Below are 72,089 nucleotides of genomic sequence, written 5' to 3' on the forward strand. Positions count from 1 at the left end.
AATGTTAGTAACCAAAGCACATTCAACACGAAAGCCAATTTCTTCTTACAGAAGTCAGGACCTGCCCAAGACCAAGCTGGGCGCACAGTATTAGTAAAGTAATGAACACATAGAACCATCTAATATTTGGAGCAAACTGACTTTTTTTTTCATTCAAAGCCTTACATTTTCCTGCCAAATGCAGGTCTTTTTTCCCCACAAACTTAGTCATCTCTACATTAGAAAGTCACTTTGTTTTGAGGAGGTCAAGTTGTAATTCGTGCAGTTTACATTGTGTGTGTATCTGTGGATGGTAAAAATCTGAGTAACATCAGAATCAATTGAAATTAAAAAAAGAAATAAAAAAATCAGAACCATAGCCAAATACCAAAGTATCCTAATTTAAAAGTTTCGAGTTAAAAAGAAAACCATTGATGGTGACTTGAATTTTTCAAAGGTTAGAAATGGCTCAAGATTAACAAGGAGCACCCTGGATCTGAACTAGGTCCATTTTTGTTTTACTCGGCTACTTTGCTTACCTTACTCTGACATTTGTACATCTCAGTCCTGGATGAAAGATGGTAGTCACAGGAGTTCACAGGCGTTGCAGAGTTCACAGGTGGTGGAGAGGGAGACTCCATTCCTCGACTGTCTCCCAGTAGCAATAGTACCAAGTAAAACTGTCTTCAGATTCACTATGGAAAAATGCACTTGATACTTCTCACAAATGAGATGTGTGCTCCTGGGAGGATGGAGATCACTTGCGATGCAGGGTCGGTCTTGCTCCCAGGAAATGAGGGCACAGGGATCACAAGGCTGTTGTTGGCGTCACATTTCAAGCGGATGACTCTTGCTCAATGATCTCCATAGCGACGACCTCAGCACCCTCCACGGCGATGACCTCAGCAGCAGCCTCCACGGCGATGACCTCGGCACCCTTCATGGAGATGACCTCCCCTCCCTCCATAGGGATGACCTCAGCACCCTCCTCGCCCAGGTTGTCGGCGGGCTCGTTCTGCGGCTCCTGGTGGCAGATGTAGATCGGCGGAGCCTCAGCCAGGGCGGCCGCGGCGGCGGCAGTGGCGGCGGCGGCGTTGGCCGCACGGTGGGCCCGGCGGCGGCCATTCCAGCGCTGAGCTTGGTACTGGTTCCACTGACGCTTCAGGGCGGCCTGGACCTGGAAGACGAAAGGGAACCTTCTGTTCATATCACTGCCGGGAATGCCCTGAGCATAATTCTCGGCGCTCATCAGGGGTGTGTGTGTGTGTGTGTGCGCGTGTGCGCGTGTGTGTGTCTGTGTGTGTGTGTGTGCGCGCGCGTGTGTGTGCGTGCGTGTGTGTGTACTGAGTAATTTGCCTCAGCTGCCCGGGTGTGTGTGCGCACGCGTGTGTGTGCGTGCGTGTGTGTGTACTGAGTAATTTGCCTCAGCTGCCCCTGGCAAGGTTATTTGCTCTTTTGAGCAAAAGTTTCTTCATTAGAGCTTTTATCCCATGAATGAAATTTGATTTGGTTTCATATTCAATATGGCATGTACATCATATTAGGAAGGGAGAGTCTGAAAACTTTTTATCTGCTACAACTTCTGATACAGCAGAAGCTTTTAACTAAATCTACACATTATTGGTCATGAAAAAATATCTGGGAGCCATTTCACAGCTCTGGATTTTACGATAATGGCCTTATACTGTTGATTTTCCTTTATCCAGCATGGCTTGAAATGAGGTGTGCCCAATAAAACTCTGGTTAGTGGTTAACAAACCATGTCTTATTCGTTTTTTGTAATGCTAGATGTCATGGTGTTTGGGAAGGAGCAGTTATTCAATAAATGTTTTCTGAATGGTTGTCAACATCCATTCTAGAGTGAGTTTCTAATGCCAAGAAAATGACCATCCATGACTGTATTGTAATTAGTGTATTGACATCCAGTGGTATTAGGGTGAGGGTGCTAAAAATGTCTAGACTGAATCTGAGGAAGAAATGGAAGTTTCATTTCATGCAAATATGAAAGCCTGAGTTTTGATATAAGACTTAGAAACACAGGTTTTGGAGAACTTTAATTCCTCCCTGAGGTGAGTTACAAAGCACCGGGTCATCTACGTTTATTGTTAGGTATTCTCTCTCACACCACGGTGTATGATTTGGAGAACTGTTCGGGAGCTGCAGTGGGTTGCTGATTTTGGAATTACCAGAAGCAAACACTCGTAATAGTAACATCACATCATCTTTCAATGCCTGTTCCACTGACAAGGCCATTTCACTGTGTCTCATTTGATGCCATGAACAAGTATTGAACTTTGGGTCAAGAAACCAGCTCTGCCCACATTAGCCATGAAATCTTGGGCAGGATAGTTAACCCCTCTGAGATTACTTTCTTCAATACAACTTTTCTATCTCACCTAGCTGCCTGATGGATTACATGGCTATAGTATGAATAGAGTGGCTTCTAAGATGTAAGTATAATACCAAACAAGGAGGCTACAGGTATTCCTACTGTTATACCCTTATTATGGCAGGATGGTGGTCTTTAGACTGAAGGAAACTCTTCTGTTATGTGTGTGCATGTATACCTTTGGACGGTGGTGTTGCCAAGGATATAAAAAGAGGTCTTAATGACATAGTTTCTGATCTCAGGTTCAGTTATTTCTCATATATTCTAAGCTAGGTCTCCACGGAGAGTCCTCAACAGCCTGGAAACTATTGGATGTTAATGCAAATGAAAGTTTTCTTCACATCGTGATTTGTGCTGGGAAAAGTGTGTTCAATTTTGGGGGGAAAAGGAAAGGTAATACTCTTGGTGGGAAGATTACCCTAGGAATGTATTTTCAAATACGAATGCACTTATTAAAGGTGTTGATGAGTGAATAGTTCAGACTCTTCTCTTGAATCACCCACTTTGTCTTCTACTTCACTTCTGAAAAAGCTACCATGTTTCCCTGTCAGTTTGTGAGCTTTTGCTTTGCAGTCTATGCAGTACGGAGAGTTACAGAATTGAAGAGACTTGATTGATTATATAAGAAAGGGCTGATATGAAACCATAGCTGAATACATTTGGGAAAGAACATCCCTCCTGAGTTATACTTTCAGCTAAATACCTGTGGCCATGGCATTTTTCCTTTAGCACCTCTTCAAGAACCTAGTAAATATTTCAATTGCTTTCCAGTTTTTGGGCTGTACTGTCTATTAAACATAGGTCCTTAAATGCCGAGTTTATTATCTAGGAACTGTCAAATGCCCTGTTGAATTAGGAAATATACAGCTCAGAGAAGCACTGTCCCCAGACAAAGGGAACTGATAGTTTCTGTGGATTCAAAATCTCCTAAATACCAACGTTGTCTTTATAGCTAAAACGTAACACAGATATTTAAAGGTGTCTGAGGCGGACAGTGCCCAGCAGGGGGAAAAAAAAAAAGGAAGTCCTTTGTTTTGCCTCATCTGTCTTTTTAAAATAATCGCCACTGGAGTATCCATGCATACTAATGAAGTACCCAGCATGAGGCCAAAGGGTTTGAAGTCTATTTTAATTTTTAAAAATTATGACAGAAATGTTCATCGCCTCCTGTAATTGTATTCCAGAATTATAAGCTATCCTTTTGTGTGGAGATGGCAATCTGCTTCCATTTGTAAACCACACATGTAAGAATAGGCCCTTAGCAGCATGTGAAAGACACTTCAATAATTTCAGTTTAATAAGGGCAATTATCTCCTACAATACCTCAGGTTGAGCCTAACAGTGCTTTGATCACAAGAATATGGGCATTGAATCTATTTGAAAAAAACAGAGGAGACTTTGGTTGCTTCTGAAAGGCATCAGAAATATAAGGAGTTGCCCATGGGGAAAGTAGAATACACAAAGTTTTGAATTATATAAATGCATTGCTAGTTATAAAAGCAATTAACACAGATCATGTCACATTTTCCCGATTATGCCAATTTATTTATTGTCAACTGTAAAAAAATATGAGTCCTGATGGCTTGAAGGAATAATGATTATACCTGGTTCTGTTACTAACTAACAGTATAGGGTGGGTAACATTTTGAGGTCTCTATTTCTATATTTGTAAAAAAGAAAATCAGGTTGGAATCTTCGTGGTTGTTTGGATGTTTTTGTCTTTGGCCTTTGTTTTCCTGTTAAGTTCATTGTAAGAACTTGCAGTTATGTGCTGTTGAATTGAGCTTTATCTCAGGAGTTCTGATCATTTTTTGTCTAGGACAAAGAAATCATAGCTTAGCTTTGGGTCCTGAAGCTGACTTTCTTGAGTTTTCTAGAAAGGCAGTATTTTGAAAACCACGTTTTATTGAAGGAATTTTTAAATAGAAAAATTTATCTTTGCATATGAAGTGATAGCATTACTGATCTGGAAATAGCACATAGGGACATAAGGAGAATCCCTTACAAACAGGAAAGGGAAGTGGTGAGTACAGAGCTAGGAAAAATTGGGCATCTTGATAGCTGTAATCTGGAGAAGGAAATGGCTACCCACTCCTGTATTCTTGCCTGGAGAATCCCATGGACAAAAGAGCTTGGCAGGCCCCAGTCCATGGAGTCTCAAAGAGTTGGATGCAACTAAGCACATAGCTGTAGTCATCTTTTTAAGGTCTCTTAGTTCCTTAGTAACTGACTGAAATGATTGGATGGTCAATGTCCACTGTCTTGGAAGAGGTGTGGGAAATGTTTTTTATATAAGCGTGCTCTCACAGTCACCTCCTGACACCTAGTACTGGAATTCTCAAAAATCCTTTCCTCCACTGACTATCTTATCCATTTCCATGGCAGGAATCACTGACCACAAATGGATAATAAAGAAAAATTAAAACCTTTATCTTCATTGTAGAACTGACGTATCAGCCCCCTAGATTTCTGCCAAAATGTAACATTCAGTCAGGCAAAGCCTGATCACAGCCCTATCTCAGATGTGGCTGGAAATCACTTCCTGCATGAGTAACTGCCCTGCCCGTGTTCAGTGTTGTAAGACAATATGTTCACAGAAGGCCCAGCTGAGGCCCAGATGCCTACAATTCATGGGACTGTGATATTACATTTGGCACAGTACATGATTTCTATATTATTAGAAATGTCACACTTGTACATTCCCCCAGTAACATGATACTAATTAAAATGGAGATGTTTCTTTACTTCTAAAAGCAGAGATAACACACTTGAACTAGAGACTTTCAACTGTCAGGCGCACCTCTGGGCCCACTTTCTATGCCTGCCACTTCAGAGACAGCATCATGGTTAAGACACAATCAATATTGAGGTATTTTTATAAATGTATGCAGTTCTCTCGTGTTTTCAAAGTATACTCTGCCTGAACCTGATTTTTATATTAGCCCTATACTGATATTATTTTAGATGAAAATATTTATTTTGTATGCCACCTGAGCCAATTCAAGAGGCAGGGATATACATTCACAGGAACTGATATAAAGATGGGGTGACCTAAGTCCTATTTATTTATTAGTTTTTACTATTCTTAAAGAGATACTTTGCTGCTAACAGAAAGATGCTTTATATTTCTATTTCAGGCTTTCAGGATAGTCCCTAGCAATAATGAATGATTTTGTTGGATTAAGGAAGGAATTGATGGATGAATGAAGGAATAAAATGTATCAGTTAAAACAGAGAACAGGAGGAACAATCTTGCAATTTGAGGGTTGGAGATGAGCAAGAGGCCGCAGAGCTGCAAAATATCATAGGTGCCCACTGAATGTTGTTTAACTGAAGAAATAAAGACTAGAAAATTCATTAAATATCAATTGATAATGGTTAGACAATGGTTCTCATTACCAATTTGGAAATAATATGTAGATCTCTTAACAAAATGTGATATGCTTTGGTATAAAATTATTAATAAAGATTGATTTAAAATGATACTTTAACACTAAAAGTTATGAGGTGTATAACTCAAGGAAGTATACTAATGAAGCTTCAGGAAGGAGACATATATATAATGCTGTGCAGTGGAAGATTTAGTCCATTTAACTAGGAATCAGGAAATCTGGGTTCTAGTCCTGGATATAAGCTATGATTGTGACATTGTGCAAGTCACGTGATCTTTCTGGAGTTTTGAATTCTCACCTGACAAATGAGGGAGCTTTCAAATCATGTTCATTGTAGCCCTGGAAGTTCTTTGGTACAAATTTAAGCAGCTCCACTTATGTTTTACAAATTGGGCTTCCATGTAGAATATCATTGGAAGAAAGGGAACTCTGGCTTAAAAAAAACCCCTTAAGACCCTGGCCATGTGGATCTCTAGGTTTTCCTGATCTAAATATTCAGGTAACAAATTACTTACTTCCTTTTGAGTCTTAACTCCAGGGTGATTTCCCAAGAGTTGAATAGGTGTTGTGACACTGGCACCAAGCAAATGGAAAAGAAGGCAGTGACTCAGGACAGACTGGCTAGATACTGGCTCTGCCCTAGTGATGGGTTGGTCCTTCCCAAGGGAGTGGGGATGTGACTTGGACTCTATGGGAACCCAGAATAGCTTTCACTGTTGCTACTCAGGGTTCCAACCAGCTTAAAGGACAATGCCAGGAAATGTGAATTTAGCTACCTGTCTGGATAATATCTGCAATTGTACCACATAAAAACATAGATAAGATTCAACTTGTAGTAGTGGAAAAAATAAGATTGGGCTAGTCAGGAAACCCTGTAAGGTCAACTGTAGAAGTGAGAGATAGTGCAAAGTGCACAGAGGCCCTTGGGAGGCCAGAAAGTGCTGGGTTCATATAAAGAGGTGACACTATTACGTGAAATGCACACTTACCTCGTGGTTGCAGAAGCAGTAGATGACGGCCACGAAGAATCCCTAAAAAGAGGAGGAAAAATGGAGCTGAAGTTATTTTTGTGTGTGTTGTGTTGTTTAGTAATCAATACAAATAGACAACCTGGAGAGGAATATTTCACTACAGCAATAGCAAGTCAAAGTTCGATGGAAAAACAGTTACTACCACTCATGTCCAGGGCTTAGCTCCAAGAATATTCCATCAGGAATGACTTTTTCTTGTAAGGATTCTATTGTTTGGCTACAAGGACTGTTCTCATTAATCTGGTTAATATATTGCTTCCCTTAACATGGAGATTTATAGCAGAATATGCTGATTTTAGGGGAGATGAAAAGAAATTTTGTACCCCCAAAACTTAAAAACAAGGTTCTTGTAGAGTTTAGTAGAGAGAACTTTTGCAAACACACGTTACAATGCATGGCTGTAGGCCTGACTCTGACCTGTGTCCTTGTGGTGAACTAGCGCAGTACTGTACCCACAGCTAAGTCCACCTCGCCAAACAGGACATGGATTTAGTAACTACTCTGAAGTTCCTGTCACCACTCAAGTTTCCTGTGTCCCCAAGCTTGTGTCTATAGAAATGGTCAAAATTGTTGATGATGATCCAGTTTGGAAAGCCAACTGGCATCAATTACATTGATCTTCAACACTCTCCTCAATAAAGCAAAACCCACTGTGGCCCTCAGATATGGAGGAGGAGAAGGAGAGGTCAACGACTGTGGGAGTAACTCTGTCCTCAGCACTGGGCAAGTGGGTTAATTTCTGGACAAATATTTCAGTTGTTTGTTGTTAGTCACTCAGTCACATCTGACCTTGTGCGACCCCACGGATGATTGCCCGCCACGCTCCTCTGTCCATGGGATTTCCAGACGTATTCTCAAAGTTCAGCCCTCCCATTTCCTGTTTCCTTGCTCAGTTTTAAGATTCAAAAGGTGGGGAAGCAGGCAGTGAGGAAGACAGAGAGGTCCACCTCCCTTCCAGGTAATGTGAGTTCAAAAGGCTCATTCTCATCACAGAGAAGCCTCAGACAACTGTGGCCCCTGCTCCAAGTAGCTGGGAGAGTGGCTGCGTCCATGGTTCCCCCCTCACCCGGAAGTGAATCAGAGAGCACATCACCCCTCACCTGGAAGTGAATCAGAGAGTGCATCACAAAGTCGTAGATCTTCCCAAGCACGGGGTGGGAAGGTCGCCAGGGAAGGATGACGAATTGGACCCCCAGAAGGGGCACCAGGATTAGAGTGGCCCTCACCGCCTTCAGGTACATGTACGAGTCCTCCTGCGATTCCTTTATTTTCTTCACAAGCACCCGGATGATGTTCAGCAGGAAGAAGAAGTTCAACTGCAAAGACAGACGATGTTCTGAGCACATTCTCCCGGTGAACGCCCCTGAAGGACACCCCCTTGGCCCAGTTCTTAGCTACCCAGTGTGTGTCGGGGGGTGGGAAGGAGGGCTGGCACACACACTGGATGGAACACAAGAGACTGCCTGAGAATTGAGACCATCTGCTCCTTGTTATGACAACATGGAGCATCAGGGGAGCCAAATACTCTTTTGGAGCATGAATTAACATCCCTCCCCTTTTTTTCTAAATGAGAAAATAATATCCTGAATATGTAACTACATTTGGTTCAAATCTAAGGAAGATGTTTTATTCTTTATTTAGGTTTTTATCATTTTTCCAAAGGGAAGTAAAAAATGATATTTTTAGATATCACCATCTTATCTTTTCATTAAGATTTTCCCCCTTATCTAGGACTAGTTTGGATCTGAGAAATTTATCTGTAAAGCTTATGCAGTGGAGAAGGCTAAACCAGACTACTTCTTGTTTTCTAATAACACTGTTTAAAGGAAATCACTTCACAGATTCTAAGTTTACAATTGGGAAGTTCAGACAAATGTATGTACGAGGGTAACAACCACTCCAAACAAGAAAAGAGCACTTCCACCACCCCAGAAAGCCCCCTCTTGCCCCTTCGCAGTCAACAACTCCATCCCCCCATCTCTAGTAGCCACTGATTTCTAGCATCACAGAAATGGGAGTGTGATACACACACATACTCTGTATTCTTTTGTGTTTGGTTACTTTGGTTTAACATAGTATTCTGTGAGATTCATTTGTGTCGTGTATATTGGCATTTCATTCATTTTTAGTGCTGAGTAGTACTGCATTATATAAATAATACACACACATAATTTGTTTATTCATTCTCCTGTTTATGGAAATTGCGATGGTTTTCAAAATTTGATTGTTATGAATAAGCATACAGTGAATACCTGTGTACAAGTCTTTGTGGGGGCATGTTTTCATTTGAAAAAGTTACCTAAGAGTGGAAGGAAAGGCCTGTTCATATGGTGAATGTATGTTTAACTTTATGAGAAGCTGCCAAACTGCTTTCCAAAGAGGTGGCTTCATGTTACACTCCCTCCAGCATTATGTGAGAATTCCAGTTGTTCTTCACGCTTGCCAGCACTTGGTATGGTCACTCTTTAATATCTGCCATTCTTATAGATCACAAAAAACTACTTTTGGCTGTGAAAGTTACTTTTGAAACCAAGCTTGTTTTAAAATTTTAATTGATCATTTATTTAAAAATAATCAGAGTGGTTTTTCTACCTAGAGTAGAAATAAATGTTGTTACCCCCAAAATTCAAGAAGGAAAGAGATCTTTAATAAAAATAAAATTCTTATGCAGTGGTGATAAATATTCAAGACCCACGTTAGTAGGTCCTTGTGAGCACAGTTGAACTAGTAAGTACATCGCTACTCTGAAAAATGGCAAAAGAACTTGAATCTGAATTGGAAAGGCCAGGAAAGTTAGGAGACAGTCTGGGTGTGACCCAGTTTGATCAGTTCCTAATGGATGATTCTTCAGTACAGGAGAAGAGTATGGTCTATGACTACAACTGTTTTTATTTTTCTAATTCTTACCTGAAGAAAACAGTATTTGAGATTAATGGGGGAAATAATGTCTAAATATTCAATTTGATGGCTCTGATGATGGCCCACATATTGCAAACTGTGGGGAGAAATAAAGAACTTGAATATAGATTCAGATAACCATATTCTCTCCCTGCCCAGCTTCTTACTTGTCATGGGATTCTAAATGACTTTCCTTGAGCCTTTGAGTCTAGTTTTCCTAATGGGTGAACCATCTTGATGTGTCCACTCTGAAGGACTGCTGTTAGCAAACAGCATGGCAATGTATGTGAAGTGCCAGATACACTTCAAGTGCATGTTCAGTGGTGGTCATGATGATGGCCCATGGACCAAAGCTGAAATGGAAGATGGTTTAGTTTGGCAGAGCCCAGTGGAAAATGCTGCAAGGGGACTTTGTGGTCTCTCTCATTCTTATCAGCAACATCTTCACCTTTGGTCTTTATCTTTAATTAGGAGAATTTATTGAATTGTCTAAAAAAAAAAGAAACCCACTGGATTGTTGCTGTGGCTTGTATAGAAATGAGCTTATTGCCCCTCCACTCAATTGTATTAAATAAAAATCATTTTTTAAGAAAAGATTCTTGGATCAAATTATTATTACAGATTATCATTAAATTAACTTCATTTTGGAGTTGTAATACACATACTACATAAAACCATCTTGACAGAACACCCCACAGAGATAACACTGTTAATGGATTTAAAAAGCAATTCTCACCACCAGGGCCCCCATGACTGGACCATGGATGATGTACAGCAGGTTGGTGTCCACACTCAGCCAGCAGCTGAATAACAGAAGGGGGAATACATTAATATCACCTTTTATTTACAAGTAAATTGACTAAAAACCACAATACTTACTTGTCGTTGAATAACAGAGCCCGAGCAATAGCATGAGCAGTGCTTGGCAGCAGCGGGAGTCCTAAAACCGAAAAAAAAAGAAAAAAAGTGCAAAAGCTATAACTACAGCTGGATGGAAAGAACAGTGACAAATTCAACGCCTTGTCAAGATGTCGTCCTGATGTTCTTGTGCAAATTACCTTTGGTCAAAGCAGATAAAACACTCTTAGAACGTCACAAATTGTAAGAGAGTTTGGTTAGCAGCATCCAGTTACTTAAAAGCCTTTCACAAATTATCCAGTGAGGTAGGTTCGACGATGAGCAGTAATAGACCAGAATGCTTTTCATTGTGTGTGAACTGGGCTCTCTCACACAGGGGAGCAGGGCTGTCCTGAAGGGATGCAGCCTTCAGGGCATACGCTGACCTGCCCTCAGGATTTCTTCTAGGCTTTTTGTTCTTCTGTTTACAACATGTGTGTTGATCCTATTTTCGTTCAATAAGAACACTTCAGAGTAGCTACCCTCTGTAAGTTCTGGCTGCAGGACCTTCAGTAAAGTAGCTCAGAATCTACTTCTCTGTGTAAACCTTGAAGTAGTTGTCAAAAACAACTTTGAATTTACAAATGGAATGAAGGATGTAGCTGCTGGCAGTGCACCCTGTCTGTATCTTTTACAAATTAACCTTCATTCTATAAAAGTAATCTAGAGTAAAGTAATTTTTGTCAAAAACAAACAAACAAACAAACAAACAAACAAAATTCTCTTTTTCTCAGGTGTACCCATGCCCAATAAAATATTGTTTCATGTGGTTGAGATTTGTAGACAGTTTTAAAAACTATCCTCAGATTAAGAAATGTGTCTCGGGTGAATTAGACTGCCACACTTTTATTTTCTGTGAATTATGTGCAAAAGGATATTCAGAATATTGAGTTTTCATCTAAGAACCACCTCAGCTTCTTAACCCACGAAGCATATAATTCAAAATGGGACCATCGATTAAATGTTTGACTTGAAAGAATTCTGAGTTGACTATTTACACAAGACGTAACTGTGTTTTATTCACAGAAGTTCTAACATCCCACTCAGGTTTAGAATCAGAAATTCATTCTCTGGATTGATTTTGAAATGCACATTTTAGTGTTAGAGAGGCAACATGGAGATTTCACTTCTACCTTGCCATTTTGTAGAAAGGAAATATGTTTCATTCTTTAGAGAAGAGTGTAGACTCTGTATCTGCTAATTCCTAGGGCTCTTCACCTTCCCCTAATCATGATGTCACTTTTTACACAGTTTAGTTTTTCTTTCCTTTTCCTCTTCTCCCTCTAGGCTTCCAGAGCCATAACAACCTTTCCCTTCCACTAAAGATGGTGAGAGAAAGAATAATCCTTCTCTCCCTAGGATTCATCTCCTGGAGCACTAGAAATGTTTTATTTGTTCACTATAAAAGTTCATGGAGGGTAGGGAATTTCATTCTTTGGATTACAACAATGGGAGGGCCAGCAAGGCAAAGAATCAATCTGAAGAGGTAAAAATAAATGATTTTTCTGAGAACTAAACTCCAGCATTTGAAGTTGCTTCGATTTGGGAGAAGATGACCAGTAAGTGGTCCCATGCAGACTTGTAAGGAAGTAACTACTGAAAGAAGCATTCTTTCGTTTTCTTTGGGGAGAATGGGGTCCTCTCTCCATCAGGGCATGCTTTCTGCCCATCTGTCAGCTGGGTTTGTTTCCTGAAGACATTCTCATCACCACAGCCCTCTTCTGCGGCACTCATCCCCATGCCTATCACAGTCTGTCTGAACTTGTTAAGAGCGTCTATCAAGTTCTCTTGGAGACTAGACTGTGGCCAGGACTTGTGTTCCATCTCTCCTCACAGAACCTGAGCCCTTGACTCTCTTCTGATCAAGACTAGCAGAAGACTGCAAACAATCAGGCAGAGGCAAGAGCGGATCAAAACCCAGCAGCAGAAGATACCTACCCCAGCCCAGTAGGTAGTACCACCACATGCGCTGTCCCTCAGCAAACACAGACACCACGATGAGAGTGTGCAGGTAGAGGCCTTCGCAGAGCATCCAGAAATAGTTGCACGACATCATGTACTGGTGGAAAAAGTGCAGAATCTTGCACATCGGCTGTCGGAAAGAAATGAAGATACTCAGAGGACGACATCTGCGACAATTTGGCCGTGAACAGAGGATGAACGTGAAAATGAGCCAAAGTATCTGCATTTAGCCAGAGAGACAGTTTCCCTGAGCATCTCTTAATACGTGCCACCTACTAGATGCGGAGATCAGGGTACTAGCTCATAGGTGATTAGTATCACATGTACACAGCCAACTAGGGCAATGGAATTCCAGTGTCCTAAGTGTTCTTTTCTTATTACCTTCTGGTGGGTTGAGTTGTATAGAGTTGTTGTTGTTGTTTAGTCCACGATAAGGCATGTCTGACTCTTTGTGACTCCACGCACTGTAGCCCGCCAGGCTCCTCTGTTTATGGAATTCTCCAGACAAGAATACTGGAGTGAGTTGCCATTTCCTTCTGCAGGGGATCTTCCCGACCCAGGGATGGAAGCCACATCTCGTGCATTGGCAGGTGGATTCTTTACCACTGAGCCGCCAGGGACTTATAGACCAGACACGTTTATTTTCCTATAATGTGTCTAGGAACCATAATTTCTGACAGCATCCAAGGATTCATCACATGACTTTTATGGCCCCTTTTCTACGGCCAATGAGAATAACACAGAAATTGTTAATGCTCTCCTGAAGTTTACTGATCTGTTAGTGATACCTACTTAACATTTAAAAAAAAAAAGTAAAAAGGAGAGAACTGGACGATCCATTTCTCATACATGAGCCAAGAGCTATGTTGAGCCCATCTGACCCTAGGGATTTTGTTTTTATAAGGGAGCCTTAGTTTCCACACTGGGGTCCCAATGTTTGGGACACAGAGATAAGGATGGCATCCTTACTTGGTACTGAATAATCCCTCCAAAAATATCCAATTCAAATATAAATAATAAAAGAGTTCATAGTGGTGCTTTTCAAATGTTAGCATGCATCAGAATCACTGGGAGAGCCTGTTAAAACACAGATTTTGGGGGGCCCCAGTAGTAGAGATTCTGATTCAGAAGATCTAGGGTGGGCCATGAGATTTTCATTTCTGGTAAGTATCCAAGTGATGCTTAAGCTATTGGTCTAAGGGCCACACTTGGGATAGATTTCGGGTATATAAGGAGTTTCCCTGGCACCTGACTCCTGTTTTTGTTACTTGCTAGCCTTCTAGTAATAATAACCCTAACCATTGAAGAGCACAGGCTTGCTCTTCCAGCAGATTGACAATGCAACGGGGCAACACCCTGGCTTTGAGTCACATGCAAAATAAAGCCACCTGAGGAGGAGTTAGAGAACTTTTTGTCAAGCTGCCAGAACAGCTGACGAACTGGAAGGCAAAATGTGCGCCTGTCAACTTGAAAACTGTCAATGGGTCCAGTATTTAGTGCTAGCTGAATGAAGGGGAAGATCCCCCAGTCAGAAAGTCAGCATTAACTTTGAAGGAAACCACTGCAGCCTTTCTCTCTAGAGAAATTTAGAAGATCCAGTGTTTTCACTTAAATGTGAATCTGTCATGCAGTCTTGGACTGATTTTTGATAACACCTCAGAGAAAATGAGCTTGAATCTGTGTGACTGTATCACAACTGGGCGTGTTTAGCAAAAAGAAAAAAACAAAACAAAACAAAAAACACTGGAGAAAAAGTCCCATATGAGATAAGTACGTTGGAAAATGATCCAGAAATTGGCAAAGGCAACACTCTGGAAGTGATTGGGAAACAAAGCCAGAGCAAACAGGAACATCCTTTGAAGGGGGGCGCCTGTTAGACATGTGACAGGGGAATAAAAATTAACAGCTTGCTACACTCAAGGGTCTTTGCTCTATACAGTGTAATGAGGGTATTAGCACTTTTCACTGGGGATTTTCAAAGCCATGACTGAATGAGTTTTATATTCTCATGCCACAGCCCTTTTGGTTATTTGAGATTTAAAAACCTCTGAGTATGTGCATTCTGCTTTCACACTTAGTTGTTTAAGATTTGAGCAGTTAAGGAAATGGCAACCCACTCCAATATTCTTGCCTGGAGAATCCCATGGACAGAGGAGCCTGACAGGCTACAGTCCATGGGGTCGCAAAGAGTCGGACATGACTGAGCAACTTTCACTTACACGTGCTCTGAGTTTCCGTATCTCCCATGCTGTGTAACACAGAAATGAAACTTGGTACCAGGGTTAGAAGATGATGAGTGCTTAAGGCCAGGACAATAGTAACAACTATAATATAAATAATAATAGCTAACATTTGAGAGTTCCTGCACGTCAGACTCAATTTTACAGATTTTAGATGTATTGGTTCATTTCATCCTCATAAGCAACGCTTTGAGAACGGCACTACTGTTATCATTATCAGGAAAGTGAAGCACAGTGAGATTAAGTAACTGGCTCAAGAGTAATCTGTAAGTAGATGAGTTGGGATTTGCGATCCTGGGCTTTAGCAAGAACAATGCTATGGTATTTGAAGCAAGCCACCTAAACACAGCAAATATAAAATTGACTATTGCTCCACAGCTTTCTGACAGTTAACCAACATATCCCAAGGGAGTGTACAAAACTTCTAGTATTTACATGTGGTACATATTATAATGAAATATTACTGAGCCATTAAAATGAAATAATGCTATTTGCAGCGGCATGGATGGACCTAGAGAATGTCATGCTGAGGGAAGTAAGTCAGACAGAGAAGGCAAATATCATATGACATCCCTTATATTCAGGATCTAAAAAGAAATGATACAAAAGAACCTATTTGCAAAGCAGAGACAGACTCACAGACTTAGAGAGCTAACTTAGGGTTGCAGATGTAGGGAGGAGGAAGGATGGGAGGAAAGGATAGTTAGGGAGTTTGGGATGGACGTGTAAAAACTGCTGTGTTTAAAATGGATAACCAACAAGGTCCTACTGTACAGTACAGGGAACTCTGCTCAATGTCATGTGGCAGCCTGGATGGGAGGGGAGTTTGGGGGAGAATGGTTACATGTATATGCATGGGTGAGTCCCTTCGCTGTTCATCTGAAACTATCATAACATTGTTAATCAGCTATACTCCAATAAAAAATAAAAAGTTTTAAAAAATAGATCAAGAGGGGAAAGAAAAGTTCTAGTATCTCAGCTGAAAGTTTCTTTTTAAGAATGAAAACCATCTGGAAGAAGTGCTGCACTAAATTCGTAACAGTCTTCTCAAAGCAGGGAAAACAAGGGCAAACACTGAGATGAAGACCCACTACCAAAACCATGCCGCAAGATACCGTTTGTAGGTCACTAATTTCTTGTGCAGAGGTATCACCCAGAGGGGTCAGATGAGAGAAACTGGGTTGATGTTTATAGCCATCTTAAGAATAAATTCTTTACAGCCATATGGGAATGTGGTTGATTATAATTAATACATTTTAAAAAGAATAAGGATATCCTCTATACTTTTCTGTACCATATGGTCTTGGTTAAAAGACCATTTATTGGTGTTTTTATATAAGTCAAGAGAAATCTCATAAGTAACCAGGGTAAGATACCTCACTTCATTACTACGTCTTGGCATCACTCTCTCTGCACTGTTCCTCAAATCCATAATACTTATTCTTTCTCAATCAAATATCTTTCATAGGAACCAAAATGGATAATTCCAACACAGTTTTATTGGCCATTGATCTCTCATCCCCCAAGCTTTGCCGTCACTTCCCTCATGTGTAGAAGCTCACCCTCCCACCAGGCTCCTCTAGGTTGGGCAGGAGAAGTCAGTTTGCACCCTTGGTTTCACTTCTGAGCATCCATTCCAAGCTGAGCTTCCTGGGACTAGGATGAAATTCTGACCTAGTCCGTTGTCCCAACTGTCCTGAACAAGTGAGACTTAGAAGAAATCCGCTTTGTTTTTCAGAACTTGGGGCTCATTTAACTTTGATTATATAAGAGGCTATAGAAAATGTGACCCAATTGTTTTGGCGTTTGAGGTACAAAATGCTCAGGTTCCTAGCAAAAACTAATCTTGCTGTATTGTCCCCTTTCGGACTCAGACAAAAAGTTCAGAGAGACATTTCTTTCTAGAAAATGATGAGGGTGCTGCCAGCTTCCTTTAGATGCAGCAAGAACAATGCTTTTAATTCTGCCTCCTGACTCCCTACATGAAGATCATTGAACAAGCAGATAGAACAAGAAAATGAAATTTTAGATATTATGGAAATGAAATGTTCAAATGACACAAGTGACAATGGGCAATTTTCATATCACTCAATAAACTGAGGATCTATTCAGCCCTTATTTATTCCATGGGTAATTTTGAGTTTAACTTTAAAAAAAAAAGTTGTGTGAAGGAAGAAGATTCTCACTCTTGGTTTTACTGGAAAGAATCTGCCCAACCAAAAAACTTCCACTGGAATAGACTGACTACTTTGATGCAAAAGGGACCAGAAGCCCACTGGGATTCCCTGCTGAGGACTAAGAACACGGTTTCTTTGGCCCCCAACTAAATACACCCTCACAGAAGTAGTATAAAAACATTTGGGGTGATGCAGCCTCCTTTCACAAGAAATAACTTTCTTTTTAATATGTCCCCATGGGCACTGGGAAGGAAAATATTTTTGCCTCTAAACTGCTGATTCTGTGACCTGAGAATTGGGTCAAAATTAAGAAAAAAAAAACAAATCCACAATTCTGCCTTTAGTTTGCTTAAAAAAGAAAGTCTTTAAAAAGTATATATTCTTTTCTATATAGAAAATTATATATATTTTTTATAGGAAAGAGACATATGTTTGAATCACAGACAGATGGAGTCTAATGGATGTGCTTTTCTCTAGTTTATGACTTTGGTTGTGTTTTTCATGTTAATTTCAATTTTTTAATAAATATTTATAGATTGACAATATCTAATAACTTCCCTTTTTCAAAAGTTTCTTCTGTTAGTTTCTTTGTTTGTCTCTCCTTTCTTGGGTTTTTGTTTATTATCTCCACTTTTCTCAGCTAGGGAGGACCTGAGTCTAACGTTTTCTGGAATGTCAGTTTTTCAAGAAAAATGCAATGTTTCACATAATTTAGAGTAATTTAAAATTACACATGACTTAATAATATGCTGATGATATGATGCTCAGTGTTTGGATATTATTTTCTCTGTCTTTTTAGAGGTGGGGAATTTACTGCTGGGAGAGATGGGGATTTTCTAGTTAAATCGAATTAAACCTTTCCTTGTTCTGGTTTATGATCTGTATGTTCAAATATGTTACAACAGCAAAATCTTCTTTATTCCTAACGCCTGCATGTGCAGTTTCAACTGCAATTTACTTTAATAGTCTTTTGGATGGGAAAAGATCCCCAAGAAATTGAACTTCTGTGATAGCATTTATGATAGAATATGCATTTTAAAGGTGAGATTCAATACAAAGTTTCAGACCTGTGTCTCTCTTGGAACTAGTAAATAAGCAGTTTCGAGGATGAATAACATCCAAGCTATATCCACTGGAGAGTTCTTTCCTGCCCTTTCTTGAACTAATTATACCAGCCTGAGAGAGCAGTCTTGTGTTGTTTGTTAGATAAGAGATGGATCAAAATCTCACTGGAAAACAAAAGCTGTGTTCAAATAGAGAAAGTATTGAAAACAAATTTCCTTGTTTTTTCCCCCGCTTTGGGCCAAGTGTATGCTTCACAATTTACAAACATGGTTGACTTTTGTCTTTGTGGTCGTTTGTTTTTAGCCTATGCTATTTATTTGGTGAAAGACACATGCTTTCAGAGTTTGTCCCTTGGAAAGACCAGACACTTGGACACGTGAAAGAGGGCAGTGTGTGCTCACACACGATAATATGCCCCATCTACCACTGTAAGTGGGCTGTGATTGGTGGCTCTGCTTCTCTGGTGGCTCAGAGGGTAAAGAATCTGCCTGCAGTTCAGGAGACCTGGATTCGATCCCTGGGTTGGGAAGATCCCCTGGAAAAGGGAATGGCTATCCACTCCAGCATTTTTTGCCTGGAGAATTCCATGGACAGGGGAGCCTGGTGGGCTACAGCTCGTGGGGTCGTGGAGTCGGACATGACTGAGCAACTAACACTTTCACTTTTTCTCACTTGAACCTCAGAGGAAAGGAGATTTCTCATTCAGGCATACCAAGTAAAATAGTCAGATGTTTTGCTCCTTTGTTTTCTACCAAAAAAAGACACACATGCACACACACACTGAAACAGGTAAATGAATGGCAGAGCCTCACATCCGCAGCTGTAAGACACACAACGCTGTTTCCCTGTGAGGCTGGGTGTATTTCCAGGGATTGTGAAGAGAATGTCCTCAATAGGTATTTCCCCCAAATGATATGAATGTAGTTCAACCTGAAGCCTAAAATTTGAGTTTGGGGCACTCAATCAATATTTGACTAATTGGATGAAATTCTACCTTTCAACAATTTTACAGCTTTTTTCCTAGGAAGTTTGCTCTTGCATAGCTACAAAAGACAACAAAAACCAAGCCTGTTAGGTTAAAAATGTATTGATTAGGAGAACTAGGTCCTACTATAAAGATGAACTTCTTTCCTATTTTTCAAACTTACATCACTTTGAGAATGCCTACTGTGTGTGAAAGGGCCACCCCTGACTCCATACATGCAGAAGAAGGCTTTCTATTAATTTCCCACTCCTCTATGCTCACATTCACACTCTCCCAGGGAATCAGCTGTGTCGTGGCTAAGCCAGGTCCCTAGGTACCTGCTTCCAGGCATTATTACAAGGTTCTAGGCAATAGTGGAGTTGCAAGGCAGGGCTGAGCTGGCTTGGTGGTGGTTAGGAGGCAGCTGTGCGTGTCGACTGGCAGAGTACCTAGGCTTGTCTGTCCCTAAAGTATACTATGAAAGTGAAAACATCCACCAATGACAACTTAGGATACTGAGACAATGAATAGAGTAACAGATTGGTCAAGAAAGCCGTGTGCAGAGACTTAAGGCGCTAGCCACAGGGACGGGGTTAGCAGTTACCTTGGGAGCAATTGCTTGCAATAGCACACACTGGAGAATTTTTAAAAGCTTTATGGGTCTTTGGGACTCTGGAACAACCCCTTAGAAGTAAACAGCGCAGTTTTTATTGTTCTCATTTGAAGGGTAAGGTGAAATGGCTTCTACAATTTATTAGGGAACTCAGAAAAGTTCTGAATTTATACTATTTCAGGAAGATAACAGGTTAAGTATCATCTCATCATGGATGAGAGGCCCCATTTATTCTAACATCCAGAGAGTGGGGTGGAGGCATGACAAGGGGGTGTGAGACCCCCACAGGAGAGGTGGGAGAGAGTCTACTTAAAAATTGGTGCTATCTCATCATTTGACTGAGCACTGCTCCCAGGTTGATGTGCTAATTATTCAATAGCCAAAGTGCCATTCCCTGGCCTACTTTGAACAGATGGTAACTTTCTCAGGTTTTTGTTTTCCCCAAGTTTTAAACATTTTACTTTGTATTAGGGAATTGCCAATCAACAGGGATTTCATCCTTCATAGAGAATTCCAAATTTGAATCTTCTTCGCTGAGATAGTCTTAGTTAATGGCTTCTACACCTATTTTTCTATTTTGTAAACATTTATCTATTATGTATTTATTAGCTACATCAGATCTTAGTTGCAGCACGTGGGATCTTTCATTACAGCATGCAGGCTCTCTAGTTGTGGGCTTGCTCAGCTGCCCTGTGGCATGTGAGATCTTAGTTCTCTGGAACCTGCATCACCTACATTGGAAGGTACTAGGGAATTTCCTCTACACCTGTTTTAATCTTAGTGGGGGTGAGCTTCCTTAATGAACTACAGTGTGCATCTTTAATTACAGACAGCCGTCCCTTTGAAATGGCTGTCTGTATCTTTAAGAACAATCTTCCTAAGGAAAGAAATCAAGATAAACAAGAGCTCCATGCGGCACAGAGGATACAGGCTGGGCTTCAGTGTGAGACAGGTCTGGGTTCAAACCCCACCTCTAATGATCCATAGTGTGGAGGACACGTGCTTTCACTGAACCTCCATTTACTCGTTAATAATGGGGATAATATCCACTCTTCACCGGGGTCTTGTGAGGATTAAGTGACATGAGATTACTATTATTAAAATCAGTTGACACGAAAAAAAGGAAACTCATTAAGATAAAACCCATTCTGCACCTAAGTCAGGACTCTGTCCCAATCACAGATGCCATGGTTTGAAAAGATAGATCATAATGCCTTCCTGGATGTATTCACACTGCAAAGGTTATTAACACTGTGATCCATCAGAAGCCAGATTAAGCTGCTTTCCCATGCCGCACCACTGTCACACAGGATGCACGCTCTGGGCAGATTTCACGCATTTTTGTCATTGGGTTGGCAAAGCCATCAAGTGCCAGTTCTGAAAGATGAGGCTATCTACAGATGCTTGCATAACACAGGCAGGGAAACAAAAAACAGAAAAAGAAAGAAAGAAGGAAAATATCCCATGGCCATTCATTGTGTGCTGGATAACTTCGGTTTGTGATTTCAGATGCACTCTCTACTCTGCCCCAGGACCCAGAGAAACCGCTGGGTGCATATCCTTCGGGGCTTCCTCATCCTCTGGTTTCTGGCTAGGCTCAGTTCAAAGGGGCCACCAGCAGAGACTGGGAGGTGAGAGCGTGTGAACTAGGGACATGCAAACCTTTTTTAAAGTCATGTAGACATAAGCCATGATAAAATTTCTAAGAACCACTAGAGTAAATGCATTACAGCTGAAGTGACTGGCCCAAGGCCATTCAGGCCCCAGAATGATGAGCAATTAATAGCTACACACACCTGTAACCCATGAGTGACACACTGGGGCCACCGCAAAGCACTACTTTATAACACCTAGTGTGTGTGCTCAGCGAACTTCCCTGAGATGTTAGTAAATTATTGATTAGTCATGACAACTCATGGTTGATGGTATAAATCTTATTTGGCTTTAACTTAATTATTTCCAGCCCTTTACTATAGCATGTAACTGATACCTCTAAAAATTACACAGGGATATATGCCTTAATGCAAAACTCAACTGTAAAAGTAAATATTATTATATATGTAAACAGCTGCATATGTAAGACAATCACACCATGTTCACTAGTTACAGAGGTTGTTGTTTAGTTGCCAAGTCATGTCCGACTCAAGTAACTCCATGGCCTGTAGCCCGCCAGGTTCCTCTGTTAGTGGACTTCTCCAGGCAAGAATACTGAAGTGAGTTGCCATTTCCTTCTCCAGGGGATCTTCCCAACCCAGGGATTGAACCTGTGTCTCCTGCATTGGCAGACAGATTCTTTACCACTGAACCACCTGGGAAGCCCAGTTACAGAGACTGTATCTTTAAAAATAAAATTAAAAACAAGTCATGCAGTGCCTACCGGATCCCTTTTCACGAGCTCTCCATTGGGCACAACCTCAACCAGGTGGATGATAATGATGATAGAGTTCAGAATGTAGGTCAGAAACATGTTCTTATGCAGAGTCACCCGCTGGCAGCTAAGGCTCCTGGAAGGAAAAAGGAAGAGAAAGCATTAACCAGTGCCAAAATATTGATGCTCTTGGAAAATAAACCTTACATAGTAATATTTTAAATCTTCTCTTTAGCAATAGATGAAAGAACATATAAATGAGGCTGGTCCCATCTTTTAAGGTTCATTAGTGCCTTTCTGCCTGATTTTTAGACAGTCTCCCGGTCATAGTAACACGGTTTTCAGTTCTCAGGGTGACTTCCTACAGTGACTAAAAGAGTGAGGGATAAAAATCAATTTTAATTGTAACAAAAGTCATAAAATTAATTGAGAAGAACTTTTCTAAGAGAAACGATTAGGGTTTAGAGTGGTGCTTCAGAGGGAAAACCAACTCTCCACTGATGTAGTGTGCCAGAAGCTGAGTGGCAAATGGGGAAGAAGAGCTGAAAGTCAGCACCAAGGCGGCCTGCCAGCCTGACTGAATCCATGTCCTTGGCCCCTCACACAGGCTGATTTTCTCGTCTCCCGTCATCCTTCTCTGTCACCATTTCTTTTTTCTCTTCTGGATGTGGGCCATTTTTAAAATCTTTACTGAGTTTGTTACAACGTGGCTTCTGTTTATGTTCTGGCATCTTGGTAGTGAGACAAGCGGAATCTTAGTTCCTTGACCAGGGATTGAACCTGCACTCCCTGCATTGGAAAGTGCAGTCCAAATCCCTGGATTGCCAGGGAAGTCCCCTCACCATTTCTTTGGATACCTTCTAATTTCTCATATTCCAACTGGAATCAACTCTACGGCTCCTCTTTCCCATGTCCTCCTGACGGTGGAGCTCAGACACAGACAGAGAATTCTAACTAGGCTCAGATTTGATGCCATGCTGGGGCACAGTGTGGTTGGGACCTGGGCCTGCTCCAAGTGCTCTGCTCATTGGCACAGTTCTGCCCCACCTCTGGGGTACTAAGCATTTGCTCTATTTTCTATTCTCCTCTCCTCCACTTCCTAAATTTGTACATATGTATTTGTGTGAATGTTCACATAAAGGAACATTAGTTTAAATATTCCTATTTCACTTTTTGAAGCAAATGGAGAGAGCCTGCAGGAGGGCTGTACAAAATTGGAGTGATTATCCTAGATGAATTAAAATCTCGTGTTTACCATATTTGATCCAGTCAAAGAACATTTAACATAATGTGAGGACTTTAACATTAATGTTCGGTTAATGATGCCAATGATTGATCATAGTAACTACTCCTAAAAAATCTTCACAGAATAAAGCTAGAATTCCAGGCATTTGACAAGAAAATTCTGGGGCAAAATGACAATGGAAATGCTTTCCTATATTTTCAAATCAAGGGAAAATGAGTTGTCAATTATCTGTAATGAAAAGTAAGTTTAATCCATGAGGGATCTGTGAGAAGAGCATATTTTGATTATTGTGGCTACACTTTTCCTATAGGAAATACTGCTGCTGCTGCTGCTGCTAAGTCGCTTCAGTCGTGTCCAACTCTGTGTGACCCCAGAGACAGCAGCCCACCAGGCTCCCCATCCCTGGGATTCTCCAGGCAAGAACACTGGAGTGGGTTGCCATTGCCTACTCCAATGCATGAAAGTGAAAAGTGAAAGTGAAGTCGCTCAGTTGTGTCTGACTCCTAGCGACCCCATGGACTGCAGCCCACCAGGCTCCTCCGTCCATGGGATTTGCCAGGCAAGAGTACTGGAGTGGGTTGCCATTGCCTTCTCCGATAGGAAGTACAGGCATCAGTAAACAGTTAACACAGAATATTCTTAAATTCTCAACTTTTTGAGCACGGGTAAAATGCAGGAGGTAGCCAATGGTAAAGATGGGGTTTAGAGAAGAACTTTCTTTCACTCACACACACACATACTACCATGAGCTATTTTATGTAGCAGCAGAAAACTTTGTTAAATAAACTGAACCTAATTGGTTTTATAATAGTACTTTAAAAGTAGGCTGCAAATTTAAGATTAAATAGAAATTTATCATGCCCATTTATACTGCATAAGCTCTTCCATAAAGCAAGTGTTAAATCTGTGACCTGCCACTTTTCATGTAGTCATAATAGCACTTTCTAATTCTTCTCCCTGGGAGGCAAATGTCTGTGGTCTCATTATTGGATTCAGTCTGGCTTAAACCAACGACAGTCGACATTATGCAGAACTAAGGAGTAGGGATGAATGAATCCTTCGGCGCTGTTACTCTCATGCCTAATTTTCTTTGGACTGAGCAGAGTTCAATAATCTGTCGATGGACATTAGCTTACAGAACTGGTTAATGTTCAATCTCCTGTGTAAACTAGAACTTCCCTGAACAAAATATGCTTCCTCTACTTCCAGCTTATGGGGCCACCTGTACCCCCGTTTTGTTTTTCTTCTTAACACTTACTATCCTCTGCCAAATATTTGCTTAAGTGAAAGTCACTCAGTAGTGTCTGACTCTTTGCAACCCCAGGGACTACACAGCCCATGGAATTCTCCAGGCCAGAATACTGGAGTGGGTAGCCTTTCCCTTCTCCAGGGGATCTTCCCAACCCAGGGACTGAACCCAGGTCTCCCAGATTGCAGGCGGATTCTTTACCAGCTGAGCCACCAGGGAAGCCCAAGAATCCTGGAGCTGTAGCCTATCCCTTCCCAGGGCACCTACTGATAAAGATATTTGTTTTGTATACCTAGGAGGAGAGGGTCTGGCATGTGGTAGGGCTTAATACTCTTTTTTTTGCGCTAAAAATCTTTACAAAATGGCACTTCTCTTCTGTGAGCCGTGACCACTGAACAGGTTCCCAGTACTTCAAAGAATTAACATCAAATGTCAGATGATTTCATATTTCACACTTTGTATCATATTGAACATTTGCCAGATTCTTAAATTGACTAATATTGGACATTATCCTGTTGTTCACATTATGTGAATGTATTATTTACACTAGGCACACAATGAGAAAATGATGGCTTAAAGCTGGATAAACTGTTAGTTTCCAAAGTAAGAATATGACTTTGAAACAAGTTCTTCAAGAAACAAGTCTCTGTTTCTTGAAGATTTCAATATAATTTCTGCTCATTGAGTCTTAAAAATTTTATTACACTTATTTGACATTTACTATCTGCTTTCTGAAGTGAGTTGAAGGTACTTTAAATTTACTAAAATTCTTTTAATAATCTAACATGTATTACTATGTATCCACTCTGCTTCAAACCTTCTTGAAGATGCCTGGGATATATGGGTGAAGAAAACAGCTGCTGCCTTCAGGGACCTTATATATTACGTAATTATTTACTATTCTAATAAATGTTCTGAAAGAGAGGTATAGGATATTCAAGAGGATTTCTTGAACTTAAGAAATGATGTGTTTAATTGTTCTCAATACAAATATCCTGTTGCCTGAACGAACACGAGAGAAGTGGTCATTTTCCTGTCAGACCTGTAATGTCTTTAGTGGAAATAGCATGAACCAGATGTTAGCTATATTTTATTCCTCTTGATTAAAAAAAAATAAGTATTCAGATGGACAGGACATTGCTTACTCTTGAGTGACAGGGAACCGTAAGTACTATAACTTCTCCAAGAGCGAGAGGATAAGACATCATCTACTCCCGTCTTGTCCCAGCCAAGGTGTCATTCACATCTGATGATGAGATAATGATTTACTTTCATATGAATCTCAAGATGTAAAGCCGAAGCCACATGTCACTTTCATAATTTTGATTTACCTGGTATAAATCTTTCACATTAAAAACGGTTCCAAGTTACTGGTATCTTATGTATGTATTTGTGTGCTTGGGGGAATCTTGAAGTTGTATGAGAAGGTATTTAATATTTGCCTTGAGTCTTACAGATTGTATAAATCAGTTTGATATCACAGGGACAAGGGTCAATTTTAAAAGTTTTCGTTTACTTAGGTATCATACCTTGTTAATGATGAACAAGAGGAATGTGGGAAGAAGGGCATGGGAAACAGACCGGAGGAGAATGTTAAAACTCTTAGAAAAATTCAAAACATTATACATCTTTCGGGACTTAGTTATCTTTGAATTTAGCACAAAATCTTTTCCCTTAAGGAACTCCCTTTCGATTGTGATTCCTGCCTCTTTTCCTTATTACTACTGGTCTATGAGTGAACATGTGCCAAGACATGACCAACAGTTATCTTTAGAGTGAGTTGGGAGAAAGGACGCTATTTTTGCAGCCATCGATTTAATGGTTTCTCTGGAGGAATAGCCAGAGATGATAATAAGATACTATACAAGACAAAGAGCTATCTATCCATCCTCTATGAAGATGTGAAATAGAATAACAGGGAATACTGAGTAATAGAGGAATCAATATTCCTTTTGGAGCTCCCAGTGGAAACCACCCCCCGCCTTTTTTTTTTTTTCGCCAATGTAGCCGATGTAATATAGAGAATGGAATGCCACAAAGACACTCCTCTTTCAACATATACCTCTATATACCAATATATAATGGTATATACCTCTATATAATTATATAATTGGTATATAGAGGTATATGTAATTGATATTCACAACATTTAGCAATCAGCAATGCATGGATACTAAGCAGTCAAAATGGAGGTTAATGAATGTTCTATTATCGGACCTTCCTTAAGAGAAATCAGTGAGATGTTTCAGTGTTTAGAATGGTTCTGCAGAGATGTAAGTTGATAAATTAGAAATGGTACTAAAGAGATAAGTGAATTTATTGTAAACTTGCTTGAAATAATCAGAAAACAAACACAAATGTCCACTTGCGTGACTTTCATAAGCCAGTCTTCTCCAAGGGTATTTTTACTTTAACTCTCTTATGGACATTTACTCTTGGCATCTAGTAGTAAGGAGTCTTGATTAACTAATTTGATGTTTCTATTTAATTCTTCTCCCTGGTATTGCTCCTATTTTTCCCAGTGAATGTCCTAAAACAAATGTCAAGCTAACGGGGCTATTTTCAACCTTAAACCGGTGGATCAGAGGTAACCAGCATATCATCCTGAAATTCTTTTAACTCTGCCATTTTTATTCAGTTAAGATCCTCAGTGTTGCCTTTTCTATGATTTAAATCACTGAAAAGATGTTCCTTTATCTGGAAGAGGGCATAGAAGTTCAATTTCGTTCTTTTAAAATAACAAAGACTTTATATACATTTATACATTCACTCCCAACAGCACAGGGAACATAATTCTTGTTTGTCTCAGAGTTACATAGTCCTGCCTTTTTTTCTTCTGCACGCTCAGAATAAAGTCACATTAAGATTAGTGGCATGCCTTAATGATCTCATTCTGAGTAATGTCTCAGGATTTTTCACCAAGTGTTGGCTGTTCTACAGGCTCCCATATACTCAGTAAGTTTAAATTCTTGGCCTTCCTGGCCTGCTGGTTTGAGTAGGACACCTGCAGAGTTATTCCTTGTTATAGACCCTAGAAAGCACATTTTCCAAAATTAGAGTGAGATTTCAATGGGACGATTGTGAATAGGGCATTAGGTCTCAGAAGTAGAGCTGGGTGTCACTTCTCATTTTGGTTTCACAAAAGTTTTATGAAATGGATTATTTGGATTTTTGCTAAATAACTCAACCCTGGGCATGCAGAATTAAGCAGGGGAGTGATGATTAGATCTTGCTCAAGTTCACACTGATGATGCCATTTAAGTACATAAATTGTAAAGCCTCCCGTTATAATGTCCAGTTAACATCACAAGGGTGATGTTGAGTGTTTTTGAAAAAATATAGAAAAATATTTCTAAAAGAGAAAAATGTTGTTATAGATCAGTTACTTTTATTTTCACAATCATTTTGAATTTCTGAAATCCAAATGTAAGAAAAAATGTGAAGAATCAGAAATGTACTTTACTTATTTTTAGCCATGCTGCATGACTTGTGGGGATCTTAGTTCCCCAACTGGGGATCAAACCCATGCCCCTGGCAGTGGAAGCATGGACTTCTAACCACCAGGGAATTCCCAGAAATGTACTTTAAGGAAAATAGATAGCCTTGATATTTTTAGTTTGGGGAAATTTAAGGTAAGATTAAGGACAGGTATAAACTCAGACGTGACTGCTTTTGGACTTGAACATGGTGTTCTTCATACCCTAGTCGCCTCTGACTGTGTGTGTCCTGGAGAACAAGGTATTGCAGTTTTTCTTCCCATCATTGCATCCAGATTCTACCTCAATAAGATATGTTTTTTCTCCCAAGACTTGCTCTTTGGTAGGTTCTTGAAAGAAGAGCTGGTAAGGGCGAAACTCGGTGCTTCCTAGACAGTCTGCCCTCACACTCTCTCAAAGAATTTACCAGATTAATTTTGCTTTGGGACTAACTGGAATTGAGAAACATTTCACTTTGCTTATGTGCTGTACTTTTAAACACCCATCTTTAGTGGTTTAACAGAGAAATAATTACTGAAAGAACATCCTTACTTTCTTTGCTGATTTGGTTCTCATACCTCATCACTCATGTAAGTGACAGGAGGAAAATGTTCCCTTGACATTGTTTTTTTCATCTTTAAAGTCCTGCGTACATTTAGTCGCACAGTTGCAAATTTGGGGCCTTTTCTTTGAATTTTCTTATGGTTATATTAAGAAAAATGAAAGAAGAGACTTTCAGTGATAGACTTTTTAATCAATGTTATATGAGAGCCATGGTGATGTATTTTTTGCATTGTGGTCAAGCATAGTTGAAAAATGAAGACATTCAAAGATGAATCACGCCATGAGTTTACTCCGCTGTATTCTGAATCATTATAATTGAAAAAATTATTCAAATAATTAATCCCTCATGTCTTGTTGCTTTATCAGTCTTCCTCCTGTTCAACCATATGAGGAAGAAACTCATTTTCTGCTTATTTATACTATTATTTGCTATTTAATTAACAAAAAGTTGCTATTCAGTTATATTGCTTAGTCAACATAAATTTTGATGATATAAGATGTAGACATATATAGTATGTGATTATGATGTAAGTTATAGACAAAGATTAAAAACAGGATCAAGGAAAATAATACTTACATTAAGGGTGTATTTTACAAGTGATTCTTTGGTTTAATTTTGTCTAGCACTATTATGGCAATATGTGAACAAAAGTCAATTTAAGATTTTGTTATTCTGTATACAAATCACTCTACATTTAATTATATCTCACATCTTTTAAGTGTGGAGGATTATTTGTAGTCTGTGTCTATGAGGTTTTCTTAGTCATTTGTATATCACTGGAAGGAAATACCATGATAGTGTAGAAGTTAGAATTCTCATGAAAGAGTACCATAGTGCCTCCTGACCGTGACCTATAGAAATGACACTAAATTTAGGATGTTTTTAGGACCAAATTTATGTTTGAGATATGTTACTATCTCACATACATTGTGGTCATTTCAAAAAATATACAATCAGTGTTTTAAATTCTCTATTAGTGTAAAATCAGTGTTTAAATGAACTTAATCATTTTGCAATAGATAATGCAATCATGTGTATGGATACAACCTCCGGATAGAGACCCTCATTGGAATTTTGTTTCTTACAGTTCTTAGAAAAGAATTTCCGTTAACAATGGTAGGGGTGCAGGGGCAAAAACCTGACACTTGACAACAGGCCATGCTCTTCCAGAAACTGCCCTTGACTCTGGCCGAGTGAGTCAAGGCCAAAGAGACTTCCTTTCATGGGTGCACACGACTGGAGCCTTCCCAGCCCCACTTCTCCTGTGGCCCAACCCACTTACAATACAACTCCCAGTTAAGCAGGCTGTGTTTGAACTTGTGGCCATGGCCTCCATATTTCAGAGTGGGGGGAAAAAGAAAAGGAGGAAGATTCTTTCCTCAATGCTTCGTGGCAGCTTAGCCGGTAAGTGGAACTTGACCATGTTAATGTAGTGTATCTGCAGGCTCACAGGATTATTTCATTTTGGGAAGGAGGTGTATTGCTTTTGAAAATTATATGAATCCATCCTATTTTTCCTCAAGGATGGGGTTAAAAAGCATATTTTTAATTAATTTCATTTTTCTTGCTACTCCAAGACTCTCAGTGTCACGTGTCATGTCATCTGCAGACTTTCTCGTGCCCAGCACTCTTGCAGTATACCGCTTATTTTAGCACCTAAGAGAAAATACAAGGCGGATGCTGTAAGTGTACGTACCTAACCAGCATGAAAATCGCCAGGGAAATCACCAAGGTGACCATCGACATCGAATGACCCACAATAGCCAGGTAGTACAGAACGTATGCGCTCTGCAACCACAGGGAGAAAAGCAACGCGGTTACGAAGACAGATACATGAATAGTTATTATAGGAGAGGGGAAATAGTTTCTATTGTTAAGTAATGTAAATTGACACCTGTTTTTCTCCTTTTAAAAAAACTACTATAATTACAACTATTTCAGAGAATTAAATTATGTTGAATTATAAACTGGATCAATGGATTAACTATCATAACTGATATCATAAGAATATCAGTTAAACCAGAATATGCATGACATGGTGGGAAGAATATAAGACTGGGTTCATCAGAGTGTTCTTTACTCAGAGTATCGTCATTAAGTATTTGTGTGACTCTCAGGTCCAGTCACTTTACTTTCCCAGGCTGCAGAAGTCCTCATCTTTAAAATGATGTGGTTGGACTAGACAATTTTTAAAGCAATTATATGTTGCTGTAAGGAACATCATTTAGCCCAGGCATACAGAAATATTGGATCTGAAAGGTTGTGAAAAGGTGACCCAGGTAAACACTAACCACAAGAAAACCAGTGTGAAACTATAAAACTCTAGATATTAAGTCAGGATGACCCAGCAATACTAAATTTCTGTGCAGTTAATAATATGAACGTAAGCCACAGAGAGCATAAAGCAAAAACTGACAACTCCTAGTCATCAATAGAATGAACCCAGGGAGGAAAAATCAATCTATAGACTTGAAGATTTGAACAACATGATCAACAGACTTTACTAATTCACATACAATAAACATTTCACACAACATCTACGGAATACCCATTCTTTTCAAAAGCACAAAGGATATCCAAATTGACATATACTAGTCAGTAAAGCAAATGAATATATTTCAATTCAAATCTTAAGTTGTATATTCACTGACCATCATACTCTAGAAATCATTAATAAAAAGATAACTTAAAAATACCCTCATATTGTTAAAAAGTAAAAATGTATTTCTAAATGGCCATTGGATCAAAGAAGAACTCACAATGACATACCAAAACTTTTTGGATACAGATGAAGTTGTACACAGAGGAAAGTTTACAGACTATGCATATGTGAGAAGATCAAAAGTCAATGACCTAAATTTCTATCTAAAGAAAATTAAACTTAAATGATAAAGAGAACTCGAATATATACTGAGTGGCTTAAAGACAAAACCTAGTTCTTAAAAATAATGTCAATACCTCTTAGCAAGACTGATCAAGGGGGAAAAACAGACCCAAGAGAGATGAAAACTTGTACACAGAATGCTATAACTGGTTTTGGTGTCCTTGGCCTGTGCCGAGATGTCCCTCTAGTCATATGGTCTTTAAGCTGTCTATTCATCTGGTTTAATTGTTTTTTATTCTGTTTTAATGATAGGAAAGTTTTCTATACTTGAAAGCTTTATAGAAAATAAAAGCACTGATGGTTCTGTAGCTTCCGAATTAGTAACTATTTAGCATACAGGCCTATCCTTGAAGGAAAGAACAGGTTTCCTCTGCAGCCACCAGGGCTGCCCAGAGGAGCCCTGTGTTATGGGTCGCTGACCCATGGTGTCCCCAGCCCATGGGGACAGGAGGCTGGTGGCAGATATGGTGATCTTTTCAGATTTCTGAAGAACCTGAAGAAGGGGCTAGTTACCTACTCCCCACTTCCCACCACCTGCCCCACTGGCTTCAATGTTTCTAAGCAGAGATAATAAAGCTATTTAACACTAAGACACAAGAAGTAACAAATTAGAATGGGTTTCCACAAAAATAAACAGCTGCACTCATATCAGTGGGCTGATGAGAAGCTCCATCCTCAAGAGTCTGTTCAAGTCTTGATAGCAAAACTGTCATGGACCTCTCAGGACAGAGGGTGGTCAATTGTTAGCTGGTGACTTGCAGAGAAATCTGTAGTTCTGGAACCCTTCCCGAAGAGAACTGCTCAGGGGGTTCTTGAAAATGTTGCCTAATGTCTGGTATTGCAGGGAACCCCATCAATTCATTTGCTCCATGGACACATTCCCCTTGCCATAAATGGCCTATTCCACACGCTCAGGGAACCATCACTGAGTGCCAACCAGGAAGTAAAGCATCGTTTTCTCCAGTGCCACTCTCTAAACTCCTCAGAATTGACAGGTCATTATGTGATTTCCTTCTACAAAACAGGCTGGCTTCTTGGTAGCAGGTGTTTTACCATAAGGCATGCATTTCCATGTACAGATAATGGCATTCTCCTCCAATACTGAAATGTGCAATAGAACCTACCTGCATTTTCTCAGGGGTGAAAGCGTTGCACATGGTATAGTTGGACCAGGAAATGTTGCTCTCAGGATGCATGTACCAAACCCCATCTTCCTCACAATACTTGGTCACTTTTTCTGTTAGTGAAACAGAACTTATTACTATCTCAAAATCGCAAGACGGAAAAACAATAAATTAAAGCTTAAGAGCCATTGCAAAGGGTTAATCACTTTATAGAACCTGAATGTGAGTAGAATCAATAGAGACAGCCAGGAACCATGCACCACACACGATGCTTTAATATGCATTGCTTAAATTTAGCTTCAGCAAAGCCAGGTGAAGCATTGCTATCTCCGTTTTACATTGCCAAACTTATTCTGAGTTATTCACCTTTTTCTAGCTCTCCAAAGTGCCTCTGCAACGTGTTTATTGCCTTAGAGATTACAGAGCAACCCTGAATGGTAAATTGGTAAAATATGAAAGGAGATTTTATCAGTGTGTTTGCAACCCTGACATAGTTTTGATTTTTGATAATTTCATAGCAGTAATATTTTTGTAGCATTGTTTTTCATTGTAAAGCTTATGGAAAACCATTTTACATATGACTTCTTGTGTTTTTTTAAAACACGGGAATATGGAAATCAGAATCGTATACTAATATTTGTTACTGTTTTAAAGGTTAAGGAAACAATTCATGGTAAAAAAATGGATTTGGTGAATTATTACTGAGATCTGATAACATTTAAAATAATTTTCTATTAGAAGTTTTGGTTAGTCAAATCAACCTGCTATGAGCTAGTATGAAAATTATTTTATCTTTGGCAGTTTTTCAGGTAAAATTCACAATTTTTCATTGTATGACTGAAACACATACTACCAAATTCAGCACAAGTTTTAAACTGAAAACTGTAGACTTGTTTGTATGTCTACTCCAACAATTTAAAATTTAAATTGGACCAAATTTAAAATGGACCAAAACCCCAATTTTTTTCCCCAACAAAGGTGTTTTAAAGCACCTATTAGAATCATCTGTTTCAATATTAAGAAACATTTTAAATTGTGAATTTGCTGTGACTGCCATTGGACAAAAACTATTTAAAGGACCACCCCTGGAAACCAACAGTTTCCAAAAGGGTCAGCACTAATCAGCAGAGAAAAATTGATGTTGCAAACTGGTCAATGATTTAGTTAATGATTTGCAAATTTTAAAAAGGGGTTGGTAATGCAGCATTTTATCTTTAACATCTTGTTAGGAAGTAGTTTTGTTTTCTTGAATGAATATAATTTGGTTTTTACAAAGTTACATAGCTACATGGGGCAATGTGTTCTGTGGAGGAGGGTGGTTGTCCTGAGAACCTTCCAATCACGGGCAGTACTGAAGTAAGTATGTTTTATTTGGATTTAACTCAAGTCTGTGTGCGTGCACGGTTCAGTCATGTCCGACTCTTTTGCGACCCCTTGGACTATACTCTGCCCAACTCCTCTGTTCATGGGATTTCGCCAGCAAGAATACTGGAGTGGGTTGCCATTTCCTCCTCCAGGGGATCTTCCTGACCCCGGGATCGAACCCATGTCTTTCACGTCTCCTGCATTAGCAGGCAGATTCTTTACTACTGTGCTACATGGATCTGGGCATTTCCGAGTCCTAACTGTTGCAGCTATCAAGGATTTGTCCTCTTCTGGGAGAGGGTGAGATAAATGGAGAGAGTAGCGTGGATGTATACACACTAACATATGTAAATAGACAGCCAATGGGAATTTGCTGTATGACTCAGGGAACTCAAAGTGGGACTCTGTAATCACCTAGATGGGTGGGAATGGTGGGAGGTGGAGGGAGTTCAAGAGGGAAGGGACATATGTATATTATGGTTAATTCATGTGGAGGTATGACAGAAATGAAACCAATATAGCAAAACAATCATCAATCCATCAAAACTAAATAATTATTTTTTTAAAAAAGAAATTGTCCTCTTCTACCTGGCCAGTCTTTCAATATTTGACAGAAGGCTACATCTCCTCTGACTTCCCTTTCTAAACCAAACACCCCCATTCACACCACACCTGCTGTGTCCCTCCAAGCCTGGAGCCTCTCAGCATGTGCTCGAAGGTTGGCATTTCCTCTGAAATAGTCCAAGTCCAGACTGCTCCATGAAGAGGGGAGCATGCTTCCTTCCTTCACACTGGGGAACTCTCTCCTGATTCTCATACCCAGTCCTCAGAGATTCATGTGCCATTAGTCTCAAGAGATGCCAGACACCTGCCCTTTTAAAGGCTCACTGATTCCCAAGGATCTCAGGGTTGAGAATCATTGTCCTCAACCATATGCTGGCCACCTTGGCTCTGTCCCTTTTCTGTTGATTGAGTGTTTGATTCTTGCCCTTACATCCCTCCTAACAGGGATTTGCTTTTTATACTCTAGCACTTTCCTTCAGCCTATTAAGCCTCATTCTGGAGAAGGACGTGGCAACCCACTCTGGTACTCTTGCCTGGAAAATCCCGTGGACAGAGAAGCCTAGTAGGCTACAATCCATGGGAACGCAATGAGTCGGACATGACTGAGTGGCTTCACTTTTTTTTCTTTCTATCAGCCTCATTGGAATCTTAACACTGGTATTCACTCTCTCATTATCTACCTACCTTTTAACCAAGCATTTTGTTTAAAAGGAAATCTCTGTCATTTCATTAAACTGTTGAGTGGATCACTGAGATACAGCTTGGGTCAATGGTAAAGTACTAAAGAATTTAAGTTTGTTGAATACAGATGTATTTAAGAATTGCCTTTCTTTTGAAGTCGATTTGTTCCCCCGCTGACAGGGTTCTATCTAAAAATCTGGCTGAAAAGATGGATCTATGCCTGGAAATCACTGTTTGGCTAACCCCAAAGTTGCCTTTTAGTTCATAATTGTAGCCACTTCAGCAACAGCCCATTGCTGCTTTGGAACTGGCCTTGCAGCCTCAATTACAGAACGACTCTTTTTGCCAATCAGGTTCTTCTAAGGCAGTCATCAGATCAAGATTAATGAAGCATCATTTATTGGGAAGAGTCAGTAAAGACCTGGGGACCACCATCAAATAGCACTGAGTTAGAGTTTACAGGAAGGTAGTGATGAGCGATGGCAACCCACTCCAGTACTCTTGCCTGGAAAATCCCATGGACGGGCGAGCCTGGTGGGCTGCAGTCCGTGGGGGTGCGAAGAGTCGGACACGACTGAGTGACTTCACTTTCACTTCTCACTTTCATGCACTGGAGAAGGAAATGGCAACCCCCTCCAGTGTTCTTGCCTGGAGAATCCCAGGGACGGGGGAGCCTGGTGGGCTGCTGTCTATGGGGTCACACAGTCGGACACGACTGAAGCGACTTAGCAGCAGCAGCAGCAGTGATGAGCAGGGAAGAGCGATATGCTCTTTCTCTCTTCACATTCCAACTCTTAAATCAACATGAGAGTTCCTAGAAGTGGCTGGCCTGAACTGGTTTAAACACTGTCCCACTGTAATTCCACTTCCACGGGGGTCAAACTTTGTAACTCACTCTCAGAGGAAGCAGGAAAGCAAGTCCCCCACCAGTGTGGCTAGACTGAAGGCTGAAGGAAAACCATGTTCTGGCTTGAAAGTTCTGAATACCACTTCAATCTACGTAAGTTTGTACAATGACTTAGAAATATTGTTTCTCAAATGCTTTTTTCATTTACTTAGAAAAGGGTTAGGTAGGAGTTCAGAGGACTTGGGTTGAGTTGTGGTTTTATATAAAATATTGTGTGAGTATAAAAGGAGATAATATGTATGAAACTGTTTTGGAAAGTAAAAAAAAAAAATTCAATGAAAACACTCCTATGTTACTTTTATAATTACAGCGACTTTGATGTTCCTAATGAACTTAACACATTTGTTGGGTGTTCATGTGGGGCAGGGCGGAGAGCTGGGTTAGTCTGATCCATGTTAACAGTACCAGACTTCTTTACTGAGCATATGTCAATCATCAGCTGTTGGAACAGAAATCTAGTCAATGTTTGGAGTTACCACCTTCTCATTTCTCTTCCCTACACATGAGAGTTTTATATCACTTTCAACATTACGATCAAATTCCCATTATGCTTCTTCCACCAGCCCAGTACACATAAACTCTAGATCAAGGATTTGCATAAGTCATCATACGGGAAACAATGGAAAATTTTACAAAAACTTCAGCTGTAAATAAAAATGGTTCAGTTTTAGAAAAAGTAATTGCAATGTTTATTAAAATTCAATATTAAATGTTTAAAATATATAAATGGTTCCTTTTAATTTATTATTTAATAGAATTTATGACCAACATGCACAACTGGTCATTGACTTAAACAATAAGGGCAGCTCACAATCTTTGTACAACTGGATATTTCATTTGTGGAAATGTTTCAGAACATGCTAAACCGTAGACATTATGATTTGGTAGTATATTTTACATCTGATTTTCTTTTTGGAACTGGAAAAATGCTTAAAGATTCATAGCAAAACATAAACCAAAAAGAAATACTCTACCTTCCACATCAAAGTCCGGAAAATAATCTGGGCAGTGCTGTTCAGCGAGCGTTCCAGCGGGTGTATCGTCCCAGCAGGCCCAGCCATCCCAGGTGCGGTTGCAGTACAGACCTGGCCAGTTAGAGAGAAATTACATTGCAGTTATCAAAAACCACAGAGTCCTCAGCGAGATTTAATAGGGCATAGACGGTTACTCAGGGGTTCTCCACTCGCGTATGGAAATATTAAAACGGCAGTAGCAACAAAATAAAAGTACTAACTTTTCCAACTACTAAGGGAATTTCCTTTTTTTTTTTTTTTTTTGGTAGGATATTCTCCATTTATTCCTCAAAAGGCTTACTTGTCATCTGTGTCGAATCTTTCCTCCAAAATTTCTCCTTTGCGATATCTCCAGAAATGTTATGAAAGAAACCTCGTGAAAGTATATGCTCTATCGTGGGTGCATGCTCAGCTGCAAAGTCATGTCCGACTCTTTATGACCCCATGGACTGTGGCCCACCAGGCTCCTCTGTCCATGGGCGTCTCCAGGCAAGAATACTGGAGTGGGTTGCCAAGCCCTCCTCCAGGGGATCTTCCCTACCCAGGGATCGAACCTGGGTCTCCTGCATTGGCAGGCAGATTCTTTACTGCTGAGCCACTACTGGGCTACTCTACTTAATGTCGTCTTAAGGGCAGATGTTAACCAAACGCAGTCAGATGAACCTGAGCAAATAAACTAGGCATGTCTGTGGCATAAAATACACAAACATACCACAGTATGAAAGCCACTGTTAAAAACATTGGCATATTAAATTAATTGAGTTAACACATATTTACCCCCAGAAGAAAATAAGCCTTTACTAATGTTTGAAACGCACATTCACATACAGCCTTCTTTTTACCTTCTCCTTGGTAGGGGGGTAACTTCTGCATTCGGTCAAAGCATTTGTGCTGTGCCTGCAACAGTCTCTGTTTTCCTAAAAGGAAGAGAAATGGCTCCGGCTCCAGTGTCGGAGAGTAGGTGGAATCTGAACTGGCAGGAAGGACCGGAAGTGGGCGCTGTATTAGACAGGAAATGGAGTTACTTATGGAGAGTAGAGAGAGGGGAATACATAATAAAATGATCAAAAAGTATGAAAACATTTATTTTCCTTCTATAAGCAACAATCATGCATGATCTCCACGTGGATTATTTTTTCTTTATAATTTAAGTGTATCTATATTTCATCTATAAATTCTACTTAAAATTTTCATATTTGCATTCATTTCCTTCCATCCACACTGAAAATGTATAGCACCCACACAGACCCATGCACCTCATTACAAGATTTTTAAAATTTTATTATCAATGTAAAGTTTAGAAATAAATAACCTGATTTCCAAAAAAATATGAATATTAAATCAACTTTGCTTTCTTTGGAGCTCCTAAGAATCATGAATCATGTTATTCAAAGTAGATATATTAGTGCAATAAATAAGTTTTAATTGGATTCTTTCAACTGATTTGTTTGTACTCAGATTGCACACACTGCCAAAAATCTTACCCCATTTATTCCACAGAACAAACATAATATGTTCTTTTGAAATATTCTGCTTTGGATAATTGCCTTAATCTCTTTAAACTGGTTTCATCAGCAGATGACCTATACAAGGTAATTCATTTTCACTGCTGAAAATTAAGGTAAATCTTAAATATTTTCCTAGTGCTTCTAAATTTTCAGTGCAGGCTGACATTATTTTGTCAGTCCGTTAGTTTTCATTACCATCATAGGTCCTATTAACCAAAGTTGTGTGTCTGGGTATCTGAAAAGATGGATGTCTGACAAATTGTCTTAAGTTGTGTTTAGATAGATTTCAGTTTCTTTTGTGGCTCTGATGTTTTGATTGTGCTTGAATTGGAATTTTTTTATATCGATGTTCTGCATGGGGAGTTTTTTGGAGAAGACTTGCAAGTGTCAACCTACATTGACTTCTGTTTTTCTGAAGTTAGAAATACTCCTGGCTTTCTATCACACCTGCTGAAACACTTTTAATTGGCCTTATTCTGTTTAAATTATTCTAAGATGGAAGTTTCCCCACTGTACTGATGGCAGAGATAGCATCATATACCTTTCTCTATTCTCCACAGTTGCTAAAATAAATATCCTTATACCCCATATACCCCAGCACATTCATGGTAGAGCCTCACTGTTTTCTAGCATATCTCACTGTGTAGACAGTGCATCCTGTCCCATGAGATAGTCTATCACTAAAGGCTAACCAATAAAGATTCATAGTGGAGACAGAGCATGGAGCAAGAAAAGGTGGGAATGACTACAGATCCAAGGTAGAATTGGACCTTGAATATATGTACTGTCTGCACAGGCAGAGAGGAGAGGGAAGGCTTTCTGGATGGAAGGTAAGGCACACAGGTGAGCCCAGAGGAAGGAAAGGGCATGTGTGAAATTGTACAGAAACCAAACTGGAGGGGAGCATGTTTGAGGGTAAGAACTGAAATCAAGGAAAATCAGATAATACAGAGCCCTATGAAAACAAATACAAAACTTTTGGGACATGAAAGGCTCAAGATATTTTAGCCAATATGTTAAAAGCATGATGAGGTAAAGATGTCTTGCAGTTTTTTGACCAGTGAAGGTTGTGAAAAGAGAGTTAGGCATCAGATTAGAGCTGGGAAGCCCAGTCAGGCAGCTCAAGGCAAGGACTACATCACCTTAAGATGGAACAAGAAACAGCACCTCAGCACTTTTTCAAATAATAAAAGCACTAAGTATACCTGATAAGGAATGGAGAATAATAAGAGTCAAATGGCCTAGATATTTTAGCCAATACAGCTAGGGAAAAAAAAAATGTAGTATCTTGAGAAGGAGAAAGAAAAGACATTAAGAAAGGAAAGCCTTTCTTGGGGGAGAAGATAGTTCTCTTTTGGACTGGATGTGGAAGTATCAGCAAGTCATCTGAGCAGAAATCTCTTGCAAACAAAAGAGGATGAATATTTATTATTGTTGTAACATTATGGTTACAACTCTATATGAATATTACTGCAAATATAGTTGACACCACTCTAAGTGTTAGGATTATTTCTAATTTTAATGCCTCTAGAATCTGTGACAGAAGAAATTAACACACCGACAATGATGATTAAATGTGTACACGTCCTTTATCAATGTGGCTGAAAACCATTATGTTGTAATAGAATATGATGTCATATATAATTTTTTTCTGTCACTTATATTAGATATGCTAGACACTAGGAACTATTTTGCTTAAGCTTGACCAAAGTAATATTCTGAATTCTATTTTTAAACAGACTGAACAACCCATTAAATGCTCCTGTGTTAGCTGGATATTCATGGAGGCCATGGGGAGGCAGTATGTGCAAGAATAGCAAGTGGAAACCTGTATTTTCAATGACAACATTATTTGGTTCAATGCAGTCTTAAACACGAGTAATCATGGCGACATGACCATCTGAAAGAGTAGCTGTAGTTCATGTAGACGACAGTAGCATCTTATCATTCCTCCAATGTTGAAACAAAACTCCAGTGAACTTCCTGTAACATGGTTCAACGGAGATTGTTTCAACACTGAGGGAATGAGCAATTAGAACTTCTGTCCTCAGAGGGGCCATAATAACCTGAGTCCGCTCCTGGTCTGGTTCATGTTTGAGCACTGACAATGCAGTTTTTCCAGTGGTAGCTGAATGTTTCAGTGATTTTCTTCTGAAAATAACATACAAGTTGAGGCGTCTGTTATATATGTATACATGACATATATACATGTATAACCATTGCTGCTGCTGCTGCTGCTAAGTCGCTTCAGTCATGTCCGACTCTGTGCGACCCCATAGACGGCAGCCCACCAGGCTCCCCCGTCCCTGGGATTCTCCAGGCATCTATGTAATTCCAACCATGGAATTACTACTGCTGAAAAATAACATAAATGTCATCAGGTTCATTGAACATATTAAACTGTTTGCTGATGATTTCAGAGATAAAAATTGCTAGTGAGGTGGTACAATTTTCAGCAGTAAGGAGGGAAAATATAAACAGTAGCGATTAAACCACCAAGTGGTGTGAAAATAATATTCCACTTATCATATGTGTTATGTTTATTCTATATGTTTGTGGAATGTAAATATATAATTTTATGTTCACATGAAGATAGAAATGAGACATGAAGGACATGTTTTTCTGAATAAAGACTGACATTTGAAGTTTTGCATTCAAGCCATCTTGCATGATGCTTCCAAAATCAAACAGAAAAACACCTCTTAATTGTTGTCCTATGCAGCAGTTTAGTCGCCATATATGTGATGTCACTCCTAAAGGTTCCAGTAGATGGCGCCACACATACGACCACCAAGCTGCCACTGACAGCTGTAGTCCACAGAGGAAACACCAGTGTTCTTTCACTTTGAATGCCTTCCATATGTCAGGCACTGTCCTAGGTTCTGAAGAGTCAGCAGCGAGAACAAAACCGGCAAGGTCCCTGCCCTCGTGGAGCTTACATTCTAGAAGGTTCCATTCACACTAGTCATGGGTTCTAGAAGTAAAGCAATCTGATTTGAATGGCTGTGTGTTTAAGCAATTCCTACTTTGACGTAAGACAGTCAGCTTCCTTGTTTGTTACAGGTGGTTTCCAGAAGAACAGAGAGAGAACAAGAAGAGAGCAGTTCTGTGTAGAACTTTAGAAATGGTCCAAAACTACTGACTGTGGGGATCCATGCTACTGGCCTGAAGGACGCTTCTACAGATTGTCACAGACAGACCTGTTCTAACGGGAATATGCATCCAGAATTCACAAGTTGATGTGACCAACTTTCCATGTCACTGTTCTTAATAATGATAATGTCTATGTTAGGATGATTTGTAGTTTTCAGTTACTTATACTTTTCAAAGTAAAGGATAAAACAGAGGTCTGTCAAGTGTTAGCTCTGCTTCTTCCAGATGGGATCAGATGCCTGACTATGTACTTTCTTCCTGAGCATTATATGAAACTCCTGTATGTATCATAAGGGGCTTCCCAGGGGGCGCTAGTGGTAAATAACCCACCTGCCAATGCAGGAGACTAAGAGACCTGGGTTGGATCCCTGAGTTGGGAAGATCCCCTGGAGCAGGAAATGGCAACCCACCCCAGTAAATCCCATGGACAGAGGAGCCTGGTGGGCTATAGTCCATGGTGTCATAAATTCAACACAAATTGGGGAACACAGTTAAGTGAACAACAAATGCTTCTCAGAAGAGCCTACTTTCTCTCTGTCTTCCTCGTTGTTGGTGTAGCCATTGTCATCGTCCTCACTAGCATCTTTGGGGCACACTGTGCCAAGCACTGCTCTAAGCCTATTGTGCTACTGCACAAGAAGAGAAAGTGATAAGACGAGAAAGTGAGTGCCTTCAGTAAATGTAGACGAGGCTAAGGGAATGTGGTGAACCAAACTGATAATTTTTAAAGACCATTTGGAAATCAGGTTGGTAGAATTCAGTAAACATATTGGTAGTGGTTTTTCATAATGATGTATCTAAGAAGTGACATTTTAGAGTAATTAATGTCATGAAAATTTTTCCTTTTCTCTGAAGAATATTAATGTGGAACATAATGAGTGTTTTAGAAGAAAACTGATATATCAAAAATTTTATAGACAAATCCTCCAGATCAAATATATAATCCAAACAGAAGCAAAATTTCTGTTTGTCACAATGAAGACCTCATAAAGCCATTTAAGTGCCCTGTGCAATCATGCTTGCTAGTAAAAAGATGCCTACAAACCACAAGGCACCTGTCATGCTCATGCAAATATATGAAATTCTTTCAATCTTTGAATTTTAAAATGTACTAGGTAAGAGTTTTTAAAAGGTGAGCTTTTTTATTTTTTTTAAAAAAAACACACCAAAAGTTTTGTAGTCTTTGTTAAAAGACTTTGTTTCGTCTTTCCTAAAAAAAAAGATGATTGGATAATATTCAAACTATCTTATTATCTAGTAGTTAGTTTATCATTTCTTCTATCAATGTCTAGTTACATGATTTGTGAAGCAAAATTCAGGAATATTCACATATAGTTGATCACATAGGATTTCATTTGAGATATTAATAGCAATATCAATATGAATAAAATATATCAATCTCTCTGCATCTATAGAATATGATATAAGGTTTAGACATTTACAGACAAAAGAAAATATCCCAATAGTTTCTACAATATTCTTGTTTAAAATTTCTTTCCAATGGCATGAAGATACATGCATTTCCAAGTACTGGATTACTTTGAGCAAATTATATTATACTTTATCTGAAGATTAAAATAGCACAGCTGTCTTACATAATAAAATAAACTATCCTCATTCAGACAGGTACAGAAGGAAGGACTATATTAGCAATTATTCCCATAAACTTTGATGTGTAACATTATAAAATGTAAATCCCCTGAAAATTAAATTGACAGGCATGGAATGTTAGTAAGAGTCTTCCTTGAATAATGTAAAGAGGAGATTTGTTAACAAAATATTAACAAAAATTATAGTTTGTCTTCTGGAGAACAATGTCTACCCTTGCTCAATTATACTCAACCTTACTGTTTCAGCATTCTTGATTAACATAGCTTAAAATAACTCTGTTCCACTTACATTCAGGAAGATGAAGAGGGTCAAGCACCAGCGTGTAAGTGTGAACTTCATTTTGGGCCTTTGAAAACGGTCTTTTAAGACCTAAAAAATATAAAAGTAACAAAGACATTTAAATTAATGTAGCTCTAATATTGCCTGTGGCCTTTTTCTCCCCTGTTGATCTGACTTGAGGATGAGTGTCCCAAGACACCCTAAATAAAATCCATATAAAGTAAGAACAGTATGCTCGACACACATACATACACACACACATACACACACTATAATGTGTAAAAGAGATAACTAGCAGGAAGCTGCTGTATAACACAGGTAGCCCAGCCTGGCGTGCTGTGACGACCTAGAGGGGTGGAATGGGCAGGGGGGCTCTATGGGGAGGGGATATATATATATATATATAATTATGATTATGACTGATTCACATTGATGTAAGGCAGAGACCACCACAACAGTGTAAAGCAATTATTCTCCAATTAAAAAAAAAAGGTACAAAAAAAAGAGAACAGTATTTTTAGAGGGAAATGCAACTGCATGTTTCATTGCCCCTCCTCTCAACCTGGAGAGATTGTTGTCTGGTTGTTGTCTAAAGTTCTCCCATTAAGAAATTCTTGAGCCCCCTTTACATGTCAGGACCACAATAAAAGATTCTGAGAAATCAAGAACAATCAATGTGGACTTCACTTAACACACGGCATCAAAAGAACTGCTGAAAATTTCACTGGAAACATCCACAAAAAGTCACTTCCATGGGCATGAATAAATAAAATGTGTGCTTTATAAAGGACTAATAGCCATGCCTTCTGGGTAATCAAAAGCCAACTTTTATTCAAATAGTTTATTTAGAGCCTTGAGTATTTTTCTTTCCTACAAATTCTTCAAGTTTCAAGTTGCTATTAAGAATAAATTTCTTCCACAGTAAGACTTGTGTTTGTCACCGAACAACTCACCAGTCCTACTCAGGAGCACAATAGTCAGAAATAGGCTGCTTTGTCACAAATAAACAGTTTTTCATTTCCCTGCAGATAATTTTATACATGGAAAAATAAAGGGGTGAAAAAAATTTTGAACACAAACATTTCCTTTCTTCAGGGGGATTTGTGTGAAAACTGTTTCAAATAGGGGTGAGTGGTTATAATTGCATCTAACGCTATATTGATTGTACAGCTCTCATATTTTACATATTCTGGTTTGACTTAGTATCCACACTGTGTGCCTTGTGGGCTGTATCCTGTAGGCCTGTAAGACTTCAGACCGAAGAAAGGGCCTGGAGTCAACGGCGGAAACATCAACTGTTCATTGGAGAGGGGATCTTAAGCCAGAGGTCCTGGAACAAATCCCACCATTGTCAGCAAATGGCAGGCAGGACATGGCAGCGATCTTTGCTACTCGGGGGAGAAGGAGGCTACCACTTATGGGGGGAATTTATATTAGGTTGTCTCAGTTGCCAGGGAAATGAGCAGCTAGGGCAGGGAGCAAGCACATGGGCAGTTACTAATTAGGGCTATAATTAAGAGTGGATGGTCACTTGAGAGAAACAAAGCCTGGTCGGGCAGGGATGTATAGAGAGCAAGAGAGCAGCCATCTTGAGTGGCCTGACCATATGCTCCATCCCTACATACCCTGCAGGATCCCTGCAATCTTGGCCTTACCCCTTTTCTGTGATATCGCTAGGGTCAGGCCTACAGAGGCATGCTGCAACCAACCACCACCCATGTAATACAGGTAACAGCAGCCAAGAGGCGGGCAAACTTTGGAGGCAGGGGCTTTTCAGGTCAACCTTCATCTGGAAGCTCAGATGCGGATAACAGTGTCATCTCACTACAGCAATGCACGCGCAGTTGCTCAGTCATGTCCGACTCTTTGCCACCCGTGGACTATAGCCCACCAGAGGGACCCAGTAATCAAACTCGCTTCACAGTGAGGTCACTACTGTCGCCCAGTCCATGAACAGACTCCCTCCACTTAGACTAAGGAGAGAATGTAAGATGTTCAGCAGGCCCAGTACAGGGGAGATATGAACATTAAGCAAAATGCAAGCAGTAAGAACATTCTGAGATAATACCACCCTGCTGTGGTTTTTGTCTTGGCCTGTAGTATGACCCCACCTGTCCAGCCCTAGTTCCCAGAGCTGGTGCTGAATACTGGAGAGACAGTATAATGGACCAAGCGTTAAGATGATAGTGCTCTAATTAATTCCTTTAGTAGTTTCAGGTGGGGCTGAGTAGAAGACAGGTGAAGACTTTTAACTCCTTTCTAATATTATTCCCCATGAGGAAGCAAACCCAAACTACCGGGGCCGTACCTGCCAGCCCCAGGGTGATTATAATGTGTTCTTCTGGGGGCAGATCCCATGGCAAGAGCAAAAGCAAGCTATTGTCCTGACCGACCACTGGCAGCAGTCCTCAGATGGTCAACAGTTGAACTTGGATGGTGTTGACCAGTTGCCTCTGGGTTAACATGGTGTAGATACTGGAGTGGGTGCTCCTGGGATGTGTTCACATGTAGAGAGAGAGTTTTCCCATCTCAATTGTTAGTACGTAGTCCCTTCATCCTTTCAATTAACCTGTGGGGCAGGTGGCAATGCTAGTGCGTAGCATCTGTACTGGCCCCTTCCTGAACTTGGTGCCCATTTTGCATTGCTCTACAGCTCCAGCAGGCCTTTGTAACACCTTGCACCTGTTGTGGGGCTTCCCTGATAGCTCAGTTGGTAAAGAATCTGGCTGCAATGCAGGAGACCCCCGTTCGATTCCTGGGTGGGGAAGATCTGCTGGAGAAGGGATAGGCTACCCACTCTAGTATTCTTGGGCTTCCCTTGTAGCTCAGCTGGTGAAAAATCCACCTGCAGTGTGGGCGACCTGGGTTTGATCCCTGGGTTGGGAAGATCCTGGAGAAAGGAAGGGTTACCCACTCCAGTATTCTGGCCTGGAGAATTCCAAGGACTGTACAGTCCGTTGCTCCTGTTGTAACACACGGTAGCTATTGTCCCATTATGCAGTATCGTTGCTCTTCCCACTTCCATAGCTGGGACAAGAAGCCCAAGGGTATTTTGTAGTTGCCACGGGCCCCAAACCCTTCTAGTTAACCGGCCACCTCCAATTCATGAGTTTGCCCCTGAGATAACACTCCTAAAGCCTGTGTTTGTAGCTGTTTAGGGCTGGTGATTGGGGGTACGCTTGTCTTACCTGTCTTGTCTTACATTCAAGTATTTGATAGATAATCCATGTCCTTACACTTTGTCTGTATTCTTTAGCCAGCCCCCACATAGTCACAAGAGCCAGGAGCATGAGACAGCTAACTTTACGCTTGTAAGAGGCTCTGAGGTTAGCAGGGGATCATCAGTTTAATGGAAGAGAAAGACATCTCTCATCTCTCATGGTGGTCAGCTCCTCAGGGCCATACATGCTGGGGGACCGCCTCCTCCGATCACTTCCTCAACTTTTCACACCCCATCCTTATTTTCTGCTATCTTGGGGCTCATGGCAGTTTTTTTTTTTTTTTTTTTTTTGGCCTCTTGGCTGCCTCACCAGTGACTACTGTCATTTGCTGAGTCACTCAGTCATGTCTGACTTTTTGTGACTCCATGGACTGGACTGTAGCACTCCAGGCTTCCCTGAGCCTCAGTATTTCCCAGAGTTTGCTCACACTCATGTCCACTGATTTGATAATGCCATCTGACCATCTCATCCCCTGTCATCCCCTTCTCCTCCTGCCTTCAACCTTTCCCAGCATCGGGTCCTTTTCTAATGAGCCAGCTGTTCACATAAGGTGGCCAAAGTATTGGAGCTTCAGCATCAGTCCTTCCAATGAACATTCAGGGTTAATTTCTTTTAGGATTGACAGAGGGCTGCACTTTGTAGGTCTGTAAGCCTTGTAGTTGCCCAGCCTTGGGACTCATGAGGCACGGGAGACGGCAACACTCAGGCGTTTACTGATGTGGGCTCTGGAGTGACATCGCCTGCCAGTAGCTGCAGGCAGGCAGGGTGGGGCAGCGAGGCGGGGAATGCGGCGACCCTTCAAAGGGGAATGACGTCATGTTGTTTTGGTCACCATGTTGGTTTGGTTACCAGGGAAACCAGCAGCTAGGGCAGAGGGCAATCATGTGGACAGTTACTAATTAGGTCTTATCATGAAGGCGACTGGACATTCATGTGACAGAAGCAGGCTCTGGTCAAGCAGGAGATGTACAGAAAGCAAGAAAATAACCATCCTGAGTAGCCTGACCATACAATGCTCAATATACTTGTCCCGCCCCAAAGTAAAAATATATTCAATTTACATATTAGTATGCCAGGAAACTCAGGATGTAAACTGCGATTTTCAGGTGTCATACACCGATCATGATGCGTTGGTTTGATTGACTTCAAGCCCACTCGTAAGTTAGAAGCATATATATATGTATCAAGGCTTCCCTGGTGGCTCAGTGGTAAAGAATTCACCGGAATATGAAAGTCCTATGATTTCACCCCTGAGAGAAGCAGGATGTATGTATTTAAGTCAAACTTTAAAATATTTAGGTAGAATTCAATGGCATACAAGCATTAAAACCGCCTATAAATACCCACAGGAATTTAAAACTGTAGGGTTACAATTTTAGTCTTCTTATACATGTTCTCATGTCCTTTCACACACTATTGAAAAAATTCTTTCAGAAAAAAATATGCCTGATTTGATTAGATGATGGAACTGGAAGGGATTCTAGAATTCAAGTTTTCTGAATTTTTCACTGAAAACCTACTGAAATGATTTCCCTTAAATTGATTAGAAAGTTAGTGAAAGAGCTCTGGTGACCCCCAAACTGGTACACACTCTAACTTACTATCTTGTCCTACATCAAAATTTTCCCTAGTTGGGTTCTTCTGCCAGTGAAATCTCGAAGGCTGGGCCGAGTTGCAATAGATGTAACCCACGACCATAGTCCATTCTCTTGCTCAGTTCAATTTCTCTTAATTACCTTTAGGAATTCTGTTTGGCTCTGATCTCAAGGATATCTTAAGGTAGAAGGTGCTTAGCCCCAGAACAAATGGGTTAAATAAAGAAATGACCTGTGGTTTTATTCAAAATATTTAACAATTGTTGCTACTTAAACATCCGTCAATCAGAACCATTGCTGGCTGTTAACCACAGGTGCTGTTAGACTAACGCTCACCAGCTGTAAAGCAGCCCAGGCTTCTCTCCTTTCCTTTCTTCCATAACTCTGCTATTCATTGTATATATACCTCCAAATTTGTGGTTGCAGAAATGGAGTTGCGGTGGGAAAAGGCAGAAAGCACTACGTTTTTTTAATAAAAGAATTAAAAAATTTTAATCTCTCTGACTCTAGTGATTAAGAATATTTTCTTTTATTAAAAAAATTATACAATTTAAAGCTTACTTTCCATTTACAGTTATTACAAAATATTGGCTATATTCTTCATGTTGTACGATACAAGAAAGCACTTCTTGTATTTATAAATTCACTCATTAAACATTACTGAGTCAGATGAATTTCTTGCTCTTATGAGCCATTACACACTACAGAGAATGTCTGAGTGGGACATACCCTTATGCACCCACAATTCTGAGATTCCACACAAAGATATTCAACTTTACAGGGGACAAGTTTGCCCTTGTACTTCCAATTCCAGTAGCATATATTTACTAAATACTGAAAAGTGCCATCAAATGTAATTTAATTATTACAAAGCTTCCCTTTTCTTATTAAATTATTTAAGGAGCCATTTCCCTGAAATTTGAGCACCTTGGAAATGATTCTTTTTTCATGGCTGTGTGAGCAGTTCAAAAGGTTCTATAAAGTTAGCTCAATTCCCAAGGTGGGGTGTGTGTGTGTGGTGGGAAACAGAGAGATTAAGCAGGATTAATGATATCAGGGATGGTCAGCCTAGTTGGATGGCTAAATGTAAGCCATGATGATGTAAATAGTTTCCATCATAGCAGTTGTTTCCCACCATGACCCTAATATGATCTAAAGGACATTTATCTTAATTGATGGTGTCCAAGTCAATTTCAGTGTGGCAACCTAATATTTCAAGTGAAGAGAACATTTTGCCACCTGCTTTATTACAGAAAGCTTGGTATTTGTGAAGAACTTGCTCATGACTCACTTTGCCAGTTTGCTTTAAAAAAAACTCAGTATATAAAGAAGTTATGGGACATAAATAAGACTTCTCCAATCATTTAACTAATTTAATTAAGAACACCAAGGAAGCAATCTTGATGAATGTTATTTGGTTTGGGGATGCAGGTTCTGGGTTTTATTCAGTCTTGCTAATATGAATGTTCCCTGTGGTGTAGCTTTGGAGCACAGAAGAAGAAAGCTGTAGGGAGGAAAAGGAAAAGTTATACTCATCTCACCTTAACTGTTTGGTTCTGCTTTCAATCTGTCTTCCAGTAGCTGGAAGTATAATTTTAAAAATGTTTCATAATAATTCCCCAAAGGAATACTCCATACATTGAAAGAAGGCACTTATACCAAAGAGAGTGCCATTTCAGCAAGGACCATTCTGCATAATTAAAGCTCTGTTCATGACACAATAGCAAGTTGCAATAAAAAAAAGAGTACGAAATTAGCAATACATTTAAGACATAATGTCTGATGATCTTTCTTACTACATCCCTGAAGAGTGCCCTGATGGTGATTAGGTATTAGAAATATATTTCACAAATGTAATTACCAAACTATAAAGGGAAATGAATCTCAATGGCCGATGAAAACACTAGTCATAATAAACTGATAAAAACAACTGACAAAACATAAACAAAGGCAGAACATGTTCAGAGGTATTACAGAAAATGGCCCCAATTTTCCATTTTGCTCATCACCATTTTGCTTTGGAAATTCCCGCTAGCAGGGGAAGAACACAACCAATTCTTACAATTGCAGCATTGAAATTCCTAGTATACACTCTCACTGTAACCTCTGAAGAGAAGTGGGTGTGTGTGTGCGCTAGCCACTCAGTCGTGTCCGACTCTTGCGACCCCATGGACTGTAGCCCATCAGGCTCCTCTGTTCACGAGATTTTCCAGGCAAGAATTCTGGAGTGGGTTGCCATTCTTTTCTCCAGGGGAATCTTCCCCAAACAGGGACTGAACACAGGTCTCCTGCAATGTAGGCAGATTCTTTACTGTCTGAGCTACCAGTGCCAAATCTGTTTAATAATACTGTTTAAAGAGAGGAAGATTTTTTTCTTTCTTTGGAGAATTTCTTGGAAAGAAGTCATTGAGGACATCCATTCCTGCATATCTCCAGAGTGTTTCCAAAGAAATAGACATTACATCAAGGGATATTAGGTATTTTAATAGTTCTTCTTTTTTCCTTGTGGACATTGTCTGCACAATTTCTTGTGAAAGAGCACTGAGAACAAGCTGCCTTGAGCTACCATCAAAAATAGAGTGCTGTGTCATTAAAATGCTTCACTAGGGTGATTTTGCCCAGATAATACGTATATCCACCTGAGTACTGAACTGATCATAAAAACAGAAAAAAAAAAAAAAAGCATAAAGCAAAATTGACTCATAAACTAAGACAAAACAAGGGCTTCCCTGGTGGCTCAATGGTAAGAATCTGCCCACCTGAAAGGAGACAGGGGTTTGATCCCCGGGTTGGGAAGATCTCCTGGAGAAGGAAATGGCAACACACCCCAATATTCTTGCCTGGAAAGTTCTATGGACAGAGGAGCCTGGTGGATTATAGTCCATGGGGTCGCAAAGAGTTGGACATGACTTAGCAACTCAAAAACCAAAGACAGAGCAAACATAATAAAATTTTCAATGGAAATAAGTTAAATGGCCAGAGGTCATGAATGAACTGCTCACAGTTATTACAGATGTGTTACCTGGGTGGGAACCAAATAGTGATGAAATATATACCATTATGCAGCAGACAGTAGATTTTGGTCCCAACTAAAGATTTCTATATTAAATAATTGTTTGATCACTTAGGACTGTGTAAGATCTGGAGGGTCTCTGCTTTCTAGCTTACTTTTCTAAGCAAGAACTTCTCCTCCTGAAAGTGACTAATAATCAGAAAGGAATAAAGTCCCAAAGAGCCAAATTAGGGTTAGTTTAGTGGAAATGAAGTGTGAGCAGCCTTAATGTAATTCTAAGGCAGCAGAACACTCCCTGTTGAACAGGCACCCTCCAATGACGTGAGGAGGTGGTAAAAGGGGGACCCATTAAGCTGTTATGTCAGTTAACAGCTGACTGAGAAAACCTTGGTGTAACAGCAGCATTTCAAAAGGGCGACCAGCTGGGAGGGTAAGGAAAAGCAGGGAGAGCAGTGAGCCCAGACTGAAAAGAGGCAGAGGGGATGGCCAGGTAAGGCAGGCCAACTGTGCTCTAAATGTTGAGGTTCTTGAGACAGCCTGGAAGTTAAATCAGGCCCCAAGGAGAGACAGAATTACTGAGAAAGAAAGCAGAAGAAAGCACACCTATATCATTGTGTGTGCAGGACTGGAATTAGGCTGATAAAATTTGCATTCCCTTGTGCAATTGTCCACATGGACAAGATGAAGATGGCTACGTCTCCATTTGTATCTGTAAGAATCAATGGTCCAAATTTCACAAAACCCTGAATCTCTGATTAACTTAAGGATCAAGTCTGTAATATGTCATTGGATACGCCTGAAGAATCTTACAGAAGCATAGATATTAAGTACAATGAAAACTTCTATTGCCATTTGGTATACACCCAAAGGAATTTATTTAGTCAACAGAATCTTTGAAATAATTTCATTTTTTATAGGATATAACATATAATTTCCACAATTGGGAAATGTATAAATCTTTTAACATCGCCTTTGTAGTGTTATAATATCAAGAAAAATTTTATACATGTATTTATTTCTTTAGGAATGAAATTCAAGTTAGAATTCAAGTTAGTTTTAAAGGACTCTTCAGTTGGGGTTTGACTTAAGGTTATTCAATTAATAGTACTTGAATCGAGGACTCTGTTCCAGCTACATCTTTAATTCAATGACTATATTTAAAATTCTAAAAATATTTAGAAAATAATTCCCAAGTAAATTGATAGAGCTTTGAAAATTAGAAGAATAAGGACTTAGACCATCTACATGTTTAGTGGTTAGAAAGGATGAATTAATAAGGATGGCCTTCCTTGGGGACCTAAGCAGCAAATTAGCTTTGCCATTAAATTGAGAGGCTTAAAGAGAGTTTTTCATCTTACCTTTTAGTGCTATCTTTATGCATTCATTTAAGTTATTACATGCAGTATGATAGATGGCTGCTAAATATGATAATAACAGTGGGCCCCTGTGTCAGTCGCTAAATTGGTAATTGCAAGTCAAAGCAGTTTAAATTTGCTAAATTATGTTGATATGTGCTTAATTATATCAGCAACAGAAAGGGTGATAAAAAATATTCTCCCAAACAAGATGCCAGTGTAATAAGTCTTAAAATCAAAAAGTAAAACTAAGATTTTCCATCATGAAATCAAATTAGTTGAATGATTTAAATTTCTTAATCACTCTGGTTATTTTGTGTTAATCACAACAGAAAATAATATCCTATTAGGTTTAACTTTGTCAATGATTCCTGTCTCTTAACAGTTAGATAAATATTCCTTAATATTCTAAAAGAATGAGAGGCTTTCTAATATGACTTTATATAGTAAATCTCCACATATATTGTAATTTTTTTTCTGATTTCTTGAGGATCCATATGAGGAGAATAAAATTTCTTTCACTTTCCAGTGTGGAAAATAACAGTTACTGTTCATTTTTTCAGGGGTCTTACTACTATCATTCATGTAGAATTAATAAGCATGAAGATATGATAAAAACTCAGAATATTAAATGTGGAAGGGATATATATATATATATATAGTGCACACACGTGTGTGTGTGTGTGTGTGTGTGTGTGTGTGTGTGTGTGTGTGTGTGTGTGTGTGTGTTTGAGCTATGCTGTTAAAGCAACATTGGCTTTAGGCTTTTCAGGGATGTATTCTTGATGGAGTTGTGATGTCTTGCTCCTTTACATGAAAAAGTGATGGACATCGTTTTCAAATTGTACCAGGCTCCCATAAATAACGTTTGACTTGTTACAGATGGTTTTCTCCCAAATATGGCAGCTTCAATATAAATCTCATCTCACGTCATCTTATGATGTGGTGTGGACCCTCCTTCAAGAGGTGGTGTCTATATCCACGCCTCTTCAATTTGGGGATACTTTAGTGATTGACTTGACTTACAGAGTGTGGCAGAAGTGACGCTTCATGACCTCATAGGTTCAGCTATAAAAGCCTATTTACTGGTTTGTCTTTGGCACTCTCTTTTTATTGAGACACTTGCCCTTGGAACCCAGCCACAATGTTGTAAAGAAGCTCATGTTATAACATGTAGAAGGGCCAAGTTCGGGTATTCTGATTGACAGCCCAAGCGTCAACTGCTATGCACGTGATTATAGAGCCTTTAAATGATTCTAGTACCTCATCTATAAGACTTCAGGCTGAAGCCCCAGACATCAAGGTACAAAGTCAAATTGTTTCCCCTGTGTCCTAAATTTCTGACTTAGAAACAGCTGGAGATAATAAATGCTGATTATTGTTTTAAGTTATTGAATATTGGGGTAATACTTTATGCAACAATAGGTAACTGTAATAAAATACAGCTTAAGGGCTCAGGAAAAGATTAAGGAAGAGTATTTGCCAAGTTTCAGTTCTACCACTAAGTAGATGTGTTAGTCTAATGTAACTAATCATAAGTAAAAGATGCAATGCTCCAGGTATCAGTTTTTTCATCTCTAGTTGGAAAAATTGGACTAGGTCCCTTCCAGCCCTAGGATTCATTATTCTCTGATGCACCATTCTACATAAGGGTATATCATAAGGTATATTCGATAGACATTTGTTGAATGAATGAACAAAATTTTAAAAAATAAAATAATGACCGTTAACTAAATATTTTGGGAGCTTTAGTTCTAACAGAGTGAATGGGATGAAGTGTTGTATTTACCCCAAATACCTTAAATCGTTTCCAACAATATTGGTTTTTAGACAGGAAATGATGAAGTCTTATCTTGCACATCACTGAAAAGGTAATTTGGGGAGTCATTCTCTCAAGAGTTGCTGGCAACTCTTAGACTCAAGTTATTTGAAATATGATATTGTTATCTGGGAAAGAGAAGACCCTAACAGGGTATTTAAGAACTAATAGGCTTCCTAACCTTATATAATGTAAATAAACAGATGCCCTAGGTGTTTTTGGACCTTTTAGTACACCTGACAAAAGCAAAACAGAATGAAAAAACTTTCAAGATAACTCAGCAAAAAATTCCAATTTAGAATCAATCTAAAACTTTTGAGGTCAACTGCTTTCAAAGCAGAAACTGGTTTTATTTTCTTTCTAAAGACTTTGTCCAAAGCAACATTTGGAATACTTAGAGATTAATTTTCTGGCAAATACAGAAATCTCCAGTTTATTTCCTCAATGGAAATCAGTCTTATTCATTCTGGGGACAATGTTGCATTTATGGACTATGTCCTGATTAAGGACTCAGGATCAAGTAAATTATATATATATATGACATCAATATATCACAAAAGGATAAACACAGATTTGAAAAATATCTCTGGTAAAATTAGTAATAATTTAATTAGTAATCCTAATTCCAAAATGTGGATATTTATAGGCTGTATACAAAAAATAATTTCCCTACATGGTAAGTTTGACCTAAAGCTTCCCCATAATCATGTTAGTTAGGCACTATTTTTATATACTTTTACTAAGCTTTTACTAATCTATACAAGGGATTTTCAGAGATGATTTGAAATGACCTATGTCTTTAAAAAACTTTTTTCTAAAGGTTTTTGAGATTTTTTCCTCCCTATAAATTAATTTCTCTGTCATGAGCAAAGGCATTCATTTATATTATTTCACTGTGGAAATCATATTGTCAAGTGGAACTCAGAGTAGTGAGTACTCTATAATTATTTACGTTGATGACATAAAAATGTATCATCCCCTAAAACTGTACTTTGAAGTCACAGTAGGTCAGTATTTCTCTGCTCCATGTTTTCTTGGTTCAGAGGAACATGAAGAGCTAAAGACCCTACGCAGTATGTGGCATCTTCATTTGATTGAGGCAGAAACTGCACCCAGAGAGATTAAGAGACTTACTTAAAGTCTTCCACCGAATAAGAGGTAGAGTCCAAATTCAAACCTAAGTTTTTCTGAATCTTTGGTCTACGTTTTCATTTGCCCCATGTTCATGATTTCTTCACTTTAGAAAAGCATATCTTTTGTTTGATGGTACCATAATTGGTAATTAAATCAATTCAGAATCTTAAAAACATACATAGGACCTTCATAAAATTTACATGGAACTGACAACCATTTGGTGAGTATAAACGTGGGGGGGATGCTCTTGCTTAATTAAATCCAACTGGAGATCCTAAAATATTTATGGTGATTATATTTTTGATAGTGTGAATTACTATGATTTATATAGATGATCTGAGCAGTCTAATTAAAAGGCAACTTTTGTTCAAAAGTGGATGAGGCTCTTCAGGAAGCCTTGAAGAGCTCCATGCAGTTTGACATCAGTTCTGTACATACATAACAGGACAATACGACTCCACAGAACACTTCTGGTTCTGAATGGCACTTGTATCATTTTTTTCCCTCAATACATGGCAACAGTGACATCATCTATGATTATCACTTTCCTTCCATTGTATGATTACTGTACACGGGAAGTGGCACCTAGATATTAGAAGGCAGCAGAGACTGCTACGAGGAAAAACAAAACATTTAAGGCAAACCAAAAGCCCCATGAAGGCCAAGAGGGACCATTAACACTCTTGCAGTATTGTTACATGTTCATTCTCAAATCCGGACACAGAGCTACTGCTCTCCCACAATGCTCTGTGCTCCCTGGAAAGTCCAGAGATGTGGTCTCCACCTGCACACGAACCCTGACTCTCTCTGGGCTTTCCGGGTGGTGCTAGTGGTAAAGAATCCCTGCCTGCCAATGTAGGAGACATAAGAGACACAGGTTCGATCCCTGGTTTGGGAAGATCCCCTGGAGGGGGGAATGGCTACTCACTCCAGTATTCTTGTCTGGTTCCACAGACCTAGGAACCTGGCAGGCTACAGTCCACGGGGTCAGAAAGAGTCGGACATGACTGAAGCGACTTCCTACAAGTGCACCCTCCTCTCACTATGCTTCTAGGATGTTCCTAAAGTAAAGCTGGCTTTAAAGGAAACTGGGATACAAATAATCCCAAAGGACAATTAGAAGTCGCAAATGCTCTGCAAAAAGATATTTTAAAAATTTATTTTCAAATACGATCAGGCTAATCATTCATGTTAATGAATGTTAAAAAAATCTAACAATATCTGTTGCTCAGAGTAAAAGTGCATACATGTATTTTTATTTGCTAGATCACTCTATTAAATACTGCAGTATAGAATCGCTGGTTTCTTACAGGATATCTGATTTTAAAAGATATTTCTTCTTTTTCATATTTCTTCATATATAATATTTATTTGATTTTCTCTTAAATTTTATTTGTAATATTTCTATATACGTTTTAAAAGGTAATCATTTCTAGAATGCTGTTTTTTTTTTCAGTAAAGCATCCTAATGTTTCTCCATGGCAAATGACCAAGCTAGGTGTGAAATCCTGTTATAGCATTTATGAGCTGGGTGACCTTGGGAAAGTCAGTCAGTCTCTCTGAGGCTCCATTTTCTCATTTAAAGGGTGATAATGCCAGTCTTGCAGTATTAAAATAAACTTCAAGGAAGTTGGGTCCATAAAACATTTTAAGTATTCATTATATAGACACTTATTTTTATTGTAGCCTGGGCAAGTTCCATTTCTCTTTGAGAATAAACTGTAATTTAATAGTGAAGCCTCTAGAAAGTCCAAAAGGTCACGGATAGGGCCCAGATACAGTCAGAGAAGTGAAAAGTCCATAGAAAGTTTATAGAATTAAGGTATAACTTTTATCTCTGTATGAAATAAGATTACTAGGAGAGAGTCACAAATTTATGGGATTGTTTTTTTGCACATTGCTGGTAAACTTTTTCCTTTAATAACCTAATTTAAAATTTTACACATTAAAAGAACTTCATCTGTCATTATAAGGAACAATCTTCAATGGGATCTGAAAATTATTCTGCACTTAAACTGACTTTTAAAAACAATCTCAAATAATATATTGGGACTATCTGGCCAGATTTTTCCAGGTACCATGTGAATAGCCTTATTACTTTAAAAAGTCACTGACCCTGTCTGAAGAAAAGATTGCGCAAATAACAATAATAACGGTGGTCATATTAATAACAATTATAGCATTTGCTATGTGTTAGCGTGGGCTTCTTTGGCGGCTCAGAGGTTAAAGCGTCTGCCTGGAATGTGGGAGACCTGGGTTCAATCCCTGGGTTGGGAAGATCCCCTGGAGAAGGAAATGGCAACCCACTCCAGTATTCTTGCCTAGAGAATCCCATGGAGGGAGGAGGCTGGTAGGCTATAGTCCATGGGGTCGACAACTGAGCGACTTCACCTCACTATGTGTTAGCAACGTTCAAATCGCTTTATATATGTTGCTCACTGAATTCTCACAGACAGGGTAGGTACTATCATCACTGCCATTTTGCAGATGAAAAAATGAGGCATAGAGAGATTAAGAAGACAAGAAAGAGTAACAGACACGGCATGTCCCAAGAACATCAATATTAAGGCATGTTGCCTTCGTCATACTGGATGCAATTGAGCAAATATCTTTCAAATTAAAGAAAAAGATGAAGGGGAGCGTGATAATGAAAACAGTAGATCACAGCATTCCCGTCTCTGTTCTCTTTCTTCTCCATGGAAAACTTTCTCTGAGTACGTAATCTATATGCTGAACCGTTCTGTGTGTGAGGCAGATGGAGAAAGCATTTCAGGGAGTGCCCTAAGCATTTGTGAAGCAGTATTTATAGCTACAATTGGAAGGAAACGTAAAGAGTGTAAATAATTACTGAAGTTACAAATATTAATGTTCAAGTGATATTACTGATCCATTCTTTTGTCCTGATTTTACCACTCACCACACCCATATCATCTTAGGCTAATCAGCTCAGCTGTAGTTTCCCATCTGTAAAATGAAACAGCTTCGTTAGGAGATAAGGTCTAAGGTCTCTTGAAACTTGATGTTTTCTGATTCTTACAACAGCTTAGAAAACTTCATCCTAATTTTTTTTATAAGATGTTCTGATTTTTAAATCAAGGTCCTTATCAAATTGCACTTGACCTCTACCCAGAAGGCCATCTTCTTGTCTTAGTCATTGAAATGAAGGCATGAGAGCTTTCATTTGCCTTGAAAACAGAGAAAATGATACTGACATCCTATAAATTTAATCTTCTCTGCTCTCTTTGCTGACTGGTTTATTTGTTTCTGATGTGATGCTGGCCTAATTAAAAAAAAAAAACGTTTCAGTCGTGGCCAAGACAAAGAAGTTCTGTTTTGGGGGCCTTCTCCCCACCTTTTACATAAGGAGAATAAACTACTGGATAACTTATGGTGCAAGGGAAGAGATGGAAAGCTTCTTTGCTATTCTGTGTTTCAATAATGGAATTTTTCACTTTAAAGTCCCAATGCTTCTGCAGAATAATTAGCACATGTTTGTGTCAGTCTCCATTTCCCTACATGCCAAGAGCAGATCTCTCATATCAGTAGAGACTAGAAAAGTAGAAGCGGAGTTTCTACAAAGATTACCATCCTTAAGAGCGCACTGTTCAAAATCTTTCAATCCTATGCTTCGTTGTTTCTTTGCAATTGATTTTTATACACATGATCTCAGTTGTACCTCACAAGCCTTAGTAAGTACAGCAAATGTAAGCATATTCATTTTATAGATAAAGAAATGAGGCTTAGATAAGTGGAACGTGACCATGTTTTACCATATGTACACAGGCTAGATACAGAACCAGCAGCCAAAGAAATCTGCCATTATTACCCAAGTTATTAATGCTAAGGAAAGGATGAGAGCTCACATCTTTCCACTGTTTTATTTCTCCTTATATTGTATATATCCATCCAGCTTCAGTTGTGTCCGACTCTGTGCGACCCCATAGATGGCAGCCTACCAGGCTCTCCCATCCCTGGGATTCTCCAGGCAAGAACACTGGAGTGGGTTGCCATTTCCTTCTCCAATTCATGAAAGTGAAGTAGCTCAGTTGTGTCTGACCCTCAGCGACCCCATGGACTGCAGCCTACCAGGCTCCTCCGTCCAGGGGATTTTCCAGGCAAGAGTACTGGAGCGGGGTGACATTGCCTTCTCCAGTATATATCTATATCTATTTATATTTGTCTAAGAAAATCCCATGGATGGAGGAACCTGGTGGGCTGCAGTCCATGGGGTCGCTAAGAGTCGGACACGACTGAGTGACTTCACTTTCACTTTTCACTTTCATGCATTGGAGAAGGAAATGGCAACCCACTCCAGTGTTCTTGCCTGGAGAATCCCAGGGACCAGGGAGCCTGGTGGGCTGCTGTCTCTGGGGTCGCACAGAGTCGGACACGACTGAAGCGACTTAGCAGCAGCAGCAGCAGCAGCAAGCAAAGATTAAGATTACCATAAATTTTAGGATAATGGGTGAAGTTTCCCATAATGACATATTTCTTTAATAATAAAAAAGTAATAGTTACTAGAAGTCCTTCATAAAGTAAAAACGGCCAAGAAGAAAGGATTTTGGTATATCACTCTTCAATTATTATGCAACTGGAGACTCCGTGAGGATACAGAGCTGTAAATTCACAGCCCTGAACGTGAAAAGGAGCTGTGGTTCATAGCATGAGACTAAGTTCAAGGAAGACAGACTTGAATGGGACACTGATGTTTTGTGTGCTCATTAGAACCACGAGAGCATGAAACGGCTGGTGTTTGAACAAGAATACTATCAATGTAAAGGTGCCAAGCGAGTGACAAGATAAGCCACTCCTTCACAGTTTTGCCTCTGTTCAGTCTATTAGGGACTTTAGAGGTGATTCCACTGTTAACCTAGGGAGTCAGAACTGAAGATTTTTTTTCCTATCACACAACATTTATCGTAGTGCTAGGCACAAAGCCAAAACTCTGAAAATGCTTCCAACTCTACGAAATCTGAAGTATTAGAAAGAGCTTTGAATTACTGCCACAAGGTCTGTGTCAGATTTGAGATCTCTTTTTGTTATTTGTTAGCCATTTAGCCTTGAGCTAATGATCTGCATCTGAGAAAAATACTCATCCTAAAAAATTTAGATGGTATTGATAATTAAAATACCTCTTCACATAGTTGGGAAGATTAAAAAATTATTATTATAAACCCTGAATGATTAGTACACATAAATGATTACTATTTCTATTTTTGAAAGAGGCCTTTTAAATATAATATTGTAATAATTCACAATATTAAACACACACACACACATTGGACTTCCTTGTGTCTATGAAGGTAACCTGACTCACTGACCCCTCACTTTCTATCTTATAGCTTTAATGAGGATGTATTTTCTATCCAAGATAAAGAAATCTTGTTGAGCAAAACATTGACCAAAGGAGAAGTATAAAAGAAATTAGTTTTAATATATCTATATGGAAAATCCATAAGTAACTCTAACTCCCTGTGAGAGTTTATTGTAGGGTAAAAGTGGCATCCTATATTGGTAAGGAAAAGAGGGATTACTTAATAAATGGTGGGTAACAATTACAAAGGCATTTGGGAGAAATTTTGGTTTCTTCTTCCTTCCCAATATGTCAATAAGTTTCAGATGGGTTATTAATGTTAATATTTTAAATTAGAAATTATCAAAAATGTTGCTTTACAACACTCAACTCCTCAAAATGTCTAAGAGAACTTAGAATACAGTAATTTGAGAGTTATTTGTTAAATGAATATTTGAGAACACTTCATCCATGAGTGAGTCTCTGGATTAATCAGATTCCAAGATATATAGAAAAGGCAGAGGAACCAGAGATCAAATTGCCAACATCCACCAGATCATGGAAAAAGCAAGAGAGTTCCAGAAAAACATCTATTTCTGCTTTATTGACTATGCCAAAGCCTTTGACTGTGTGGATCACAATAAACTGTGGAAAATTCTGAAAGAGATGGGAATACCAGAGCACCTGACTTCTTCAGAAACCTGTATGCAGGTCAGGAAGCAACAGTTAGAACTGGACATGGAACAACAGACTGGTTCCAAATAGGAAAAGGAGTACATCAAGGCTGTATATTGTCACCTTGCTTATTTAACTTAGATGCAGAGTACATCATGAGAAACACTGGGCTGGAGGAAGGACAAGCTGGAATCAAGATTGCTGGAAGAAATATCAATAACCTCAGATATGCAGATGACACCACCCTTATGGCAGAAAGTGAAGAGGAGCTAAAAAGCCTCTTGATGAACGTGAAAGAGGAGAGTAAAAAGTTGGCTTAAAGCTCAACATTCAGAAAACTAAGATCATGGCATCCAGTCCCATCACTTCATGGCAAATAGATGGGGAAACAGTGGAAACAGTGACTGACTTTATTTTTCTGGGCTCCAAAATCACTGCAGATGGTGATTGCAGCCATGAAATTAAAAGACGCTTGCTCCTTGGAAGGAAAGTTATGACTAACCTAGACAGCATATTAAAAAGCAGAGACATTACTTTGCCAACAAAGTCCATCTAGTCAAGGCTATAGTTTTTCCAGTGGTCATGTATGGATGTGAGAGTTGGACTATAAAGAAAGCTAAGTGCCGAAGAATTGATGCTTTTGAACTGTGGTGTTGGAGAAGACTCTTGAGAGTCCCTTGGACTGCAAGGAGATCCAACCAGTCCATCCTAAAGGAGATCAACCCTGGGTGTTCATTGAAGGGACTGATGTTGAAGCTGAAACTCCAATACTTTGGCCACCTGCTGTGGAGAGCTGACTCATTTGAAAGACCCTGATGCTGGGAAAGATTGAGGGCAGGAGGAGAAGGGGACAACAGAGGATGAGATGGTTGGATGGCATCACCGACTCAATGGACATGGGTTTGGGTGAACTCCGGGTGCTGGTGATGGACAGGGAGGTCTGGTGTGCTGTGGTTCATAGGGTTGCAGAGTTGGACACAACTGAGTGACTGAACTGAACTGAAGATATTTCCCTTCTTAAAAAAAAACCTAGAAGAATTGAGTTAAAATTTCTCTCCAATAGTTTGAAACGAAAATAGTTGTCAACTTCATTCTACGTAATGAAGTGACTTTGTTCTCTCAGGAAAAAAATTACTGTGTTGGGGAGAAATTAGTTCTTAATCCTAGAAGAAATTAAGAGATTAAGGCGAGAGAGACAGTCTATGTTTTACAGTTTAAGATTGTGAACAAGTATAAAATTCTGGCTTTGAATCACTCCATTCCTAGAATACCTGGCCTTAGGTTAGCTATTCCTTGATACAAGATGAGCAAAATTGTTCCAAAGAGCATAAAACTATGAATAAGAATAAAATAGTTTTTAGAAAAATCCACTTTTTCTTTATGATTGCTCTTTCTTCATATTTGGATTTGCATATGAAATGTATTTTAACCCTCTAACAATTAACAGAACTTCAAATTCACTTGATAAACTATCTTCTTTCTCTGTCAAACAGGTGGTTGGGCAAATGAGTGAATTAAAGAGGGATATATATATATATATATATATATATACAGGCTTCCCAGGTAGTTCAGTGGTAAAGAATCTGCCTATCGGTGCAGGAGATCCGTTCCTGGGTCAGGACTATCCGCTGGAGAAGGAAATGGCAGCCCACTCCAGTATTCTTGGGAAAATCCCATGGACAGAGGAGCCTGGTGGGCTACAGTCAATGAGATCACAAGCAGCTGAACACGACTTAGTGACTAAACAGCAACAACATATACATGTATATACATAATATTTGCCATATTTATATATACAAGTATAAACATAAGTACACATTTACACAAATTTATATGTGTGACATATGGTTTATAAGTTAACATGTTTATTAAAAGGTATACGTTTATATTTAAATATCATCTCTTTCTCCATTACACGTTATTTAAGTTTCGTATAGTTTTAAACTTTAAATGATTTTCAAAGTACACATGCTATGAACTTATAAAAATGTCATTCAAAAATTTCATTATGTTATATTTATTTAATTTTGTGATTTTTGAGTAACAACATTTTTTATTTAAAAAATTAAAAATATTGTCATCTGATTAAAGATGACAGGCAACTGACGAAAGCAGACATCTTCAGAAAATGACTGAATGGTTCTCAAGGGAAAGTATCAAAAACAATCTTTGGCCACTTCAAACTATTGGCTAGGGTTAGCTAAACAGTGTCTATATGTAAGCTTCTGGGACAAAACAATAATGATCCACAGCTCTTATAAAAAAATAAGCATAAACAACAGAAGCACTTCACTAAATCAAAGCTCTTTACATGAGGGCAGAATTCTGTGCTATTTCATGTGGGTTAGCCCTAGTGGGAGAGAAAATTTTATCTTCAGGGTTAAAATGATTAAAGCCGAGGCATCTTTGGAGAAAACAGACCTGCTCAGCTTTAATTACAGAGATGAAGTTTTTGTTATTCATTGTGTGAACCATTAACATTAATTTAGTAAGCTTATTAAAGCAGCGAAGTAATCTAACAGTTTATTTTAGGTTCCAGAGTTTAAGACACCATTGTCTACTGCTCTGAAATACTAGCCTTTTTTGTTCCTAAGAGTCTAAAACCAATTAATAAATGCTCTGACACCTCTCAGTTCAGTTCAGTTCAGTCGCTCAGTCATGTCCGACTCTTTGCGACCCCATGAATCGCAGCAGGCCAGGTCTCCCTGTCCATCACCAACTCCTGGAGTTCACTCAGACTCGCGTTCATTGAGTCAGTGATGCCATCCAGCCATTTCATCCTCGGTCATCCCCTTCTCCTCCTGCCCCCAATCCCTCCCAGCATCAGAGTCTTTTCCAGTGACTCAACTCTTCACATAAGGTGGCCAAAGTACTGAAGTTTCAGCTTCAGCATCATTCCTTCCAAAGAAATCCCAGGGCTGATCTCCTTCAGAATGGACTGGTTGGATCTCCTTGCAGTCCAAGGGACTCTCAAGAGTCTTCTCCAACACCACAGTTCAACCTCTGAATAGTCCAAAATTAAGTTCATATTTACATAAATTCTGTACACTATCAACAAAGGCTAACAATCGCCTGATCAATTTCAGATTTACATCCAAACCCTACTCATTTCTGCAGAACCAGAGCCTTGCATGGAGTTTGGTCCAAAGTACACTTGCAATAATGTTTGGGGAACTGCTGTGAAATTTTAAAATTTGTGATATAATATTTTAAAATGGGTGACTGGTGGCTCAGATGGTAAAGAATCTGCCTGCAATGCGGGAGACCTAAGTTCAATCTCTGGGTCGGGAAGACCCCTCTAGAGAAAGAAATGGCTACCCACTCCAGTATTCTTACCTGGAAAATTGCATAAGCTCTAAAACACTATTCTCCATTTAAATTTATCAAAATTGGTTACTTTATTTGAAAATGTAATATAATTCAAAAGACTTTAAATGAAAAAACTAGAAATATATATTACTCAAATTTAGCCTTTAAGGAACAAATGAAGCACAAAGAAAAAGCTACACTGAAATTTCCTAAGATCAGAGTTCATTAACACTAATGTTCTGTTTTACCCCCAAATACTTGGCCTGAAGAAGTATTTACCCTCACTCAAGTTGCTAACTTAGGCTGAAATTGGTATATAGTATTTATCCAACTTAATTGGAGATTTTGTGAAAGAGGAATGCTTGGCTTTATTTCTGTAGGAAACCTTAGTCTCCAACGCCTCCTAGAGAAATGCTGGGTTTTATAACAGTATATGCACTGGCCTGTAATATGATTATGGGATGATTAACTTATTCTAATGCCTGTTGCATACATGGATAGATTAATAAATGAAATTTGATAAGTGGACATACAGCAAAAGATGTGTGTATTTAATTTAGTTTCAAAGTGAAGTAACAATCTGAAGAGCCACCAAACTGCATATTTAGCAATATGATTTTTCATTTATTTTTAAATCACCCCATATATGCTGGTTATCTTATCATGTATCTTTTTTATTTCTTTTAATTTCATGTTTGGAAATCTTGTATCTTGGTCTTACATAACTTTGATAGAATGTAAGGTCAAGGGACAGTTCCACCACAGTTCAGACAGAACACTAGGTATTAGCATTTGTTCAATGGGTTAATGAATCAATGAATGGAGAGATGACTAAGGTCTGGGAAAAGTCAGTGATTACCAGTCTAAAACACTTAGTCACTGGAAAGATAGTACAATAAAATTGATGTTAATATATGTGAAGGTAAAATTTTCCTTGGAGTCTAGATTAACCATTCAATTTATACTCCTCTTATAATAAAAAAAAAATCCTCCAAACATCACTATTTCTACATTTTTATATGTAAAATAGAGTCCCCCCGCCCCAACTGCTCTCTCTCAGTGTTCATCTTTTACAGCATGAACTCTCAGGCAAATTGGTTAACCAAATTGAGCAAAGGTAGACCAATAAGTACTCTGACCATTATTTATAGTCTAGGAAGTTAAGTTTGAAAAGAGCTGTTTTCCATTAATGGTCTTCTCACATAATCATGTGGCAGGTCAATATAATTGTCCCTTGTAATGGAACTGAAACAATACAATGTTTGAGATGTCAAGTGGTCCCCCTAGGAAGTCAGCAGCAGACACAGGTGGTAAATTTATAAATCAAAACATTCAGATTTTTGCTTCTGCTCTGCTAATTTTATGGGAACATTAGATTTGTGGTCTCCTGACAGTGGAGAATACTCCCTTACTCCTTGACTCCTTCCCCTACTTGGGGACTCAGCAGGTGGACTCGCTGTTACATTCTAGAAGCTGTACAGACTATGTAACTATAGACTTTATCCTTACCTTTTAATTGAACTTTAATGCCATAGCCCACAAAAGGGTTGGTTCTATTTCATTTATTTGGATTAATATAATATATTAGACAGGAGGTCCATAATTTCCTTTATGTAAAAAAGTACTTAAGATTATACATAAGTGGTGTGTCTTAAAATTCATTAAAGATCCTTGCTGCTAAAAAAAAAAAAAAAAAAAAGATCCTTGCTGCTGCTGCTGCTAAGTCACTTGAGTCCTGTCCGACTCTGTGTGACCCCAAAGACGGCAGCCCACCTGGCGGCCCCGTTCCTGGGATTCTCCAGGCAAGAACACTGGAGTGGGTTGCCATTTCCTTCTCCAATGTAGGACAGTGAAAAGTGAAAGTGAAGCTGTTAAGTCGTGTCCAACTCCTAGCGACCCCATGGACTGCAGCCTACCAGGCTCCTCCATCCATGGGATTTTCCAGGCAATAGTACTGGAGTGGGGTGCCATTGCCTTCTCCAAAAGATCCTTGGTATGTTCTTATTAGCAAGGCTCCAGGGAGCACAGATGGCAATTAGTCACACAGGTGTTGGTGACTGAGGACACCGGCATTGTCTAGGAAAATAACTTCTGAATTTCCAGAAGGAAAAAGTGATGTTAGATGCTATTCAAAGTACCTCCTATCAATAATCTAACCGTCTTGGATCCTTACATAAATTCTTTGCTCATTAATTAACATATTACATGTCAATATATCTCAATAAAGCTGAGAAAAAATATTATTATTTTTTGCTTATTTTAGAGTTTTTCAAATGGGCAAGTGATGGGAAATCTAAGCCTAGCTGGATGGATGGCCCTTTAAGCTAGTGGTCCTTCAAGTGTAGTCACTGGACCAGCAGCATCTCCGTTGCTTAGGAGCTTGTTAGATATGCAAATTCTTTGGCTCCACCCCAGACCCACTGAGCCAAAAAGTGGTGGTCAGGCCAAGCAATTGGTGTTTCTACAAACCTTCCAGATGATTCCCATGCAACCTAGATTTTGATAACCTCTGCTGTAAGCTAAATGGAGGTGCCTGGATAAAAGGCTCTCCAGAGAGAACACGGTGGAATATAACAATTAAAATATTATAATTTAAATTATACTTATAATTCAAAACATAGTTTGGTTATGGACAGGGCATTTCTTCATTTTGAATGTATTAAAATGTATTTAAATTAAAAATTCATCAACATAGCACTGTATGGATGCTAACTGTGACTTCACTCTGTGAAGAACTTGCTTTAGGCAATAGTGGGGTGGAAATAGTTGAATGTGGTAACCTAGGCTGAGCTGGTTTGAAAGTCTCTAAATACTGGCAGGGATCTGAGATGCTAAATTATAGCCGTTGGTGTTCCATATGTCCATCTTGCATGCTCTATGACTTCAGGAATATTTCCCTGAATCATATATTTCCTTTACATATCAAAAAAGAGCTGAGAATTACAAACCATCTTGGAAGATGCAGAAATCAGCAAATTGCCAATCCAGAGAGTCAACAGGAAAAATAGTTCTTTTACTTGAATTCATTTTTATGTATTTTTCAAGGTAATTCCAGAATTTCATAGAAATGTGAATTATGTGGTCATTTGATTATATTTGCATTCTTTTAATCCCACTTCTTTTATTCTGTTCATTCTTTATACTGGTTTCCATGTCAACAGTGCCAATTGTAAAAGCCACTGCTAATGGAAGCTTAAAAGCAAACCAACAAAAGGAACTCTCTAGCATTAGATTAATTGAAACAACCCAAAGATTTGGTGGCCAAAGTCCTAATCAAAATTCCTTCCCCAGTGGGGAGACAGGAGGGGGATGGGGCAATATAGAGGTAGGAGATTAAGAGGTACAAACTGTTTTGTATAAAATAAGCTACACAGATACATTGTGCAACACAGGGAATACAGCCAATATTTCATAACAATTATAAATGGAGTATAACCTGTAAAAATGTGAATCACTATATTGTATAACTGTAACTTACACAGTATTGTACATCAACTATACTTCAATACAAATTCAATTTGGCTGAATTTTTAATATGATGAAGTGGTCATCAATGAATTATCGAAAAAGTTTTTAAATTACAGCTGAAGAATATTTCATATACTGAATAAATAAACCAGCAAAACCAATAGTGTGGTTAACATTCACACTGACTTAAAAATATCCTTCTGAGGTTTTAGAAAAACAACTTATACAAACTGTAGAAAGAATATGAATTTTGTTAGTATGAACCCTATTGCATATGCTAAAAGACTATCTACAGGTAGCCATGCAGAAATCATTCCCATAACTGTGTGATATGAATAAAAGTAGCGGAAAACTAATCAAAGTTCTCGCTATTTCCCTCCTTATCAGTTTTGGGAAGGACACTGCATGAGTAAGTCTCTCTGAAACAAGTGCAGGCTCTATAACGAATAGTTATACCCACAAGCCCCAAAGAGACGATACTCAGGGTTGGAAGAGCTTAGCTCCAAGGGTGGGACAGTGCTGAGAACAGAAAGCAAACCCTTTGCAGTCTCCTTCGCTCCCCACTAGTCACTACTGCGTTTGTAAGTGCTTCTGTTATTTGTGCCAACGTTTACTGCATCTCGTTTTACCTTAGGCAGATATTCGGGAGGTTAGGTTTAAAGAGACCCCAAGAGCAGAGAACATAGTTTATTGACAGGATGCTTTACAGACGGATAGCGACAGTATTGAGAAAGCGGCGTCATTGCTCTTCATGGTGTGGCCAAACCTCAGTTAATGGCTGATACACATGGAACAGAATTATTAAGGCACTGTTTCAGAACTGGAATGGTTCCCAAATTAGAACAGACCCACTAGCAGTCCATCTGGCTAGGTTTTGGACTGGTGGACAGCTTGTGGCCTATGGAAGCAATTCTTTAGAATAAAAAAGGAGAGGGTGCTCCTTTGCCAAAAAACCCAGAGGACTCTGCAGGAATTCAATACACATCTATATCACAGAGTCTTGACTGTTCACATCAAAGCAGAAAAGTCTCAAGAAAGATGTGAGTATTCAATGTCACTGGTGTGAAAGACAATTTCCCACTTCCTGGTCAATGCAGAGATGCTTGGCAAACTACATGGAAGATCAACTCATTTGGCTGATATTCTTTACAAAAGATCAATTTACTGCCAAACCAGTAGGGAAAATGGTGCTCTGGCTTCCCTTCATATGAACTTTGTATACATAGGAGCCAGAGAACCAAGGCTTCTTTGGCTCATAGTTCAAATTAGGGCTGGACTTAAATTTAGGAAGAAAGCAATCATATGTTCCAGTTGGTTGACTCCAAACTCCCTTAGTTTAACCAATTTCAAATACTACCCTTCTGCTCAAAGAATGATGGTCAAATAAAAGCCTTCAGGGGATTTAGTTCTAGGATCAAAGAGAAGAGCTTCGATTTTTTTTTTTTTTTCTTCTCCTTTCTTTTAGGCACATGCCATCTAACCCAGAGAACATAGCCAGGGGGATCACCCAGTATAGGCCAGGGCTTCTGGGCTTTGAGGTGTAATGCAAGGTGGAGGAGCCAAAGTCCTCTTTCTCCTTGGTCAGCTCATGGCATTAGAGTAATGAAGGGTTGCTTTGCTCTGCCAAACCAAGGACAAGCAGATGGGAAATCCAGCAATAATAGAGGAACGCCCAGCAGTGCTGGGTGGTTGGAGACCTAGCTCATGACAGTCACTCAGTAAATAGTCTACTGAATCGATAAATTAATCCTAAACTCAGCTCTGCAGATAACTACCTATTCAACCATGACTACTTTTCTTTCTTGAGCTTTCACAAACCAAGTATGATAATGGTGCTCACCTCCTAGGCCTTGGCATTCTAGAAACACATCTTGTGAAGTCTCAGGGATTAAAGATGATATTTCTCTAAAAAGTCACCTGGGGGCTGACATTTTTGAGCATAAAAAGGGTGGCAATTTTTTCATTTTTATTCTTGTTTTATTTAATAACATTTAGGGATTCTAAATCGAAGAAAATCAATACATGAGTTTCATTTGAACAAGTTAAAAGCATGTCGGACGGACACTCATTTCTCCTGTATTAACTAAACTGCCCAAGAGATGATTCAGCAGTAATCATCTAGGATGATTTTATTTTCGCAGGAAGTTGTGACCACCTGCCTAATCTGGCATCCTTTCCTTCAGAAGCCTGACATGTTTTATAAAAGATGCTTCAAATTTTCAACTGAAATATTGGCCTTTGACTGCTGTTGAAATGCCAAGACCAATGGGAGGGATCAAACATTAAGTTGCTATTGGTTTTTATATTTTGTGTTAATAAAACGTCAAAGATGAGGTTTCAATGGGGGACGGTATTGAAGAAAGATCAAAAAGACTTGGTGTTGTTGGATGCTTACACACAAACTGGAAAGTTAGGGTGGGGAAGTACACTTATATAAAAGGGTGTTCATCATGTTACTGTGGGGTTCACTCTGAATGAAGAAGAGCAGAAATTAGGGGCCTTTGCTCATGAGGTTTAATAGCTAAGTAGACCTAAAATTTACAGTTTACACCACCATTTTACAGTCCTTCTCCCTGCTTGCCCAGTTAATTCTGAAAGTATTCAAATTTTTCAGCCGCAAATGTTATTTTTTGGGAAATAAATCTGAGGGTCATTGCTCACACATTTGATGGCAGTTTGCTTTTACCTTCTTAATGTCTATTGAATAGCAGTTGATATTGGGCTTCCCAAGCTGATGCTAGCGGTAAAGAACCTGCCTGCCAATGCAGGAGACTCGGGTTCAACCCCTGGGTTGGGAAGATACCTTGCAGAAGGAAATGGCTATTTGAAATAGTGTCTCAATCTACATAAAAACCAACAGAGAGATTGACTACTCCCTTCATCTTATACATGAGAAAAGCGAGATTCAGGGAATCTTACTAACATCATTAAATTGGCGATAGAGGCGTGATGCCAATCTCTCTAATGGCAAACTTTGTTGCCTCTCAACATTATTTACAGATTAGTTTATGGCTACTCACAGCAGTTTCCCCATAACTTCTCATGTGAATACACAGAAAAATGAGTGTAAGTTTCACTGTCATTGAATCTTGCTGACCTATGATTTTTAATTCTATGCTTATGCTCTATTTCTCCAAGTGTAATCAGCATTTCTTCTAATTATAAGACATAGCTTATATTCAGTTCAGTTCAGTTCAGTTCAGTTCAGTTTAGTCGCTCAGTCGTGTCCAACTCTATGCAACCCCACGAACTGCAGCATGCCAGGCCTCCCTGTCCATCACCAACTCCCAGAGTGCACCCAAACCCATGTGCATTGAGTTGGTGATGCCATCCAACCATCTCCCCCTGTATCATCCCCTTCTCTTCCTGCCCTCAGTCTTTCCCAGCATCAGGGTCTTTTCAAATGAATCAGCTCTTTGCATCAGGTGGCCAAAGTACTGGAGTTTCAGCTTCAACATCAGTCCTTCCAATGAACACCCAAGACTGATCTCCTTTAGAATGGACTGGTTGGATCTCCTTGCAGTCCAAGGGACTCTCAAGAGTCTTCTCCAACAACACAGTTCTAAAGCATCAATTCTTCGGGGCTCAGCTTTCTTCACAGTCCAAC

At 39.3% G+C, this 72,089-nt stretch overlaps 1 protein-coding gene across 2 annotated transcripts; it reads right to left on the reverse strand.

Annotated features, from left to right (window-relative positions):
• Nucleotides 1-814: 814 nt before the first annotated feature.
• On the reverse strand, nucleotides 815-43,684 carry CALCR (calcitonin receptor). Of its 2 annotated transcripts, XM_068973199.1 has the most exons (13): nucleotides 43,610-43,660; nucleotides 37,892-38,048; nucleotides 37,011-37,121; nucleotides 32,520-32,632; nucleotides 30,208-30,299; nucleotides 21,985-22,111; nucleotides 12,525-12,678; nucleotides 10,569-10,629; nucleotides 10,426-10,492; nucleotides 7,892-8,107; nucleotides 6,750-6,791; nucleotides 956-1,156; nucleotides 815-856 (listed from the first exon to the last, which is right to left on the reverse strand). In XM_068973199.1, the coding sequence occupies exons 1-13, from the start codon at nucleotides 43,658-43,660 to the stop codon at nucleotides 815-817; spliced, it is 1,434 nt and encodes a 477-aa protein (XP_068829300.1). The 2 variants fall into 2 exon arrangements, with proteins under 2 accessions (XP_068829300.1, XP_068829301.1); XM_068973200.1 differs by having other exon boundaries at nucleotides 815-1,156; nucleotides 43,610-43,684.
• Nucleotides 43,685-72,089: the final 28,405 nt, after the last annotated feature.

Source organism: Capricornis sumatraensis, chromosome 5 (assembly GCF_032405125.1).
Source record: "Capricornis sumatraensis isolate serow.1 chromosome 5, serow.2, whole genome shotgun sequence".
In the NCBI taxonomy this organism is placed as follows: domain Eukaryota; kingdom Metazoa; phylum Chordata; class Mammalia; order Artiodactyla; family Bovidae; genus Capricornis; species Capricornis sumatraensis.

Excerpts from the sequence above, each read along its gene's own strand:
- CALCR (XM_068973200.1), bottom strand. The coding sequence starts at position 43,660 with ATGAAGTTCACACTTACACGCTGGTGCTTGACCCTCTTCATCTTCCTG. Across the intron at positions 22,112-30,207 it reads GCGATTTTCATGCTGGTTAG|GAGCCTTAGCTGCCAGCGGG; the intron begins GTACGTACACTT and ends TTTTCCTTCCAG. Across the intron at positions 10,630-12,524 it reads GTACTACCTACTGGGCTGGG|GACTCCCGCTGCTGCCAAGC; the intron begins GTAGGTATCTTC and ends TTTCGGTTTTAG.